General features: G+C 43.8%; 1 long non-coding RNA gene and 1 pseudogene across 1 annotated transcript; one reads left to right on the forward strand and one right to left on the reverse strand.

Moving 5' to 3' along the window:
* Window positions 1-4,744: 4,744 nt before the first annotated feature.
* Window positions 4,745-14,358, forward strand: LOC130540646 (uncharacterized). The gene is made up of 2 exons (XR_008954635.1): window positions 4,745-4,814; window positions 14,108-14,358. It is a non-coding gene; the product is annotated as an uncharacterized LOC130540646 (long non-coding RNA).
* A 1,887-nt stretch (window positions 14,359-16,245) lies between these two features.
* On the reverse strand, window positions 16,246-38,124 carry LOC117975373 (uncharacterized; annotated as a pseudogene).
* Window positions 38,125-50,645: the final 12,521 nt, after the last annotated feature.

Here is a 50,645-nt window from a genome sequence, read left to right on the forward strand (position 1 = left end):
ATAGTCTTTTCTTTTTCTTCATTTTTTGGTTCTTAAGAGATGAGTATCTCACTATGTAGCCCAGGCTCGTCTCAAACTCCTGGACTCAAGTGATCCTCCTACCTCAGCTTCCGAAATACTGGGATTACAGGTGTGAGCCACTACACCCAGCCAGGAATAGTTGTTTCAACAAACGGTGGTGGGACAATGGGATATCCACGTGCAAAAACACTGAGTCCCTAACTACCACCACACACAAAAATTAACTTAAAATGAGTCATATACCTAAATGTAAGGACTAAAACTATAAAACTCTTAGAAGAAAACATAGAAGTAAATCTTTGTGATCTTGTGTTAGGCAATGATGCCTTAGATACAACACCAAAACCACAAGTGAGAAAAGGAAAAAATGGCAAATTGGACATCAGCCAAATTAAAAACCCTGGCACATCAAAAGACACAAGAAAGGCTTCTCCCAACCCACAGAATGAGAAAATATTTATAAATCATATCTCTAGTAAGTGACATATCCAGAACTCTTACAACTCAATATTAAAACATAATCCAGGCCAGGCGTGGTGGCTCATGCCTGTAATCCCAGCACTTCGGGAGGCCAAGGTGGGCAGATCACTTGAGGACAGGAGTTCGAGACCAGCCTGGCCAACATGGCTACAACCCATCTCTACTAAAAATACAAAAAATTAGCCAGGTGTGGTGGTGCATGCCTGTAATCCCAGCTACTTGGGTGGCTGAGGCATGAGAATCGCTTGAACCCAGGAGGCGGAGGTTGCAGTGAGCTGAGATCGTGCCATTGCATTCCATCCTGAGTGACAGAGAGAGACTCTGTCTCCAAGAAAAAAGAGAGAGACAATCCTATTTAAAATGGGCAAAGAACCATCCAAAAAAGATGTATTAAAGTCCAAAAAGCACATTAAAAACAGCTCAATGCCGTTAATTGCTAGGAAAATGCAATTCAATTCACAATGAGAAGTCACTTCACACCTGCTAGAAGGACTATAACCAATCAGAAAAATAATATCAAGTGCTGGAGAGGATGTGGAAAAATCAAAACCCACATAGATTGCTGGTGGGAATGTAAAATAGTGCAGCTATTTTTTGGGAAAACAGTATGACAGTTTCTCAAAATGTTAGATGAATTGCCTTAAACCCAGCAACTTCACTTCTGTGTACCTGTCCAGGGAAAATGAAAGTCTATGCCCACACACTGACTTGTATGTGAATGTTCATGGCAGCACCATTCACAAGAACCAAAAGGCGGAGACAACACAAATGCCCATCATCCGGTGAAGAGATTTAAAAAAAAAAAAAAGTGTGGTGTATAACGGAATACTATTCAGCAATAAAAGGAAAATTCTGATGCACGCTACCACACTGATTAACCTCAACAACACAAAGCTTTGTGAAAGAAGCCAGATGCAGAATAACACACACTGACTGATTCAATTTATATGAAATGTCCAGAATTGCCTGATGTAGATTAGTGGTTGCCTAGGACTGGGGATGAGAATGAAGAGTGACTCTGATAGGCACAACTTTTCTTTCTGGGATGATGGAATGTTTCAAAAGTAGATTTTAGTGATGGTTGCACAATTCTGTAAATAGACTAAATATATTAAAAATCACTGAATTGTACACTTAAAAGGGGTGAATTTTAGTAGGTAAATTCTACCTCAATTAAAGCTGTCAATTAAAAAAAAAAACTTTTAAAACTGTAACATCGACCCTTAGCACCAAGATTGTGGTCCTCAAATACCCTTACCCACTAAAGGAAACCAAGGCTTAGAGAAATTGATGATTCCAGGTCTGGGCTAGAAATGCTTAAGACAAGACTGGAACATATTGTCACTCTAGATAGCAAGGAATCTATCAAAGATCATTAGGATGGTATCAACATGCTTCAAGAGCCAATCTGAAGGAACTCCTTCTGACCAAAGATAGAACATTTTCTATATCAATAAGTATAATAATTGCAATGGACTGAAATACATCAAATACGTTTAAATCTCTGCATTCATAATGATTCTTTATTAAAAATAAGAGTGAGCCAGGCAGGGTGGCTCAGGACTGTAATCTCAGCACTTTTGGAAAGCAGAGACAGAAAGATCACTTGAGCATAGGAGTTCGAGACCAGCCTGGGCAACATAGGGAGACCTCCGTCTCTAAAAAACATTTTAAAAATGAGCCATGCCTGATGCTGTGTGTCTGTGGTCCCAGCTACTTGGGAGGCAAAGGTGCGAGGACCCCTTGAGCCAGGAAGGTTGAGGGTGTGGTTAGCTGTGATTGCGTCACTGCACACCAACGTGGGTGACAGAGTGAGAGAGACCCTATCTAAACAAATAAATAAAGCAACTACCTGGCCTTTTCTATATAAATTGTACAACTGGGTAACACAATAATTTATAAAGAGAAGTATCTCTTTTTATATTTACTTTTTCATTTTATTTTTTTCTTCTACAAGGCTGTTCTCAGGGTAGCAGTATCTCTTTATAGAAGTATGACAGCTCAAAAATGAGCAGGAATGATATCACAATACCACCATTGTTCAATCCATAATCGATCAGTGGCTGGCAACATCGCCAAAAAAATATATATATATATATATGTGTGTGTGTGTATATATATATACGTATATATATACGTATATACGTATATATGTATATACGTGTATATATATGTATGTATGTATGTATATATGTATATATATGTATATATATGTGTATATATATGTGTGTATATATATATGTGTGTGTGTGTGTATATATATAGCCGGAGAGTACACACCTCCTGATGGAAGAACCTAGCAAAGTATTTTTACCCTGCCCCACAAATCCAACCTGCCTCTGACCAAGTTTTTAGATCATACCACTAATTTATAGTAAATAGAGAGAACAAAGTGAAAACCAAGTTAAACACCACAAGGATACAATTAGCAAAATCCAAACTATGAGAAACACCATAATGAGGATACATTTAGCAAGATCTGAAATACAGGGAAACAGTCTTGTTTCTTCAATAAATAAATTGCAAAGGAGAAACAATTGATGAAAGGAGAAACCTATAGATCCAGAAATACTAACAGGCAAATCAAACAATCATAAGGAGAGACTTTATTTGGATTTTGATTCAAACAAACTAACAAAAAAATGAAATTACTGGAAATTTGGAGACAGTAGGGTAGTTGGTAGTATTAAAGAATAGTAGTGTGCGATGGTTGGTATGATAATGGTATTGCAATTTTGTTTTTTTTTAAAAGAGTTCTTGGCTGGGCACGGTGGCTCATGCCTGTAATCGCAGCACTTTGGGATGCTAAGGCGGGAGGCTCATTTGAGGCCAGGAGTTCATGACCAGCCTAGCCAACATGGCAAAACCCCATTTCTACTAAAAAAAAAAAAAAATACAAAAAAATTAGCCAGATGTGGTGGCACACACCTGTAATCCCAGCTACTCGTGCAGCTGAAGCAGGAGAATCACTTGAACCCAGGAGGCGGACGTTGCAGTGAACTGAGATTCCGCCACTGCATTCCAGCATGGATGACAGAGCAAGACTCTGTCTCAAAAATAAATAAATAAATAATAAGTTCTTATCACTGGGTATGGTGTCTCATGCCTATAATCCCAGCACATTGGGAGGCCAGGGCAGGAAGATCACTTGAGATCAAGAGTTCTAGACTAGCCCAGGCAACATAGAAAGGCCCTATCTCTACAAAAATAGAAATAAAAAAATTATCTGGGCCTGGTGGTGTGCATCTGCAATCCCAACTATTCAGGAGGCTAAGGTGGGAGGATTTCTTGAGCCCAGGAGGTTGAGGCTGTAGTGAACCATGATCACACCACAGCACTCCAGCCTGGGCAACAGAGACCCTGTTTCAAAAACAACAAAACATTAGTCCCTTTCTTTTACAGATACATACTAAGATATTCACAGATGAAATTACATAATGTCCGGGATTGGCTTTAAAATAACAAGAGAGGGGGATAAGTGGGTGGGAGTATACAGGAAACAAGATGGGCCATGAGTTAACAAATATTTAAATCTGCTGATAAGGAGGTGAAAGCTCATTACCCTATCCTCTTGTTTAAAATGCTCCAAATAGAAAGTTTTTCTAAAAATCTGCTTCATGGGTTTGTAGTGAGCATTGAATAAGGTCATGTATACAGAGTGCTTCATCACCATGGCTGACAGGAAGTCAGCATTCAAACATTGTTTTTAGTTTCGTATAGTCCCTGTCCATTAACCACACCCAAAAGAGGTGGGTTATTTACACCAAGAACCCTGGCCCATGGACCTTTGCCCACTTGGAGGTAATTCATTAAAATTTGAGGTTTAGGATGAGGAAGTGCCAGCCTTCAGAGTCCCAGGCCTATTGTGCAACAGCAGAGCCAACAGCGCCAAATGCCTCCCTAGCATGTCTGGTGAGTAGGATCACTTTCCTCTCGCCTTGTAGACATACTTGAGATCATTCACTACTTTTCATTCATTTCTTATGTGCCAGGCATTGGGTGCTGGAGATCCATAATACAGTGGATCCTTAACTGACTGGAAGCATCACTTTCAGAGCATCATTTCAGGATGAGTGTTTGAGTGCCAAGTGAATTCAAGCTACAGGGCTAAGGATCCATGGCCTCAGTCACCATGAAGACCCTCCCAAGAGCCAGTCCTACGAGGCACATAGAAACGAGTGGAGACATAGAACTCACTCCTGCAAAGCCTAGAACCTGATAGAGCACACGAGACAGGAGCCCAAAATAACCAAGAACCGGGAGCTGAATGTGAGAGGTGGGCTCCAAAGGATTCGGCCACCAAGGTGGACAAAGTATGTGTGCAGAATGGGAAGTAGTCAGGTTTGGCTGACACATTTAGCAGGCATTTGGGGAGACGTGGAAACTGAGGCTGGAATGATCCACTAGGGCCACGTGTGTAGAAGGTCAGGTTCAGGCATCTGAATCTCGGTCGGTATCAACAGAGTTGCTTCTTGGTGCCGAGCAAAGGCTCAGAGGCTTAGGACCAGGATTCAGGAAGTGGTCTCTTGCAGCAAGTGGCTGAGTCCACCCTGGGAAGGCCCATCCCAGCCTGACGGTGCACCTCAAGCTCACATCACATGACCACATGCGTCAAACAAACCACATGCATGTTCACACACGACCATATCTATGTTCCCACAACCATATGCATGTTCACACATAACCACGTGCATGTTCACACACAACTATATGTATGTTCACAGGACCATATGTATATTCACACAACCATATGCATGTTCACACAACCATGTGCATCTTACATGCCACCATATGCACATTCACATGTGACCACATGCATGTTCATATACGACCATATGTGTGCTCAGGTGACCACATGCATATTCACACATGACCACATGTATGTTCACACACTTAATGATTCACAGCTTTATAAGACCTGAGACAGATGTGCGTTTTGGGAGATCCAGCTTCACGGTATGGGCTCATCTTGTCCACACATGGAGACTAGGCCTGAACTATCTCTGAGAAAGTTGCCTGCCAGTTTAGAGCAGGGCTTGGGAAACCTTTTCCATAAAAAGCCAGTTAGGAAATGTTTGAAGCTTTGCAGGCCATGTGATCTCTGTTGCAACTACTCAACTCACTAAAGCAACCATGGACAATACATACATGAAGGAGAATATAAAGGTGCATTCTGATAAAACAGGAGCTGGCCATAGTTTGCCCAGCCTAGTCTAGAGTTTGTAGCCTCTTTCCAGAGCCCAAGTGCCCCCTCCAGACACAGACCCACTCCAACTCCAGCCAGAGACCCAGGCCTCATTCGTCAGAGACTGGGAATGCTCCTTCAGAAGGACACCCCTCCAGGCCTGAGGATCTGTCCACTGTGGGAGGCCTGGAGCTACTCGTTCTCCACCCAACTTGGTGCAAGCTGACCCCATCAGGCCCTGCCACCATTAGTTATCCTTGCTGACCACCCTCGGCATCCTCTCAAGCGGAGGCTGCCCACTTCTCATGTTCTATGCCACAGGGTCGGGCACTGCACTGGCTCCTTCCAGCCCCAGAGAAGCCCGTCTCCACAGCCTGTCACTCAGGAGCCCCTGCACATCCAGCTGAGCCCAGACAATTTCTTTAGGAAACCACCTCAACACTGAAGTCCAGATCGCAGGCCTGTCCTGGAATGTTCTCCTTGCAGCCTGTTCTTCACTTATGAGACCACACTGCATATTGGACTACAACCATCAGCCTCACCATCTATCTCTTCCTTCACCTTCTCCCCTCTGTACCAGGCCATGAGCTGTATGGGAGAAGGAACTCATCACAGTGCCTGGCCCGGGAAGGCTGTTCATAAACTTGCAGTGAAAGAATTCACAGGCTCTTCCAACAAGAGGAGAGACTGGACCTTACAAGACCCAACAGGAAGGCACTGTCTCAAAACCAGTGAAAAATACCAAGGATCTAGATAAGAGGGTGCAGTGGGAAATGAAATAGTGGGGTCTGGGGAGACGCCCCATATTTGTCAATGACTCATAATCTTTCTCCCGAGATCGCTCCTCCACCCTTGTGTTCAGCTCCACCAACACTTACACCAGCCACTGAAGCCAGAAACCTGGGAGACTTCTGCCCTCATCCGGCCACATCTAGCCAAAGACCAGAACCTGTCATTTCAACCTCATGTTCACCTCACTGCCCTTCCCACTGCTCCTGCCTTAGTTCAGACAACTGCCCTCGCTCCCTCCACCTAGTTCAAGCCCAGCTGACGGGGCCAGTGGCCTTCAGGCCTGCCCTTCTCCATCCTGCCACGTCTGTCCTCCACAGGCAGAACAGGGAGCTGTCATTTTAAAGTGCAGGTCTGCTCTGGTTGTTCTCCTAATGAAACCCTTCGGGGGCTTATCGGATCCTTCCAGGCCCTGGTCCAGACTCCTTAGCATGGGCATGCAGGACAGCCCTCCATGATCGTCCCCTCCCTGAGACCCCTCCTGCCCTCAGCACCCTGTGTTCAAGCCCCAGCTCGCCCTGTGGTGTCACACTCAGCCCAGCTCCCCTGCCTGGGGTGCCCTGCCTGGCCTAGGAACCAGGAAAACCTGCCGGCTTCCAAGACTCAGCTCAAGCACCTCTTCCTGCTGGGTGTTTTCTGAGACCCCTCCTCTCCCCACTTTCCGGGGATCCCACAGTCCCCTGAAGAGCCTTCTGCCCCAGCGTTTGACCCCACTGTTTGGCCCTGCATCTGTTTCCATGGCTGCCTCACCCTTTTACACCACCAGCTCCTGCAGAGCAGAGCCCCATATCTCGGTTGGCTTTGCATTCCCAGTGCCTAGCACACAGCCTGGCTCCCATGAGCCAGGTAATTTTCAATAACCCTCGAAAATTCACTGGAATCCTGGACAGTGCAGAGGAGGCACCTGGGATGGGAGAATGATCTGCTGCCCTCTCCTGGGGCAATGTGAGACATTGTCATAAGCCCAGACACCTCCCTCCCGGCCTTACAAACACAAGGGCAGGAAGGGGAAGCTGGAAAAGGAGCTGATGGAGAATGGGGGAGATGGATGTTGTCTAAGGAGACAAACTAGATTGAGAGGTTGCTGAGACTCTGCCAGCTCCCACACTATTCCCACGTCCATGGGCGCAGGGGCCAGGTCAGTGCTTCCAAAGGAGGCTGCATCCTTAGTGGCTGTGGCTCCCTCCAACAAACCCTAAATGAGATCTTGCTTCTCAATATCACCTGTTGTCGTGCTGTTGTAACTATCACTGCAGCTTTTATTCACTTCATTGGGTAATCACTGAGTTTTTCCTCCATTGCTGTAGAACATGTGGCTTGCTCTTGTGTGTAAAAAGACTGAATTTAACCACTGGCTTTTCCTGATTTTAACTCAGCTTCCTACTGTTAGGAGGTTATTTCTAACATTCTGGGTTTCTCAGCTTTCTGTCAAAACCCAAATACGGTCGTTCCTTAGTAATTATTGGGGATTGGTTTCAGGATCCTCCCTTAAAGATACCAACAGCGCAGGTGCTCAAGCCCCTGATATAAAATGGTGCGGCATTTGCAGACAACCTATGCACACCCTGCATGCACTTTCAATAAGCTCTAGATTACTTGTGATACCTAATTCAATGTAAATACTATGTCAATAGTTGTTTAGGGAATTATGATAAAAAGAAAAGCTTGTACATGTTCAGCACATATGCAATGTTTTTTGAACAGTTTTACCCAACATGGTTGAATCTATGGATGCAGAGCCTACAGATACAAGACACGCAGGTGGGGAGGGCTAGCTACTCTGGTTAGGATCCCCCAAACCCCACTCTGTCCACTGCTTCAACAGGTCAGGTGATGTCATGTGCCCCTCCTCGAAAGGAGTAGCATTATCTCAGCTCCTCTGGGGGCTGCAGGTCTATTGTCTGCATCTTGACACCTGGAAAGTTTGCCCAACACCTAACACAGGACGTGGATTAGGGGAAGGAGCTTGGGACTGTAGATGGATATTTGTGAGGGACCGTAGATGGATATTTGTGAGTGATGTGCATAGAGACAGCCCCCTGCAGAGACAGATCATCTGTTGTTCACCTTTGAATCCTCAATCTCTGTTGCACAGGGCATTCAGTAAACATCAGATGTCTGTGGAACAAATGCATGGATTGTACATAAAAGAAGCAAAAGGGACTACCTTCTCATGGTGTAGAAATTTAGAGCTGCATGACACATTTAGCCCTAAATTTAGGAATCCACCCCTCTAGGCAAGAAATACCTTTTCCAATGAACTAATGATCTCTCCACTCCTTTCCCTGAAGAGTTTACTGAACAATGATCAGGAGGGCACCATAAACTTTATTTTCATGTCAAACAGTACCTGTCCTCCAATGGTTTATCTATTTTGTGAGACATGATACAAATGAAGAAAGATTGCTCCCCATCCTCAGAAAGTCTGTAACCTCACCAGACGAGGCATCCGTCTCACACTTGCTTCTCCAGAAGGACTAGAGAACCACAGGAGACCATGTGTACTGAAAGGTTGAATGCACAATCACTTAGCACTGAAAATATGCAGCACAGAAAATAAGTGTTTGTAGTTGGGTGGCACTATCAGGGCAGGCTTCCTGAAAGAAGCTGGCTTTGAACTGCCCTAGGCTGGGAAGAAGTTGAAAAGAGAACAGAAAATTCACTGGTCTGTGGTCTGGAGGCACCCTGGGTCCTCGGACCCTGAGTCTCAGCCAGAGATCCTGGTGGGGAGACAGAGGTGTGAAGCCATTGACCACCCTGCCCATGTTCTCACTCTTCAGAGTGTGGCACCAGGGCAGAAGCAGCAAAGATGGCCACTGCATACATTCCAGCTCCCAGAGGTGCACTTGGCTTCTGATGCACAAGGCCCCGTTCAACAAAATCCATGCCTTTTCAGGGTGCAGGATAATAGAGTGAAGTGCGTGTGGACCGGAGAGAAGTGCTGCCCAGGTTAATGGCACCAGCTCAGAGCATCCTCAGGGAAGCCAGCACCAGTTTGGAGAAGATTGAGGGACGAGGCCATCTAATGAGCCAGAAGGTCCCTGAGAGATGAGGCGGCCTTGGCCTCTGGGATTCCCTACCCCTCATTCACAGAAGCAGCTTGGTCCATGGAGTTAAGCAGCACTGTTCTGAAATAATAATGAACAGCACACCTGGCATGCCTCCTGTCAGAGCCCACTGAGGTGGGCAGGCCAGTGCTGTCTCCCCAGCACCTGCTCCTACCCCAGCCAGCAGCCCTGACCCTTCTGACAAACCCCAAAATGCTCCAACCACTATGTGGTTTCTCACCATCTCCAGCCCAAACTCTCTGCTTCCAAAGCCTAGTGGATCCACCCACTGGACCTCACCTCCCGCAGTCCCAGCACACGCTGCTTAATCTGAGAGGAGCCTGCTCCCTGCGCGGCAGCGTGCATGTTGACCTGGGGGCTTTCTCGCACTGTTCCCACCACCTGAGATACCTGCTCCCTTCTACCCTGAACAATGGTAGGAAAAAATCAACATGGACTTAGAATCAGAAGAGCCAGCTTCAAGTCCTCCACTGAAGAGAGAGTGCATATTCCCAAAAAAGAACATAAACTTAGGATCTTACAGTGACAGAGGTCCGATGTCCACAGTCAGTCTCCGAGGGCTGAAGTCACGGTGTCATCAGGGCTGGCTCACTCTGGAGCTCCAGGGAGACGTTGCTCCCTTGCCTTTCCCAGTTCCCAGAGGCGGCGTGGGTTCCTTGGCTCATGGCCCCGCAGCACATGGACCTCTGCTTCTACGGCCACATCTCCGTCTCTGACTTTGGTCATTCTGCTTCCCTCTAATGAGGACTCCTGTGATTACATCAGACCCAGCCAGGTAACCCAGGAGAATCTCCCCATCTCAACATCCTTAGTTGAATCACATCTGCAAAGTCCCTTTTGCCAGGTAAGGTAAGAAACTCACAGTTTTTACAGATTAGGTTGCGAATATCTTTGGGAGGCCATCATTCAGCCTAGCACAGTGAGATATATATGTATCTTTACTTTCTGTTTATTTTTAGTGACAGGGTCTCACCATGTTGCCCAGGCTGACCTCAGACACGTGGGCTCAAGTGATCATCCTGCTTTGGGCTTCCAAGTAGTTAAGACTACAGGCAGATGCAACTATGCCTAGCTTATATCTTATAAATCAATAAGAAAACAGTTTGATTTTTTAAATGGGTAAAAGGCTTGACCAGGCACTTCACCAGAGAAGTATACAAAATGGCAAAAAAAAAAAAAAAAGTGCCTGAAAAGATTCAGAACATCATTATTCATTAGGGAAATGCAACTTGAAACCACAACGGTATCCACACTAGAACAGGTGAAATCAAAAGACACATCTGCGTTGGCAAGCCTGCAGAGCAGGGGAACTCTCACACGGTGCTGACGGACATAGAAGATGGCACAGCTGCTGTGGAAAACAGTTCAGCAGTTCCTTATAAAGTCAAACATAAGACCCAGTGATCCTTCCCCTAAGTGTTTATCCAGGACAAATAAAAGCAGATTTCCACACAACAATCTGTACAAGAATGTTCCAGCAGCTTCCCTCTGCTCCCCACAAACCGAGAGCAGCCCAAGTGGCCTTCAGCTGATAAATGGATAAACAAACTGTGGTACATCCATAGAGCGCAATATATTCAGTAATAAAACAGGGCAACTTACCGATACACATCTAACACGGATACCTCTCAAGAGCTTTACACTAAGTGAAAGCAGCCAGACACAAAAGATACCTACTGTAGGATTCTTTTACCTGAAATTCTAGAAAAGGCAAAATGACAATGTGAGAAAGCAGGTCGGTGGATACTGAAGGCCAGGAGGGAGGCTGCTGGGGAGGAGCCCTAAAGGGCACACGGGAACTCTGAAGGATGCTGGAAATGGTCCATGTCTTCATTGTGATGACCACGTGGCTGCATGCATTTATCAGAACTCACTGAGCTGCACACCTAAAGCTAGCAAATTTTAACATATGTCGACCATAGCTCAACAAAGCTGATATTAAAAATCAATTGAACTGTTGCACAACAACGTGAGTATTCTTAATGCCACTGTACTCTACAATTAAAAATGGTTTAAATGGTAAATTTTATATTATATATATCATATCACAATTGAAATAAATTAACCCCCCTAAATCAATTGCATTCCATATACTGGCAGTAAACAATTGGAAAATACACTTTTGAAAGGAGCATTTACAATAGTACCAAAACCAAAAAATACCTAGGAATAAAACTAAGGCAGGCAAGACCTTTACACTGAAAAATATGAAACACAAAACATTGCTAAGAAAAAAATTAAAGAAATACCTAATTAATGGAGGATTATATCATGTTCATGTATTGGAAGACTCAATATTTCCAGATGCCAAATCTCTCTAATTTGATGTACAGATTCAGTGGAATGCCAATCAAAATCCCAGCATTTTTTTTTTTGGTATACCTTGAAGATGATTCTGCAGTATACATGGAAAATCAAAGAATCAAGAACAGCCAAGGCAGCCCTTAAACAGAAGAACAAAGCTGGAGGATTGAACTGCTAGACAGCAACACTTCTTTTAAAGCTACAATAACGAAGACGCTGAAGTGCTGGCACAAAAATATATTCTAAGACCAATGGCGCAAACAAGAGTGCACAGAAGTGAAAAATGCGGTAACACCTGATAGATGACACGGGAGACAGCACAGTTAAGTGGGGAGAGGGTGGTCTTTCAATAAATGGCCCTGGGGTAGCCACACATCCATATAGAAAAATAGAAACCGTGACTCTCCACCTCAGTCCTGATGTAAAGAAATCTGAGATGGATCCTAGACCAAAACATGAAGGGTAAAAAAAGTCGATCTGTGTTAAGCATGGTGTATTGAAGAAAAAAAAGGTCTAGATTTTTTTTTTAATAAGTTTATCTTTATAACAAAGGGATAGGCAAATATTTTTTATACAAGACACACATAAAAAACCACTAACTATAAAAATAAGTAAATAAACAAAAATAATAAATATATTGACAAGGTTGTTAAAAATAAAATATAGTAAAAGTAGATTAATTGAACTTTATTAAAATAAAAAATATATGGTTCATCAAAAAATACCTTTATGTGAGTGAAAAGACATGCCACAGAGCAGAAGATTATTACAATATATGTCTTTCAAAGCAAATCTTATCTAGAATATATCAAGAAATCCCACAGATTTCTTGTGGGAATTTCTTGTGCTCACGCCTGTAATCCCAGCACTTTGGGAGGCCGAGGTGGGCAGATCAGGAGGTCAGGAGATTGACACCATCCTGGCTAATATGGTGAAACCCCGTCTACTAAAAATACAAAAAATTAGCCAGGCGTGGTGGCGGGTGCCTGTAGTCCCAGCTACTCAGGAGGCTTAGGCAGGAGAATGGCGTGAACCCAGGAGGCGGAGCTTGCAGCGAGCCAAGATTGAGCCACTGCACTCCAGCCTGGGCTACAGAGTGAGATTCCGTCTCAAAAAAAAAAAAAAGAAAAAAAGAAAAAGAAACCCCACAGATTAATAACAAATGACAATAAAAATCTTTATAAATGGGTCAAATAAGTATTTCACAAAAGAGGCCATTCACACAGCCAATAAGTATATGAAAACCTGTTCAACTTCATTAACTATCAAGAAAATACAAATTAAGCTGACCATGGTGTGCACGCCTGTGGTCCCAGCTACTCCAGAGGCTAAGGAGGGACAATTCCTTGAGCCCAAGAGGTGGAGGCTGCAGTGAGCTATGATCACACCATTGTACTCCAGCCTTAGCAACAGAGTAAGACCACGTCTCAACAACAACAAAAAAAAAGAAAGAAAGAAAAAAAGAAAAAAGGAAAGAAAATGCATGTTATATAGCACTGCATTCCCCAGATGCACTAGAATGAAAAGAACTAACAATACCACGTGTTGGCAAGAGTGTGGAGCTACTAGTGCTTTTGTCTGCACTTGGTGGGCGTGTAACTTGAACCACAACTATAAGAAACTTTCAGTATCTGCTAAAGCTACATGTAAGAAAAAACCATGACCTAGCAATTCAATTTCTTAGGTATCTACCAAACTGAAATGAGCACTTATATTCACCAAAAGTCATATACAAACACATTCGGAGAAGCTTCATTCATCATCATCAAAAAGTGGAAGGAACAGGATGGATACAGTGTGGGGTGCTCCGGCCATGTAAGATTACAAGACAGTGAAAGGCAGTGAGCTCCTCCTGTCTGCCACAAGAGGGATGAATTTCACAGACATAATGTGGAAACAAGGAAGCCAGTCACAAAACAGTCCATACTGTATGATTCCTCTCATTCCCATCGATTTCAGAAACAGTGTTTGGAGGTTACTCAATTGTTGTGAAAAGAAAATCAGGAGAGACACTGACACACCAATTTACTATCAAGGGTAGGGTAACCAATTGCCATTTGTAGTTGTTCTGGGTAGATAAAGGATTCAAAGCATGGAACAAAACACCTTTGGTGTTAGACGTAGGCAGGAGTAGGTGAAGCTTGATCTGGTTTTTCTCATCTCCCTTCCTTGGCCTGGTCAGCTTCATCATCAGCATTTTCCTCCTCCTCACTCCTCCCCCAGTATCGTTATTCTAATTTCTGTCGTTTTTTTCCCCTAGGAAATATACATTTTCTAGAGCCCAATCTGCCAGGAGAGATCTAAGAGATTACAATGGAAAAAACTTGAAATTCTGAGGACAGACAAAAGAAAAAGGAAGAGTTAATGACTAGTGAGACACCATCATGTAGACTGGTGCCACATGGAATCTGGGGCAACAGAACATGATCTATCCAGATGGACATACAGGGAAAGCTGGTGCTGGGAAGCACCTTAAGCTACATGATTGCAATAAATTTTGCTCACCAGTGATTGTGGGGGCTGAAGTATATTTCTCTTTGTTTCCAGTGTTGCCCAAGTTTGAAGTTAAAGTCAATGCACCATGAACAGTAACTATTTCAGATGATGGATTCCAAGTGGATGCGCGTGCTAAGTAAGCATTTATTCAGGAGATTTGCCTTCACAAGGAGACACAAAGCTTAGAGACAATAAGTGAGATTAACCAGGGAACTTAAATTATTTATATGCTTGCATTAATATTATTAGAGAAGCAATGTATTCTCATTGTAGAATATTTGAAAAATATAAAGAAAAAGATTAGAAATTACCTAAAATTAATTCTACCAACTGCCATTAACATTGTGATTTATTGTTCTACCATAAAGAAATACATACACACATGTTCATTGCAGCACCATTCACAATAGCAAAGACATGGAATCAACCTAAATGTCCATCCATGGCAGACTGGATTTAAAAAAAAATGTGGTACATGTGCACCATGGACTACTCTGCAGTCACATAAAAGAACTAGATCATGTCCTTTGCAGGGACACGGATAGAGCTGGAGGCCATTATCCTTAGCAAACTTACAAAGGAAAAGAAAGCCAAATACCAAATGTTCACATTTATAAGTGGGAGCTAAATAATGAGAACACACGGAGACAATAAGGGGAACAACAGACATTGAGGCCCACTTGAGAGTAGAAGGTCGAAGGATAGAGAGGACCAGAAAGAATAACTATTGGGTAGTAGGTTTAGTGCCTGGAAGACAAATAATATGTACAACAAACCCATGTGACATGAGTTTACCCATCTAACCTACATGCACTTGTGCCCCTGAACCTAAAATAAAAATAAAAGAGAGAGACAGATACACAAGCTCAAAACCAAGGACTGAGAACAAGCTTCTGCCTGGAGCAGGAATGGATGACATGGTTCACCAATCCTGAAAAGGACATGGAAGTGATAGATATACCAGTAAATCCAGATATGCTCATGGAAAACAGATGTAGAGGGAGAAGTTGTATTTAGCTTAAGGGAATGTATTCTGGAAATAAGGAAAATAGAATGCATGAGAAAAGTGGTTAATGGTCACTGATGTCTACTGGTTGTTGTGGAAAACAGTCAACAGTCTTAACTAAAAAAGAGATGAACAGACTTTTAGGGGAGGGTCACAGAGTCCAAACTTCAGTTATAAAACAGAATCTCAAAATTAGCTAGCTAGCTAGATAGACATATTTATTTTCCTCTAATTTTTAATGAATATTTTTCATGACTGCCATCATACTTTTCTGTTCATGATAACTAAGAAAACTTGTCTCTATATTATGCCAATCTTTTCATAAATTCCAATTTTCTGCTGCATAAACATATCTTTATGTGACTACACGAAATTTATTTAGTTATGCTTTTATTATATAACATATAGATGATTTCATTTTGTTTTCCTAGTAATTAATAATTTTGTAGCATATGTCTTTGTGTATAACTATATAGTAAGTAGCTTTTGAATTAGGAATTGTCCACTTAAGAAAGATTTCCAGAAGAGCATATGTCTTTGTGTATAACTATATAGTAAGTAGCTTTTGAATTAGGAATTGTCCACTTAAGAAAGATTTCCAGAAGAGGAATTAATTACCAAGACAAAATAGGCAACATTCTTTTAGTCTTCTGATTGCCATATTGCTCACCAAATATGTTGTGTCAACGTAGAATTCCAGCAGCTAGTATGGAAGTGCCTGTCTCACTGAATCTTCACCATCATTACATATTTTCATTAAAATAAGAAAACAAGCTATTGGAATGTCATTGTGAAGATAAGGCATCATCCATTTAATTTGAATTAACTGGAATCCTCTTAATGTTACAAAATAAGTCCTATATGATTTGAGAAATTTTTATTTTCTTTTTGGGGAATTATTTTCAATGCCTTTTATCCTTTTTTAGTGTGATTCTTTTTCTCAAATTTCTAATAATAATTTTTTAAGAGCTAATATTTTTGAATGTCAATTAGTGTGATAAGCTCTGCATATATGATCGCTACAGTGCTATTAGGTAGGAGCAATCATCACCTCTATAAGGAAAGATACTAAGACACCAATAATTCAAATAACTTATCAACAGTAATGGAGCTTGTTGATGAAAGAACCGGGATTTAGACCTAGGCTGTTCAGCTTCAGAGCTACTCTCCTAATCAATAACTCTCTTGCACTTTACATAAACAGTTAAAAATAGTAATATTTGCCATATTTGTTAAACATTTTGTTTAGTTGACTACATGAAAATTACTTGCCTTTGAGTATTTTCAGCAGACTATTAGAGATACATTGGGTAAAGGGCCGTCTAATGAACATGCAAGGGGAGTTCTTAAGGATGCCCCAGAGATTCTTGGAAACCAGTTTTTAGCCTTTTTTTTTTTTGGTAGTATTTAACATCTTCTTTGGATTCCAGCAAAGTGATCCTAAAATTTTTCTCAGTTTCAATGAAGAGCAGTTGAACTTGTGCCAGAATTTAATTTATGTAATAGATGAGAGATCGTAGATTATCCATGTTAAAAATGATGGGATAATCAGAACAGCTTGGACAAATCCAGGATCCTAAACAGGCTTCACTAGAAAACTCTACACAAAGCCAGAACTTGCAATGGCATTAATATCTCATTTATTTATCTGCACAGTAGTATGCTAAAAAAAACTACAACACATTGTTTGGGAGAGCAAAACTGTTTCTCAAGCATGGCCTTTGAAAAAGACTTGCTAACCAAATGCTTACATGGAACTGATGGTTCCTTAGCACTACGTCAGGTTATAATCCATGATCCTGATTTCTTGAAACTTCTTTAATATATTCTGGGTAGACTTACATTAAAAAGTAAATTAGTATCAGTAATAATAATATCCTGCCAGGCTGCCAGGCAGCTAGACTGGAACTATGCTTGCTACAAAGTTATTTCTAGACAGACTGTGAGCACACTGTGCCTAGAAGTTCACATCAATTGTATAATACTGTGTCTCAAATTGTATGATACTGTGTCTGTGCATTGCTTCTTTAGTACTTCCTGGGATTTAGCTTGGAATGGCTAGAGAAAATGAGCAAATTAGATTATTTTAGTAAACAAACTCAGAGATGCATCAGGCTTTTAAGAGAGAAAAACACTTACAGGTGAAGGTATTTTAACAAATCGCTTTAGCATCCATGGAAAGCTTTCAAATCACAAACAAAGGGAGAATATTTAACCTATCCCATAGAGATTTAAGCTACATGTCTCATGGGCATATATTAGCCTGCCAATAATACTAGGGTGCGAGTTTGATTGTATACATGAGAAACATTAAAAAGAAATAATAAGAAATGTTTAGGCATAACATTTGTGGCTGAATCTTAGTCTGGCTTCTATATGATCATCAGACGTGACAGATGATTTTAGTGATATGAGTTGAGACAGAATCTCAAATGTGTTACGAAATTTTTAATAGAAAGAGAAAAAGATGAGTGGGAAGGAAAAAGCACAGACTGTGGAGTGAGGCAGATCTGAGTCTGAATTTTAGTTTCATCAATTACAATGTGGAAAAGTGAGTTGCTTGACCTTGAACATTTTACAGATTGAGAAATTGAGGTTTAGAGATTAATTTGCCCAAAGTCTCATAGCTAGCGAGTAAGAAGCTAGAGGTTTCAAACTGGGGACTTTCTGATGTCAGAGCTCAAGCTTGTCACCACCATGCTCATGGGGAAATGGTCAGGAGAAAGCCAAGTTTCCAGGAAACCGGAATGGCCGCAGTGAAGAATGAGCCTCTTATATCCTGCTGATTAGATGACCAGACTTGATGAGATTTTGAGCATCACAGTGGAAGAGGGGCCAGAAGAGGAGGGCAGTTTCCTGTGTTGCTCCGGAGTTGCCTCATGTTGCCCACATTTTTCTGGGGCTGACATATATTTTTCCAGTAGGTGTGACCTGAGGGTGTTGGGGTTTTACTTTTGTGCTGGTGCAGGCAGTTTTCAGGCTCATATAAACACTCACTCAGCTGTTTATTTATTCATTCAACAAGAATTTCTTAGACACCTCCTCTTCTAATTCTTGGGCCAGTAAATAAATATGGTCCCTGACCCAACAAATCTAGCTCAGGTTCAGAGATGCGCAACCTCATTCCAGCAAAGCTTTCTGTAGATTATCGGGGGCAGCTCTTACTACCCTTGCTCTTTCCCACTTCTCAGCTATTCCTGTACCAACAGAAAGCTCTCCCATGGAGGAATGGCAAAGAGATGGAAAAATGCGGCTGTGAATTGGGCTGAAGTTTTGGGGAAGGATGTGGAAGCCAGAGACTAACAAGAAGTTTTGATAGTGGGTGTGATGTCCCTCCCCCTCCCTGCTGTTCCATTTCCTTGGGCACTTAGGCTGGTCTCATGATCTAAGGGCCAACTGCTCATGTAAAAATCCATCCCAGCATCCTCAGCTCAAATAACTGCCGCTTGCCACACGCCTACCCCAACGGAATTAACGGAAGCTGCTGATAGCCCTGCTGACCTCATTGGATGGAACCGTGTCCTCAGCAGACAGGAGCTCCTTCCTCTTCTGAGTGAGACTCCCTCCTATCTTGGAGCAGGAAGTCCTCTCAGGAGAAGTCCAAGCTTCAGACAGAGAAGGAGCAGATGCCATTCATTTACTCCCCTCAGTGTTGAGCCAAAAGGCAGAGGCTGAGACACAAAGTATAATTTAAAGAGTTTACTTGAGCCAAAGTGAGGACAGCTGCCCGGAAGACTCAGACCCAAGTACTCTTGGCTGTGAGCTTCCTAGAGCCTTTGTGCCAAGCAGGTTTTTAAAAACAAAAGACTGGGACCGAGAGAGTGGGCTGGTATGAAGTTGTTGATCAGGAACTCTCTTTGGATTACAGAAACAAAATTGATGAGCAATTGGTTATTGTTAAGTTATAGGATGTGGTTTATGCTTCTGGTGAGACACTATAATAATCCTAAATTAAAATTAATTCATAGCTACTTGTGGCAATAGCAAGCAGTTTTAAGAGATGAATACATAGCTCAAAGCGGGGAGTAAGGTGTGATTGCTCTCATTTTAACGTCTCTCCAGGCCTCATAGTTTAAAAAGGACTCACCTTCCTCAGATGAAAGCTCTTTAGGTTTTGCATCAGGAACCTCCTTTTCTGCTTTCTTGGAGGGTCAGGATGGGTCCCATGAAGAGCTGCTGGTGGGGACAGACAGAAGCCAAGGAGAGGCCGGGCAAGGAAGCTGAAGTGCTTGGCAGGGGGCAACAGTCCCCTGCCTGCAACCAACATTAAAAAACACTGTCACTTCAGGCCGAAAGTGGTAGAAACCAGTTTGTTAAATCACACGAATGTATATATTAGGCGTGCCTGGCTAGTCCTTTGCCAAGAGATCTTGTAGCATAACTGCAGGCAAATAGAAAAGACATGAAAATCGTTAATCACTGCACAAGCTTAGGGATCAGTTCTTTTTGGAGGGTGGTGAGTGGTGGAGGTGCTGGAAAATGTGTACAGAAAGAGTGAAATAAGCGGAAGAAAGGCCCTAGGACTCAGGGTTTGCTTACAGTGGGATCAGAGACACCTGGAAGGATGAAGACAAAAATCCAGATTATAATTGGTCCTGGGAGTGAGACTTCATGACAATTGTGTTACCTTGAGAATTTCTTTTTAGTTCCTGGCTTCAGATTTAAGGTTATGGTTGATGGATGAATCTACTTTTGGAAGATTTTCTCTGGGCTGAGGTTGATAGCTAGGTTATTAAGCTAGGTTAAAATATCAAGGACTTCGGTAAATCTCTAGCGGAGCTTCACTAGAGCAGAGAGGGAAAAACACCAGATTTAACATTTCATTCTTGGTGCTGCTGAGCTGTGTGCTCTAGGACAAGACATTTAACTTTTTCAGCTGCGTCCTAGAAGGATTCCCACCTGTCTCCCAAGACTTTGGCAATGATTAGGAGGGAGAATAACTAGGAAAAAGATAAGTGAACTGTGAAGAGCTGTGACCTTACAATGGTGACAGTGACGGTGATGATCTTTATACTCTTGGGAGGGTTGGTGCACATTCTTGCCTACAGCAATCATAAGCAGAGGATAATGCTTCCATCTTTAAGATTCTCATAGTAAGGTTAAAAGATACCGATATTACCTAATGTTTAACATAACTGGACCCACTACCTACTGCTTCATGCACAGAAGTTACAGGGCTGAGGGACCCTCCATTAGCCACACTGAGGATCTGGGTTACAAATGAGTGGAATGTGTAAGGGGAGAAGAGATCTTTAGCGATCTTTGAGAGCAGTATTAGCAGTGAAATGAATGCAAACCACATCTTGCCTCTTTGAAGTAATAAAGGAAGGGAAAAAAGTTATGCAAGCAAAGAAGTGCTTTTGTTTCCCCAGCCATGAATCCTGGTTAAAAATTGCACACAAACCACAAGGACAGTCAATACCATCATCTCAACTCCTAATGTGCTGTGTTTCAGGAAAAAACAACAACAACAACTAAAATTAAAGCAGTATCACACTGTCTTTGACTTGCTAGCTTTATATTCTTTTGTGAAAATCTCAAGACGTTACCCATCTTCAGAGGTAGCTCATTCCTCCCAGGCATGGAGCCGGGGAGGGTAAATGAAATGTCTCATACAACTCAGTCATTCATTTACTCAGTGTTTATTAAGACCTAACTGTGCCAGGCTCTCTCCTAGGTGGGGCTAACTAAAGTAAGCCCAAGAGGTACTGTCCTTAAGGGGAGGAAAGACACGTACTCCAGTATCTGTATTTGGGTAAAGAAAGTGATTTGTCAAGAGAGAACAGGATTGGGATTGTTTAAAGTATGTTCACAGCCCACAGACCAAATGGACTCCCTATGACTCACTGAGGTACTCATATTTAAAACAGAAACCCAGTGGCTACAGCCGGGTGTGGGAGCGATCACTTACTCTGTGTTCTCAGAAAGATATAAGAGCATCACAGGACCCCTCTTTTCACAATCAAGCCAAACCAGCGCCTGCTGTTGCTCCCAGGACAAACTGCTGCTGGGCCCCTCCCACCACCAGCCAGCCACAGTCTGACAGAGACTCCCAGTTTAGGGCTTGGAAACCAATCAATCAGAGCTCATCTGCTCGGTTAATCAAGGGCTCAGCTGCATCAGAGGAAAGCAAATGCAAATGAATCTGGGTTCATATGCAAATGAACCTGATGGGGAACCTGGGCAGCAAATTTTGCTATAAAGCCCGACTCCTCTCTGTTCTCTGAACGCACATTCATTTTACACTGAACTCTGGTCTCTCAGTGTTAGTCCAAACTGCACCATGTCATAAGCTCTCCCTGCTATTTTGCAGACCTTAGTCAAAGTGAAACAGGGGTTCGGGTGTGAGAAACATCCTGCCTAACCACCTGACCACAAGGCAGACAAGGGCCTAACCAAAGACACATCTCTATCACATCATGCTGGACAAAGATCCGAGGAACACCCAGAACACCACAACGAAATCCCGCTGGAACAAGGGCCAGAACCATCTCATCACGGGAACATCTTATCAATATCCTGCCAGGCAGCAAGCCATACTGCGCAGACCCCTTTGGCCCATAAATTGCCCCAGCCTGTAAGCAGCAGTGGGCTCTGGCATTATGCTGGTTCCTGACTTCTGTAGGTTTTATGCTGGACATAAAGCCTGCATTTGCTATTAAGCCACCCTCTTACGTATGTCTTTCTTTAACCCTCGCCTTCCCTTCAAAACCTAACACCCAGTTTTGTCCACTGGAATAAAGTCTCTTTCCTCCAAATACCTTTTCAGAAAACGTTTGTTCATGGGGTTTAGAAGGAGGAGTAGTTATTTCTAGGAAATCTAATCAGCTGGAGGTAGACTGAGTTGAGTGCCTGGAAAGGAAACAGTGGGCAATACTACTAGAAATAGATTTTGACCAGATCACAGGTGGCCTTGAATGATGAGATAGGAATCTGTGACTTTAATTTCAAGGAATAGGGGTCACCGAAGCTTTTTGAGCAGGGGAGTATTATGATCATCTGGCTGTAAATAAACCCTGAAATTTAGAATCTCATTTTTGAGAAAGAACTTAGAAGATAATTACATGGGTAGGTTTGAGGATGACTTGAGGACATTTAAAAAGGGCATAGCAGTTTTGGCTTGCCCTCCTGCTAATAGCATTTGCTGCTTTTCATTTACACTTTATCGTGCACGGAGAACTCTGCATACATACAAAGCAGAGTCTAATTTTTCCTAATTCATCTCTGTAGCCAAAGTAGACTCGGACACTTAAGAATATAGACAACACTCCTACCTAAAATGCCCAGAGAGAAATTTTACATGGCTAAAAGTGGGAGCTAGCTACCCCAGCCCAGAGATGTTTCTTCCTAAGAGGAAGGGCACTGACACAGAAAACTGTACTATGCTGCAGTGACCAGAAGAATGGACCCTCCCTGCACCTGCTGTGGAGGAGGAGGGTGGGACGTGGCAGTGCACCAGACTCTGCTCATCTCAGTTCAAGTCTAGGCATTGCCACTAATCTGTGCGACCTTGAATGAATCACTTTTCCTCTCTGGGCCTGAGTCTCCACATCTGTTAATCGAGAGGTGAGATTGGATGGTTTTAAGAACAGGTTCTTGTGCTGACGTCCTGTGGGCTTGTGGGACTGAGTAAGACTGCTATGAGCTCTGGCGTGGCTGGTCTGATGATCCCCAAGTTTCTCTCCTTTCTCCTCGGTGCTGAGGGAAGCAACACAATGAGATACGCTTTTGTTCCAAACGCTGGCCGCATCTCACGGTCTGAGTTGAGTCCTGGCCCTGCTGTAGGTTAGCAGTGTGAACTTGGGCAAGTCACTTAACCTCTCTGAGCCTCTGTTTTCTTTTCTGAAAAATAATGAGTCAATGTCGTCTAACCCAAGAAAAATGGAGGGACAGAAACAAAAAATTAGAGGCTGGATGGTGTGGCTCACGTCTGTAATTCTAAGTTTGGAGGCTGAGGTGGGCAGATTGCTTGAGCCCAAGCAATTTGAGACCAGCCTGGGAAACATAGCAAAACCTCATCTCTACAAAAAATACAAAACGTAGCTGGGTGTGGTGGTTGGGCACCTGTAGTACTAGCTACTCAAAAGGCAGAGGTGGAAGGATCACCTGAGCCTGGGAAGTCCAGGCTGTGGTGAGCTGTGATTGTGCCACTGCACTGCAGTCTGGGTGACAGAATAATATCCTGTCTCAAATAAATAAATAAATATTAAAATAAGAAATGTAAGCTTGTTTTAAATAAAAAAGTAGAGGGAACTGGCTTCCAGTAAGTATGAAATTATGACTATCAGGCTAATTAGGTTATTTTGCAAAAAAAAAGAAAAGTTAGAAAAACATATTTTTGACAAATACTCTCAAAGCTAGTGAAATTATCCTGTTTTGGACAACAGCTTGGCCTTTGACAGTTTTATCAATCTGTACAACAAAACCCCAGCACTTACTTATTAATCCCTGAAGTATGGAAACAAATGAGGAAGGGACTGTGTCTCCTGCATTAAACACATTGATGTCTCTTTCCCACAAGAGAAGCTCTTCACGGGGCTCCTTCCATGTTTGCTGTACAGAACCTCTCAAACCTCATTCATGTGAAAATTCCCCAGAGCGGCCACTGCAGTTTCAAATGGTGTCTCAAGAAATTGTGTCAGAGGCATAAGATGAGTTCACACGACAGTGAGGAAATCTGAAAGCAGCAGGTGTTTGGCCTGGGGAAGAGCCACTTCCGATGAAGAAGGTCGCACGGGCACCCGAGCAGTCCGAGAAGAGACTTCGTGCCTCCAGAGCTTGGTCAGAGGCCACAGGCTGATTGTCCCCAATCCTCCTGATTCCAGGCAGAGGGAACTTTAAAGTGAGCAGTTCTCAGGAACCACACAGAGACAAAGTTGAGGGGAAAATCCACCCTTAGGTATGAAAACAGTGACCTGGGGCAAAGCTCATTCCAATGAATGCTGGTCTGAGGGGAACTCCTGAGCACTGTGACCTCCAAGACCAGCTTGAGGACAGACTTCCCGGGCCCCTATCAACTACTGAATTTTCCACTTAGAGACAACGCTTAGAACATTCGACCACCAGATAGACATAGGAGCATTTCTCAGAAGGCTAGACAGCAGTTTCACCGTGGAGCGGGGCAAATCTGATCAGATCACCAGGAAAAGTCGCACAGCACCTCATTCCCAGAACAGAGCACACCTGAAGCGGAGGGGCCTCAAGGAAATATCAGCCTCCATTCAGCCCGAGCTGCCTTCCAGCTGTGGGCCACCCGGCACCTCAGACAGAGGGAGACACCCTGTATGTCTCAGCTGTGTCCACCCTAACTGAGGCGGGGGTTCTTGTCCAAGGGGGAGGGCTTCAGCTGACTCAGGGAACCTCTATTTCTGCCAATCCTCCTAAGCTAAAAAACCACCAAGAACTCACCTGTAGCTGAACCAAAATGGGTTTATTGACTTGTTGCACAAAGGAAGAATGTCCAGCAGTAAAGATGGACTTCAAAAGAACTTGCTATAGATGCGGGCTCGTGGCTGGTGAGTCTCAGGAGGGCTTAGGAAGCAAGGCCTTTCTCTGGGTTGGATATCGTGCATAAAGGGACCACATGGCACAGGATTCCATTCTATGCAAAAGTGCAGAACAGGCAAATCCAGAGAGACAGAAGGTAGGTTTGTGGTTGCTGGGGGCTAGGGGAAAGAAGTGTGGAGACTGACCATGCGTATGAGGTTTCTTTGTGGAGGTGATGAAAATGTTTAGAATTAGATAGTAGTGATGGACGCACAATTTTGTGAATATATATGAAAACCACTTTAAAAGGGTGATTTTTATGTTAGGTGAATGATATCTCAATTTTTAAAAAGTGAAAATAAAAAGAGGGGCCTCAAGATTTGGTGAGCTGATAGACTGATAGCAAGAGAGGATACTAAGGAAAGACACTAAGGAACACATACTCACAAAGCAGAACCGCCCAGAGCAGCAGGCTGTCAGCCTTCATGCCAGAGCCTCTGTTGGCTTCTGTCAGTGCAACCCCGCAGACACACACAGCATCGCCATGGGCTGGCCGAGGTGCCGAGGAGCACACAGAGGACTGAGACATGGTCCCTGCACTCTGGGGGAAATGACATCTCAACACAATAATGGTGTTCATCATCAGGACCCCAAGTCATGATGAAAAGGTTAAATTATTCTCAAAATGCTCAATTGTAAGAAGGCAGAGGAGTGGATCATAAGGAATAAATGTATGAAAAAAAATTTCAAAATTGCCAACCTTTTCAAGAAATATTGAAACCTCTGGTGCAGGAAGGTAATCCGTGTGGAGTGGCAGCCAGGGAATGGGATGCTGTGTGTGTGTGGAGAGGCAAACATCCCCATAGTCTTCAGGATCCCCCGAAAGGGGCCGAGTCAGAGGCCGTCAAAGCCTCCAGTCCCCTGGGCATCCAGGGCCTCATGGCAACTGTACCAGTTGTTCTCACTTTTGTTATTCTTCCATAGAACTCAACGTGCCTCTCACGCAGGGACTCAGGATGGTGCTGAGTCCAGGTGGAGGGAAGGGGTCGGATGGGGGGCTGGGTGGGGGACATGGTGGGGGCTCTGTTGGAACCTGCCACCCTTCTGGCTCTCTACCGTGTTTTTCTTAGTTAGTGGGAGGTCTGTGAGCTCCATACCTCCAGGGCCTAGCTGTGAAGCTGTTGCTGGTGTGGATCTGTCCAATGGAGTTTGCTGGGTGGGGGAAGGTGTGAGGGAACCTCCATCTTGGAACGGCATCTCCAGAATGCAGGAGTGAGGCTGGCACACAGCACTGCCTCTGTGGACAGGGGGTCCAGGGGGGTTGGGGAGGGGCCTCAGGGATGGAGGGACAGAACTGGGGCCTCCCATTCTATCCACATCAGCCTGGTGAGTTCAGATCATCTCTTTAGCACCTTATCACCACTTCCACACTCAGGTGATTTCAAGGAACCTTAGGTCCCCAATTGCCACAAGCTTTGGGGCACAGCTCCTGCCTTGTAAAATAAATATTTTGGAGATTTTAAAGATGTAAATTCAAACTGGCTTTTGGAAAAGACAGGTTTTAAGGGATGGTTCCCATTCTAATGTCGGGGCTTTCCATCAGGCCACCCTGGGCAGAACCCGGGGGTGAAAACAGAGAAATGAACAAAGCCTCCAAGAAATATGGGACTATGTGAAAAGACCAAATCTACAATTGACTGGTGTACCTGAAAGTGACAAGGAGAGTGGAACCAAGCTAGAAAACACTCTTCAGGATATTATCCAGGAGAATTTCCCCAACCTAGCAAGGCAGGCCAACATTCAAATTAAGGAAATACAGAGACCACCACAAAGATACTCCTCGAGAAGAGCAACCCCAAGACACATAATTGTCAGACTCATCAGGGTTCAAATAAAGGAAAAAATGGTAAGGGCAGCCAGAGAGAAAGGTTGGGTTACCCACAAAGGGGAGCCCATCAGACTAACAGCAGATCTCTCAGCAGAAACTCTACAGGCCAGAAGAGAGTAGGGGCCAATATTCAACATTCTTAAAGAAAAGAATTTTCAATCCAAAATTTCATATCCAGCCAAACTAAGCTTCATAAGTGAAGGAGAAATAAAATCCTTTATAGACAAGCAAATGCTGAGAGATTTTGTCACCATGAGGCCTGCCTTACAAGAGCTCCTGAAGGAAGCACTAAACATGGAAGGGGATAACCTGTACCAACCACTTCAAAAACATGCCAAATTGTAAAGACCATCAATGCTATGAAGAAACAGCACCAATTAATGGGCAAAACAACCAGCTAACATTGTAATGACGGGATCAAATTCACACACAACAATATTAACGTTAAACGTAAATGGGCTAAATGCCCCAAATAAAAGACACAGACTGGCAAATTGGATAAGGAGTCAAGACCCATTAGTGTGCTATATTCAGGAGACCCATCTCAAGTGCAGGACACACATAGGCTCAAAATAAATGGATGGAGGAAGATCTGCCAAGCAAATGGAAAGAAAAAAAAAAGCAGGGGTTGCAATCCTAGTCTTTGATAAAGCAGACGTTAAACCAGTGAAGATCTAAAGAGACAAAGCCATTACATAATGGTAAAGGGATCAATTCAACAAGAAGAGCTAATTGTCCTAAACATATATGCACCCAATACAGGAGCACCCAGATTCATGAAGCAAGTCCTTAGAGACCTAGAAAGAGACCTAGACTCCCACACAGTAATAATGGGAGACTTCAACACCCCACTGTCCATATTAGACAGATCAATGAGACAGAAGGTTAACAAGGATATCCAGGACTTGAACTCAATTCTGCACCAAGTGGATCTAATAGACATCTACAGAACTCTCCACCCCAAATCAACAGAATATATATTCTTCTCAGCACCACATCACATTTATTATAAAATTGACCACATAATTGGAAGTAAAGCACTCCTCAGCAAATGTAAAAGAACAGAAATCACAACAAACTGTCTTTCATACCACAGTGCAATCAAATTAGAAATCAGGATTAAGAAACTCACTCAAAACCATACAACTACATGGAAACTGAACAAGCTGCTCCTGAATGACTACTGGGTAAATAATGAAATGAAGGCAGAAATAAAGATGTTCTTTGAAATCAATGAGAACAAAGACACAACGTACCAGAATCTCTGGGACACATTTAAAGCAGTTTGTAGAGGGAAATGTATAGCACTAAATGCTCACAAAAGAAAGCAGGAAAGATCTAAAATCGACACCCTAACATCATAATTAAAAGAACTAGAGAAGCAAGAGCAAACAAATTCAAAAGCTAGCAGAAGGTAAGAAATAAGATCAGAGCAGAATTGAAGGAGATAAAGACACTTCAAAAATCAATGACAAAAAAACCCTTCAAAAAATCAATGAATCCAGGAGCTGGTTTTTTGAAAAGATCAACAAAATTAGTCGACCACTAGCAAGACTAATAAAGAAGAGAGAAGAATCAGATACACACAATAAAGTGATAAAGAGGATATCACCACCAATCCCACAGAAATACAAACTACCATCAGAGAATACTATAAACACCTCTACACAAATAAACTAGAAAATCTAGACCAATAAAAGGCTCTGAAATTGAGGCAGTAATTAATAGCCTACCAACCAAAAAATATCCAGGACCAGATGGATTCACAGCCACATTCTACCAGAGGTACAAAGAGGAGCTGGTACCATTCCTTCTGAAACTATTCCAATCAATAGAAAAAGAGGGAATCCTCCCTAACTCATTTTATGAGGCCAGCGTCATGCTGATACCAAAGCCTGGCAGAGGCACAACACAAAAAGAGAATTTTAAACCAATATCCCTGATGAACATTGATGGAAAAATCCTCAATAAAATACTGGCAAACCAAATCCAGCAGCACATCAAAAAGCTTATTCACCAACATCAAGTCAGCTTCATCCCTGGGATGCAAGGCTGGTTCAACATATGCAAATCAATAAACATAATCCATCACATAAACAGAACCAATGACAAAAACCACATGATTATCTCAACAGATGCAGAAAAGGCCTTTGACAAAATTCAACAGCCCTTCATGCTAAAAACTCTCAATAAACTAGGTATTTATGGAACATATCTCAAAATAATAAGAGCTATTTATGACAAACCCACAGCCAATATCATACTGAATGGGCAAAAACTGGAGGCATTCCCTTTGAAAACTGGCACAAGACACGGATGCCCTCTCTCACCACTCCATTTAACATAGTGTTGGAAGTTCTGGCCAGGGCAATCAGGCAAGAGAAATAAAGGGTATTCAATTAGGAAAAGAGGAAGTAAAATGGTCCCTGTTAGCAGATGACATGACTGCATATTTAGAAAACCCCATTGCCTCAGGCCAAAATCTCCTTAAGCTGATAAGCAACTTCGGCAAAGTCTCAGGATACAAAATCAATGTGCAAAAATCACAAGCATTCCTATACACCGACAACAAACAGAGAGCCAAGTCAGGAGTGAACTCCCATTCACAACTGCTACTAAAAGAATAAAATACCTAGGAATCCGACCTACAAGGGATGTGAAAGACCTCTTCAAGGAGAACTACAAACCACTGTTCAACGAAATAAAAGAGGACACAAACAAATGGAAGAACGTTCCATCCTCATGGATAGGAAAAATCAATATTTGTGAAAATGGCCATACTGCCCAAGGTAATTTATAGATTCAGTGCCATCCCCATCAAGCTACAAAAGACTTTCTTCACAGAATTGGAGAAAACTAAAGTTCATATGGAACCAAAAAAGAGCCCGCATTGCCAAGACAATCCTAATCAAAAAGAACAAAGCTGGAGGCATCATGCTACCTGACTTCAAACTATACTACAAGACTACAGTAACCAAAACAGCATAGTACTGGTACCAAAACAGATTTATAGACCAATGGAATAGAACGGAGACCTCAGAAATAAAACCCACATCTACAACCATCTGATCTTTGACAAACCTGACAAAAACAAGAAATGGGGAAAGGATTCCCTGTTTAATAAATAGTGCTGAGAAGACTGGCTAGCCATACATAGAAAGCTGAAACTGGATCACTTCCTTACATCTTAAACAAAAGTTAATTCAAAATGGATTAAAGACTTAAATGTTAGACCTAAAACCATAAAAACCCTAGAAGAAAACCTAGACAATACCATTCAGGACACAGGCATGGGCAAGGACTTCATGACTAAAACACCAAAAGCAATGGCAACAAAAGCCAAAATAGACAAATGGGATCTAACTAAACCAAAGAGCTTCTGCACAGCAAAAGAAACTACCATCTGTGAGAAAATTTTTGCAATCTACCCATCTGACAAAGGGCTAATATCCAGAATCTATAAAGAACTTAAACAAATTTACAAGAATAAAGCAAACAACCCCATCAAAAAGTGGGCAAAGGATATGAACAGACACTTCTCAAAAGAAGACATTTATGCAGCCAACAGATGGATGAAAAAATGCTCATGATCACTGGTCATCAGAGAAATGCAAATTAAAACCACAATGAGATACCATGTCATGCCAGTTAGAATGCTGATCATTAAAAAGTCAGGAAACGGCCAGGTGTGGTAGCTCACACCTGTAATCCCAGCACTTTGGGAGGCCGAGGCAGGTGGATCACGAGTTCAGGAGATTGAGACCATCCTGGCTAACACAGTGAAACCCCGTCTCTACTAAAAATACAAAAAAATTAGCCGGGCTTGGTGGCGGGCCCCTGTAGTCCCAGCTACTCGGGAGGCTGTGGCAGGAGAATGACATGAACCCGGGAGGTGGAGCTTGCAGTGAGGCAAGATCGCGCCACTGCACTCCAGCTTGGGCGACAGAGCGAGACTCCGTCTCAGAAAAAAAAAAAAAAGAAGTCAGTAAACAACAGATGCTGGAGAGGATGTGGAGAAAGAGGAACGCCTTTACACTGTTGGTGGGAGTGTAAATTAGTTCAACCATTGTGGAAGACAGTGTGGCAATTCCTCAAGGATTTGACCCGGCCATCCCATTACTGGGTATATACCCAAAGGATTACAAATCATACTACTATAAAGACACATGCACACGTATGTTTATTGTGGCACTATTCACAATAGCAAAGAACCAACCCAAATGTCCATCAATGATAGACTGGATTAAGAAAATGTGGCACATATACACCATGGAATACTATGTAGCGATAAAAAAGGATGAGTTCATGTCCTTTGCAGGGACATTGATGAAGCTGGAAACCATCATCCTCAGCAAACTATCACAAGGACAGAAAACCAAACACCGCATGTTCTCACTTATAAATGGGAATTGAACAATGAGAACACTTGGACACAAGGCAGGGAACATCACACACTGGGGCCTGTCAGGGGGTGGGGGGCTGGGGAAGGGATAGCATTAGGAGAAATGCCTAATGTAAATGATGAATTGATGGGTGCAGCAAACCAACATGGCACATGTATACCTATGTAACAAAACTGCATGTTGTGCACATGTACCCTTGAATTTGAAGTACAATAAAAAGAAAAAGAAATAAAGTTATCAGAAACTTGAAAAAAAATTCAAGAAGGGGAAAATTGTTAAGTACAATGAGTTCTGAGTTCCTCTTCAAAGAACCAACATGTCAGTATGTTCAGCTTCCCTGTTGTTTGTTCTCCACTTTAAAGTTTAACTTTGTTCTTTACGTCGCTTTGCCCCTAGTTTTGGTAAACAACCCCCTCCTAGCCTCTATCACCTGCTCTGTCCTTAGTCATCCTTAGTCACCTGCTGTGTTCTTAGTCATCCTTAGTCACCTGCTGTGTTCTTAGTCATCCTTAGTCACCTGCTGTGTCCTTAGTCATCCTTAGTCACCTGCTCTGTAACCATCCTTCCCACCAAAACTACTCACCCCGCCTCTCTGGCTCATACCCCTGCTCTCTTTAAAATAGCCAGTTGGAATTAGCTTAGACTGTGCAGTCCAACCCCAGCCAACAGGGGAAAGACACAGCAGTAGGGACTAGCTGCCTTAGGAATAAGAACCCCTTCCCCTCCCTTGTCCAGTGTGCTCTTGCCATTGCTCCATCCGTGAGATGCACCCTTCTGTAGAAGTAAATTGCCTTGCTGAGAAAACTTTTGCCTGAGTGCTATTTTCACTTGGCAGCACTGAGCATTTACTTCCAACACTCAAGAGATACAAGACCCTCCTGGAGACACTTCAAGGCTGCCACTGTCAGCTGGGATCAACTTTCCACCCACAAAACTGCATGGACAGCTGGCATTGCAGGAGGGGCAGCAAGGCTCTGGCCTGGCCCTCACATCCCTAACACATGGTCTCTGGGAAGCCCACTACAGGGCAATGCCTCCCAGATGCCCTCAGGGTATTCTTCCATTTCTAGTAGCTACACCAGGCAAGTCACCTAAATTAGTGAAGGCCAGGTGTGTCAAGAGACTCAGAAAGAGAAGGAGGAAGGTTGTGAGAGAGTCCAGGTTGTTCTAAGTGACCCCATTTTAAAGTTCTTTCAGCAAAGTGGGAAATGTAGATTTGTAAGCAAATTTTTCCCATTTTAACATGTCAACCTAAAAAGGAAAAGCATTCCAAGGCCACCGTCACTCCACCAGCTTGTTGGTTTGCAGTCACAGTCTAAGCCCCCAGCTGTCTCAGGAAAGCTGCATGAATGAACCCACAAGGCTTCCCTGTGCCCTGCCTATGAGGCCTTCCACTGCCTACACCCCTGAACATGGATATTGTAGCTGAGAAACTGGCCCACAGCAGAGGAGGCAGTAGGGAGGTGAGAATTTAAAAAGCTAGAGCTCAGTAGGACTGCAGAGAAAACTGAGTCCAAGCCTCCATTTGATAGGTGAATGAATCATGACTAACACAGGACAGGGGACTGGCCAAGGCCCTGCACCTGCTGAGTGACAGAGCCAGGAGGGAGCCTGGCCCCTGTTCTGCAGGCAGAGCTCCTGCCTCAGCGCCACACTACTTGCAGCACGTCTCGGCCCCACTTTTTCATGACGGTGCTCATCAGCTGCCCAATAGCCAGAGACAGCTTGGCACTGCTATTGGCAAAAGACAGGCAAAAGACAGCTTGTGGGTCAGTTATTATACAAGACCTTTGCCTTCCTCAAGAGCCCAGAGACCCTCCTTAGGATGGCTACAATCAATTCCATAGGTAAGGTGGCCACTCCTGGTGACTCCTCCCTCCCATCTTTAGCAGGGGAGCCCCCCTTGGTCTGAGCAGCTCCTTCCGGAAAGCCTTTGGTGCCAAAGCCACGCCCCAAAAGAGGCATATCTTTAATTCTGTTCCCATCGTATGCCAAGAAACACAATGAAACAACCTGCTTGAAAGAATAAAAAATGCACTGCCACACTGCTGGGGCAGGAGGACGAAAATCACACTCCTCACAATATGTCCATAAAAAGACAACCAAGGCCAGCACCAAAGTCCACCTACAGAAGGCGGGTCTGTCTCAACACCAGCTGCCAGTCACTGTGAACCTTTGGAAATAGGGATGAAGCTTCTTCCAGTTGCTTCCCCAGATGTCAGTGAGACCACTCCACAGCAGATGGGGGAGAGCTGTGTATCAGGGAAGTCCCAGCCACTAGGACAAGCTGCACCCCAGGCAGATGTTTTTGCTCTTGTGCAAAGAACAGCGCAATCCATTCAAGTTCACAGGGGCAGGCAGCACTTGAGAATGCTGCAGGGCCAACTTGCAGGGCAGAATTTAGCAGGAAGCCTTCTTGGGGGAGGGGGAGAGGCCAGCAGAGTTTAGAAAAATGGTGGAACAATATCTGGGCAATCCTCTAAGTCTCCCTCTCATCCTCAGGCACGATTCAGGAAGACCCTGCAGTCTCTCTGCAGGCTCATGGGAGCTTTCAGAACTGAGACAACACATACATAGATCCAGGCCTGCTTGGACGTCAGTGGGATGAGGCCCTTGAAAGTTGGTGTATTGGGTTCCTAGGGCTCCCTGGTTTATAACAATAGAAATGTATTCTGTCTCAGTTGAGAAGGCTGGAAGTGCAAAGTCAAGGTGTTGGCAGGGTGAGTTTCTACTGGAGGCTCTAAGGGAGAAGCAGTTCCATGGCTGTATTCTGGCTTCATATTTAAAATACGAGAGGACTAGAAATGGAATAAGCTCCCTGAGAAATGGGGACGAGAGGGGACTCAGTGCTGTGAGGAGGCATTAGCTTTACTCAAAAGTAAGGCCCCCTCCCACAGCTGTAGAAGGAGAGGTTGCCAGGGAGAGGGGCTCTGCAGAGGGAGGCTAGAAATTTTGAACGTTCCCCCCACATAAGGAAATTTACTTCTACCTTGAAGCAGAGGGTAAGTTCATTGTGAGCTAGGGCTGGGGAGGGGCGAGTCAGTAGGAAAGAAATCTTCAGGAGACTGGTGAAGGTCTGTTATAGCCATTGGGGGAGTAGGACATAAAGCTGGCCAGAGACCACAGGACTTACGGGCAGCACCAAGGATGAAGCAGAGGCTGGGAGCTCATGCCCGTCTAGATCCATGAGGCCGTGTGGTCTCAACAGCGCTCAGCTGCTTCAGGCAGGACAGAGAAGGCGGCAGCTGGACTGAGTCAAATGGAGTCCTCTTGTGATTGTCCCCAGGGGCAGGCGGTGAGGTCAAGGGGATGAGGGATTGCTGAAATAACTGACAGGACGGGCCATGCAGAAGCAAGTGAAGAGGCTGAGGGGACTCAGCGAGGGTCCTGGGAGGAAATGGAAAGGTTGAGTCCTTGATGTTGGACAGGGCCACCAGGTAACAAGGCAGTGAACAGCAAGGACAAGAAATTGGAACAGAGGAGACAGCAGCATGCTAGCTTGAAGAAGTGCACTGCTTATTGCTAACAAGGAAGAGGGTAATTGGACTGGGACGCTGGAGATGGAGCCCTAGGCTCTAGCCAGCATAGGGCTGCCAGACTTAGCCACCAGCTCTGAATTCTCAACTCCTGTTCTGGGAAAATATCCTGACTTTGCTAAGCACAGATTTGTTTTTTAAATAGAGACAAGGTCTCCCTCTGTCACCCAGGCTAGAGTACGGAGAAGGGATCATAGCTCACTGTAACCTCAAACTCCTGGGCTTAAGCAATCCTCCTGCCTCAGCCTCCTGAGTAGCTGAACTGCAGGTGCATGCCACCATGACCAGCTAATTTTTTGAATTTTTAGTAGAGATGGGGTCTCTCTCTGTTGCCCAAGCTGGCCTCAAACTCTTGGCCTCCAGTGATCTGCCTGCCTCAGCCTCCCAAAGTGCTGGGATTACACGTATGAGCCACTGTGCCTGATCTATGCATGCCTTTGACTTAATAGTGACCTTGACCTTGAGCTCATCTTTGATGCTTCAAATGTTTGTAAATATGGTTTCAAAACCACACATAGTAAAAAAATTTGGAGAATACAGAATACCAACAGAAAAGAATAATACAGAAAATCCATACAGGAGAGAAGATAAAAATCTCTTGTAATCTTCCTACCAGGATTTGGACATGACTAATTTGGGGTTAGGTCTTTCCAGTTTGCCTTTTTCTCCCTTATTCAGCAGCATTTTAATCATCTATCCTCCAACTTACTGGGGCTTCGCTCTCTGCAACTCAGTTTTCCTGTTTAGAAAATAGGATGGCTACATGGTAACAAATTTCTCCAACTGCTTTTCATGTGGTTTCCTCATCCCTGTGACCAGGAAGTCTGCATATGTGCCAGGTGATGGGTACAGAGTCATGCAGCAGGCCCATGGGCCCCAGGGCTTCTCACTCTTAACCCAAGTGGGTGCCAGAGAAAAATCTCATCTCAACGAGAGGAGGCACAGACACCAGGCTGCCAGGGCCGTGCACCACAGGTCAGATCATCCAGGATCTCCTGCGAGCTGTTCTCAAGCCTCTGTGACACACAATCAGAACAGCAGCCACTCCCTCAAGAGAGTTTACAATTAAGCCAATCAGACCTTTAAACAAAATGTCCTCTTTTCCACAGTGTATCCGTCCTGTTCACCTTCAGTTTGGAGAGCTGTTCTGACCTTTCTTAATGAAATGGGTCTCTCCCCTTCTTCAGCAAATAATAAACTTAGTGTCTGCTTTAGACGGCTTTGGCGCCGTTTGTGTTTTGCTGTGGCATGAACCTCTCTTTAGTCATTGCTGTGGCCAGTGGATAGCCACTCCTTTCTGAAGGCTGTCCCTGAATTCCTCCTTCCTGTCTGTTTATTGGTGATGGGGCAGGGGGTGGTCAGGGGTCCCAAGCCTCCCGGGCGAAGGCCAAGCCCTGCTTTCTTTACCAAGTTCCTCAGAGGTCTCCACTCGCAAATCATTGGCCTCATCGGGTTGGCACTCGTCCACTTGCATTTCTAGCTGGGACATTCTCTTCTCTGAAAATAGTCTGTGGATAGAATGAACGGACAAAGGAATTTGTTTCTGTTAAGGTGTTGCTTATGGTAGGGCAATGGTTCTGACTCTTACTGTTCAGTCAGATTCCTTCATTTCCCAAACTGCTCTGGACTTCGCCTAATCTTGGAAATCAGAACCTAGTTTGACTAAAAAGAAAAATCAGAACTTCTGGGTAAATTACCAGATATTCACTATTGGGAGGAAACAGCTCCACACTTGGGCTTCCTCCTGTCCTTCCTTGCCCCATCTTGGATGGAATAAATGGACCCCATTCCCCTCCACACCTCCTGAGTCTTCCCTCATGGTGAGAGGAGCCTTTTTCTGCCTATTAGCCATGACTTCAAGCCAACGTTGAAAAAGCTCTGTATTCCTGGATCGTGGGCATCCCAGCCTCACATACCGAGTGCCTCTCCCAGCCCCGTGTAGCAAATCAAGTGTGCCCTCCTGAAAACTTCCTTTGACTGCAAGTGCCCTCATTGTGTTTTCTCTTATGTTATTGGAGTCAAGGCGTCTTGAATACAACCTGCAAATTTATGCAAGCACTATGCCAAAATTTTTTATAAAAATTGGCGAAGGACACCCCGTCTCGGAAGTGAGGAGTGCCTCTGCCCGGCCGCCACCCCGTCTGGGAAGTGAAGAGCTCCTCTGCCTGGCTCCCCTGCCGTCTGGGAAGTGAGGAGTGCCTCTGCGGTCGCTGCCCCATCTGGGAAGTGAGGTGCCCCTCTGCCTGGCCACCCCTCCAAAGTGAGGGAAGTGAGGAGCGCCTCTGTCCGGCCCCCGCACCATCTGGGAAGTGAGGAGCGTCTCTGCCTGGCCGCTGCCCCATCTGGAAAGTGAGGTGCCCCTCTGCCCAGGGACTACACTGTCTGGGAAGTGAGGAGCGCCTCTACCTGGCTGCCGCACTGTCTGGGAAGTGAGAAGCGTCTCTCCCTGGCTGCCCCACAGTCTGGGAAGTGAGAAGCGTCTCTCCCTGGCCGCCCCACAGTCTGGGAAGTGAGAAGCGTCTCTCCCTGGACGCCCCACAGTCTAGGGAGTGAGGAGCGCCTCTACCTGGCCACCCCACCGTCTGGGAAGTGAGAAGCGTCTCTCCCTGGCCGCCACACCATCCGGGAAGTGACCAGCGCCTCTGCCCGGCCAAGGCACTGTTTCGGAAGTGAGGAGCACCTCTGCCTGGCCGCCCCATTGTCTGGGAAGTGAGGAGCGCCTTTGCCCAGCCACTGTGCAACCCTCCAAGTGTGAAGCGACAGCCTTGTGTGTGATCTTTCTGCCCTCCCCAAGTCTGCATTTTCGATATTAAAGTTTACTTTTAAATTTAAAAAAAATTGGCAGAGGAAAACCTTTTGCAAGTGAAGTGCAGCTAACACCTAATGGCTAGCAGAGGGCTATTTGGGGTGGGGACTCAGGTGAGAGTTGAAGCAGAGGTGGGGAGGAAGGAGGGTTGGTTGGTGTCTGCAGCAGTGATGGAAGATGCTGGGGCCTTGCTCCTCTCCTGCCTTCCAACGTGGGAGTAACCGGTGAAGGAGCAGAGAGAGTCAGGGGCTCCCTGTCTCTTTCTCATAGTGGAGGCATCTTCAGAGCTGGGGTGAGGACAGAATCTCTTAGCCCCTCTTGAGATGCTCCCGATGCCGCATCTAGTACAGAGAATGAGGTTGGGAGGCCCCCATGCCCTCCGGCCTTCCTATGCTATTACATTCACATCAAACTCTACCACATCGTCATTCACTTCACATTAAAGCATCTTAATTGACCCCTGGGAGGTTAAGCTGTGTGGATCTTACTTTTTTATGATCTCTCTTTATCAAAGAGCCATTTACCCTTTAAGTCTTAACATTGGAAGGACCTTTAGTGATCCATCTGGTCCAATCCCTCTGTTTTATGTATAAGGGGACTATGACATGAAGAAGTGGTTTACCCCAGTTCTCAGACCCAGACTCCAAACCAATCATACCCCCTCTAGGTGACATTACTTACTGGACAACAGGCCCTCAGCAATCTAGGTGCCACTATAAGATATCATGGGAGCAAAACATGCTTGTCTTCTTTTAAAGAGGTACTTTGGGTCAAGAGTTACTTTGTAAATATACACCTCTGTCATTTCCCGGTATGTGGTCCCATGGACATCACCAGCTTCTAAGTGTGCTTTTCAAAAGGCCAGGCAGTTGAGTAGGCCATAGTAGTTACTTACAGACTGTCAAAAACTGTCCAGTTTTCTGATCATTTTACCCTTTGGCTGTTCATAGGCCATGATGAAGCTGGGGGGTTGGGAGAGGAAGACAAAGAAGGTAATGGCAGAATGAGGTTTCGCAGTAATAAAGATAAACGTTTATTGAACACTAACTACATTCCTGACATGGCGCTTAGTGCATTACCCAATATTACCCCCATTATACAGATTGAGAAATTGAGATTTGGAGAGGTTAATTTGCCCAAAGTCTCATAGCTAGCAAGTAAGAATATTGAGGTTTCAAACTTGGGGCTGTCTGATTTCAGAGCCCAAGCTTGTCACCACCATGCTCATGGGGCAATGGTCAGGAGAAAGCCAGGTTTCCAGGAAACTTCTAAATGGCCACAGTGAAGAATGACCCTCTTACATCCTGCTGATTGGATGACCAGCCTTGATGCGATCTTTAGCATCACAGTGGAAGCGGGGCCAGAAAAGGAGGAGGGCAGTTTCCTGTGTTGCTCAGGACTTGCCTCATCTTGCCCACAATTTTCTGGGGCTGACATATATTTTTCCAGTAGGTGTGACCTGAGGGTACTGGAGCTTTGCTTTTGTAAGCACTCACTTAGCTGTTTATTCATCCAACAAGTATTTATTAGACACCTCCTGTGTCAGTTCTTGAGCCAGTTAAGTATGGTCCCTGACCCAACAAATCTAGCTCAGGTTCAGAGATGCACAACCTCATTCCAGCAAAGTTTTCTGTAGATTATCTGGGGCGGCTTTTACTACACTTGATCTTTCCCACTTCTCAGCTATTCCTGTGCCAACAGAAAGCTCTCCCATGGAGGAAGGGAGAAGAGATGGAAAAATGAGGCTGAGTTGGGCTGAGGTTTTGGGGAAGGATATGGAAGCCAGAGACTAAGAAGAGGTTTTGGTGGTGTGTGTGACGTCCCCTCTCCCTGCTGTTCCATTTCCTTGGGCACTTTAGCTGGTCTCATGATCTAAGGGCCAACTGCTCATGTAAAAATCTATCCCAGCATCCTCAGCTCAAATAACTGCCACTTGCCAAGTGCCTGCCCCAACAGAATTAACAGAAGCTACTGAAAGCCCTGCTGACCTCATTGGATGGAACCGTGTCCTCAGCAGACAGGAGCTCCTTCCTCTTCTGAGCAAGACTCCCTTATGTCTTGGAGTAGGAAGTCCTCTCATGAATAGTCCAAGCTTCAGACAGAGAAAGAGCAGGAGCCATTCATTTACTCCCCTCAGTATCCACCTGAAAGGAAGAAGCTGAGACACAGAGTACAATCTAAAGAGTTTACTTGAGCCAAAGTGAGGACAGCTGCCTGGAAGACTCAGACCCAAGTACCCTTGGCTGTGAGCTTCCTAGAGCCTTTGTTCCAAGCAGGTTTTTAAAGACAAAAGGGGGACAGAGAGAGTGGGCTGGTACAAAGTTGTTTATCAGGAACTCTCTTTGGTTTACAGAAATAAAATTGATGAGCAATTGGCTATCCATTGTTAAGCTATAGAATATGGGCTATAGTTCTGATAAGACACTATGCTAATTATCCCAAATTAAAATTAATTGATAGCTACTTGTGGCAATAGCAAGCAGTTTTAAGAGATGAATACATAGCTCAAAGCAGGGAGTAAGGTGTGATTGCTCTCATTTTAACGTGGCTCCAGGACTCACAGTTTAAAAGGACTCGCCTTCTTCAGATGATAGTTCTTTACTTTTTACATCAGGAACCCCCTTTTCTGCTTTCTTGGAGGGTCAGGATGGGTCCCATGAAATGCTGCTGGTGGGGACAGACAGAAGCCAAGGAGAGGCCATGCAAGGAAGCTGAAGTGCTTGGGAGGGGGCAACAGTCTCCTGCCTGCAACCAACATTAAAAAGCACTGTCACTTCAGGCTGAATGTAGTAGAAACCAGTTTGTTAAGTCACACCGAAGTATGTGTTAGACAGACCTGGCTAGTCCTTATGCCCAGAGGTCTGTGGCATAACTGTAAGCAGATGGAAAAGACATGGAAAGCATTAATCGCTGCACAAGTTTAATGTGTGCAACCAATTGTAGTATTCAAAGAACTGGAGTGGCAGGTATTTAAGAAATGTACTTTGTTTGTAACTTTATAGGTTTTGATTATTATTCCTTTAAAGCCTTAAATTTTTTGGTTTTTAAAATTATTAAAGTTAAAAAATCTATATTAAAACCTCTTTTTCTATTATTCAGAGAGTGCATAATATTCTAGCTGTATATTAGTTTAGAAAATATAATGTCAGGCTGGGCATGGTGGCTCATGCCTTTAATCTCAGCACTTTGGGAGGCCGAGGCAGGCAGATCACTTAAGCCCAGGAGTTTAAGTCCAACCTGGGTAGCACAGTGAGACCCCCATTTCAACAAAAATAAAATAAATTTTTTAAAAAAAAGATGTCATATTTATTGTATGATTTCCAAAGGAATGAACTGTTATGGTCTCTCTGATTGAATTATAATTTTAATACTCTTGGTTGTATGTAGCTGAGAACTAGTTCATCCCAAATTCATTTTTTTCTGATGTAGACAAAATTCCATCAACTGAGTTCTGTTTCTGGGCCCAGACTTCAGACTTCCTGCTGAGAGAAACACCAGGGGCTCTGATTCTTCCTCAAACTCACCACCACTAAACTGAAATGTTTGCTTGAGGCTTTACAATTGTTATTTCCTGCCTCAGGTTAAAATGTGTGAATTTTTTCATTTTTAAAAGGACACATTCAGAACATAGAGTGTGTAGATAACCTGCACTGCAAGAGAATAATCTTTTGATACTTTTCTGGTAGATCTTATAAATTCTGATCCAAAAATTTGATGTAGCAAAGATATGAGGTACATTAAACACTTTAGGGTTTGCTTTTTTTTTTTTTTTTTAAATTTGGTGTGAGAATTATCATGGCATCTGTAACACACATGCCTGTGCTATATTCTCACAATTTTGTTCAGGTTGTGCATATTAAAATATGGAGCTCCATATTTTTTCACTTCCTAGTTGATCACAGTTGACTGGGTTGTCTTTTCTGTCACCTGTTAGTTTTGAAGAGATGTCTCATATGTAGTGAGGCTAGGTATGATGCATTCAGCCATAGTAAATACCTGGTACTGTCTCTCAAAAAAAGCCTTTAGCTTTTTTGTAAAGAGGACAACAGAAAACACACCAAAAAAGCAGAAAAATATGTGTTGGTGATCGTGGGAGAAACTTATAAATCATGGTCATATGTTACCCCAGAGAAGGCTTACACAAGGTCAGCTAGAGTTTACCCAATAACGCTGTGATTGTCTGGTTCCTTGGCTTAGAAAGCTTAGTCTCTGCCAAGTGGCTAAAGCAGGAGAATCCAAGGTTACTCAGATTCTCTGTGATTTTGTTTTACCATTTAGGAAATAAACCCTACTGCTGTGCTGTACACTGTTTAGAAATCCACATAAGAAAGGGTTCTTCAATGTTTGGGGGGTCCAAGATAAAAACTATCTCGCTTTGAGAAATTAGAAAATCATTCCTGTGATTCTACTCTGTTAAACCTTGTCACCCAAAATCCATTTAGAATGAAAGGCAGCACCACGTTATTTTCTTAGTCGCAATTTAGATTTAAAATTTTGGATTCCAAGAATTATAGGAGTTTTATGCCAGGAATCAAGATGAAGACCAGATATATATTTCATAATATCACAGTTTCTTGAGGTTCTTTAAATCCCAAACACACACTTCTCCATTGCCTCTGTCCCCACCCCTACCTGCCAGTTCTTACTCTTAAATGCCATCTACTAGACTGCAGCCTAAATTACACCTCAAACAAAATTATATCACAAGAAGCAGTGTCTGAGGAAGTCACTGCATGAACCTATTTGCAACTGAGGAACCCATACAAAGCCTTGGCACCCTGAAAGTACTCAGAAACCAAACCAGCTGATCATTAACAATATACAGCAGCCATATCCCCAGGGGAAAAAAGAATAAAAATTCAAGAAGCACCATCCAAACAATAGCAAATTCTGTCCAACCTCAGGATTTCTGGCCTCTCTAGTGTGAGCAGCTGCTCTGTCCTCAAAATCTCATTGGCCCCCTACTGCCTCCTCCTAAAGGACGCTCTCAAGTACCTCTCCCCAACATGTAGGGCCAGGTCTGAAAGGGCCTTGCTCCTCGGCTGCTGGTGACTTTTCAAAGCAACTGTCTTTCCCTCCTTGCCTTGCCTGTGGTCCCTTGTGCCCTTTCTTTGCTCCTTCTGCCTAATGCAGTAGTCACAAGACAAGGGAGCTTTCTGTCAACTGGCAGGACTTGAGCACAAGCAGCTCTGTGCTGTGGGGAGGAAATCTTGTGTTATTACACACCCAGGGCCTCTGAGTCCACACAGCTTATCGTATACCTGGACACCCTTATCCGCACCTCTGGCTCCACTGGTTTTTGTTTTTGTTTAGAACATTTCCTTCTCCCTAAATCTGCCTTGGATCCTCGGCCCTTTTTGCAGTAGTGCCTGATCTCCTGACTCAAAAACCCATTTTATGCAAGGGAAATGGTTGCAGATTTAGGAAACCACTTTAAAAAACAGTTAACTAAAAACTTCAAAGTGCCTAAAAATCTAAAATAAAATCAAATATTTTTGTCCAGCAATCTATACCAAGAGTGTGCTAGATGCACAGTGAAAAGGATAGATGTGATACCAGCTCTAGTAGAGCCTGGACTCCGGTGAACACAGGCACTAAACAAATAGCTACAAGAATGATGATTGTTACAAAAAAAAAGAGGTGCAAGGTACTATAGGTGCCTATGGCAGGATTTGACCTAATCTGAGGGATTTGGGGAGTTTTTATCTCTGGTACTGACTGAATGACCCTGAGCAAACAATTTAACCCTCTCTATAATTAATAGTATTTTTTCTGACCCTCCAAGCCTCCCTGCTCCAGTCAGAGCTTCTGGGTCAATAAACTGTGATGACAAGGGAGGACACTGTCAACAGCAGGAAGGCTAGCTGCAGAGAGCAAACATATAGAGCCAGTGACAGTGGAGGCATAGAATAGGCCCCAGAGCACCAAGGCCACTGGAGGTAGAAAATGGGGGAAAGGCTCGTGGGCAAACAGTAAACTGCACGGGAGACACCCCACCTGTCCTATTCATTGTTATAAACCTGGCACTTAGCCTAGTGATTGTCAAATATTGATGGAATGCTTACTTACTCCTGTCAATTTCCATCCACAACTGCTTGACTCTGAAGGTTAGTGGTGAGCCCTCTTGTGAATGTTGGCAGGAGAAGATGACTCCACACATGGGCTGAACTGCAAATGGAGTGCATCAGATGACCACCACCTCCCTAGAGCAGATCACCCATGGGCCAGCAGGTGTGTGCTCATCTATCTACCCCTTTCTACAAGAATGTTCTCTAGCCCTGCCAAGCAACTGGCCCTGTTCACAATGCTGTCAGGTTATAACGAAATACGTGATAGCTCCATCTACACAGAAAGACTCATCTCAGATGAAAGTTTTTGTCAGGGGAGCGGTGAGAACAGCAGATTTGGGGATGTCCTGAGTAAAGCAATGGGGCAAGCTAAGACTGGGCTATGACCAGATGGTGAAATGGGTTGAAAAGGAGCTTATAGGTTAATCTGAAAGACTTGGTTATGCATCTGGCAGAGGAAAAAGAGAGAAGTTAAAAAATTTAGGAGAGAGATGATAACTGACAGAGCGTGGTCTTGAAGGTGGCAGGAGCTGAGGAAGGGAAATTCAGGTGAGCAGCTTTGTCTTGAAAAGAGGAGGAACACCACATGCAGGGCAGCAAGAGAAAGACTGGGGATGGGTAAGGCTAGGGATGGCTTCAAGCTTCCTAATGACATGTATGGCAGAGGTGTCAGCTGAGACCGAGGGTGCAGGGTGGTAAGCTTGAGTAAAGGAGTGGAGGTTTGAGTTAAAATAAGAGTGAAACCCATCAAGGAATATTTAAAAAACAAAGTTTGTTCTTTTAGATACTGAGTGAAGCAAACCATTTACTACACATACAACCCCTAAACACATTGTCGATATTGCAGGGTTTTCTACATTCACATTAGTAGACCAACCTCTGTTTTAAAAATGCACTCCTGGCCAGGTGTGGTGGCTCACACCTGTCATCCCAGCGCTTTGGGAGGCTGAGGCAGGTGGATCACTTGAGGTCAGGAGTTTGAGGCCAGCCTGGGCAACATGGTGAAACCCCATCTCTACCAAAAAAACAAAAATTACACAGGCGTGGTGGCATACACTTGTAATCCCAGCTACTCAGGAGGCCAGGGCATGAGAATCACTTGAACCCGGGAGGGGGAGGTTGCAGTGAGCCGAGATCATGCCATTGTGCTCCAGCCTGGGTGCCAGAGCAAGACTCTGTCTCAAAAAAAAAAAAAAAAAAAAGTGCACTCTGCCTATACACCTGTTACTTACACACACACACACACACACACACACACCACTCTACATCCTTGCCAATTTATAACCAACTGAATGTAATGGTCAATATTCTTTAACTTCCCTTCAATTAAGGAGTGTGAGAGTCTTTTTTTTCTTTAAACATTGAGTTTCCAATTTAGGTATGTGATCTTTATACAGTACTATTTCATAGTGTGAAGTTTAGGTTCAAGTAATACCACAGTGGAGCTTAATTCTAGCTGCAGGATGTGGTTGGTAACTTTGATAGATCATATGCTCACTGTGATCCAGGGACTATGCTGGATGCTTGACACCTATGTTATCCTGTTAAAAATCCTTACAATTGTAAGCTGACAGATGGGGAAACTGAGGTTTACTGATGTGAAAACATTTGCTCAGGGTCACCTACCTTGTTAAGGTAAATGTCGAGGTTTCAAATGCAGGCCTGGAACACTAAATGCCATCATGTCATCTAGCTACAGCAAGAAGCTGAAAAACAATCCTCCTTAGTTTTGAAGCTGAAGATGCTCTTCAGCTCATGCTGACTTGAATTTCCTGTGCAGTGAAGGAGAAGGAGAAAGTGAATTTTAATCAACTTCCATTAAATTAAATCTGATTCTACTGACGTTTATTAAGTGCCTCTATTCACTTGGAGAGTGTCAGGCACTTCAGGGGATCTATGGATGAGTCTGACTCAGCCCTGCTTCAAGAGCTTACAAACTAGTGGAGAGGATGGGAGTGTGCATTTTGCTCTAACACAAGATCAAAAGTGATAAGGACCATAAGAAGTGACCCAAACAATGGGTTCTTAAGGCAGAAATGCAAGGTTATGTGAATAATGAGAAAATTGACCCAGCAGTGCCTAAACACTGGAAGCATTGCACAAGGGAACTCTCATAAAGGGTTTTTATTTTAAACATGATCATGCCTTTGGTCGAATCCATGCCACGTCATGAGTGAAGAACGTATGGTGATGACATCATTTGCAAGGCTGTAAGGTCAGCAGTGTCAGCCCAGTGTGAGCCATAGAGTTTGGTGATTTAAGACCCAGGGGCAAGGCAGGAAGGTCACAGCAATCCCAGTGGTGGTGCGTGGCCTGCAGCTGCTCTTGGTTCTTTGTCCATTTTGGCAGGCAACAGCTGTTCAAGACATCAGACTGCAATTACAAGAAAATATATGTTATGTCAAGTTGTTGTCTTTTCTTCTTTTATTCTTTTACGGTGCTTTTTTGAAGTTAAGGAACCTTAGCTTCAGAAATGCTGTGATCCCAGGATAGGTTAAGTCCTACATATTCTGGCTAATCAACCTTTTAATATATTTTTAAGGGAATTTAAAAGTAGGGCAGCCGATACCACCATACAATTCTTGTCCAGGTTTATTGCAAGCTTTTGAAGAAAGGAATCAGAGCTGAAGAGCATGAGCTACTACGAAATACCATGTGCAAATAGGAATTTATAAATGCTGATTCTCTTAGTGATCACTTATATGTGTTAGGTTCCACAAACCACTTCCAAAATACACAGCTGAAATAAACATTGCTTCTGTCTTTGAGGATTTTATCTCTAAATAGAAAGGCTGGGGGAATGATTGGAAGCAAGATTTCAAGTGCCATATAATTGAGAATGCACAGCTAACTATAAAAGCCATCATTCCATAACTTTTGCAACACTTCGCACCGCTCTCTACCACCACATGGCTGTCCCCCGATTCATCTGAACATCCTTGGGTTTTCTTTGCCACGCTCCCCTGCTGCAGTCAGTCCGTGCCTCCCTGATTGGTTGGTTGCTGTGGCATTTGGTGTTGCTTGCACGAGGTGATGGATGCTTGTCTCTCCTGTTTGGCTGCTTGGAGCCAAAATACAAAAGTGCTGGTTAAAAGGTGATTTATCTTCCCTAATGGTACCATGCATTGTAAACAGGGCTTCTACTCTGTCCCCGCTAGACTTTATGATACTGTTGTGTGTTGTGCCATTAAAGATTGTTGTCATAACAAGGAGAATCAGAGGGTAGAACATAGTCACAGGCCTTAAAAGGCTGTTTTCTGAGCCAGCGTCATGTGCTGGTGACTTTGGGGTTCTCACTGGTCAGGCATCTGTTTGGACACATTGTGCTGTGGGTCACCAATAAAACTCGATTAGGTTCTCCTTTCTCCTTCCTTCTGTGCATTCTTACTGGGATCCAGAGAGTGCATGGTGTTTTTTTCTACCTGCCAGAGGCACAAATGTTTGTGTCTTCATTCAGAGGTGAGCAGCTGTCAGGCACGAGGTGCATAAGCATCCAGCCCCTGCTCCCCTGGGGCTGGCTAAGCCCAAGTCCTTTGCACTTCTAGGAAAAACTCCTGATCCTAGTGTGTATTTCCTCTCAATGCTCATTCCCGTGCCCATCTTTCTAAACGGCATCACTAGATCAAGATTTGGCCTCCCGTGGCCACTCTGGGGTACATTTGATTTAAACAAAAATCCTCAATTGAGAGGTGCCTTAACAAGACAGGAAATAAGATTTCTCAGGCCCAGTGAGTAGTAGTTGTTGGTTGGTACGCAGAGGCTTCCAAATAACATTTGGAATAAAAAATTTTCTCATTAGTCCAGGTACAGTGGCTCATACCTGGACAGCCAGCATTTTGGGAAGCTAAGGCATAAAAATCACTTCAAGTCAGTTTTAGTCCAGCCTGGACAACATAGGAAGATCCAGTCCTTACAAAAAAAAAAAAATATATATATATATATATATACACACATATATATATATACACATATATATATATACACATATATATATACACACATATATATACACATATATATACACATATATATACACATATATATATACACATATATATACACATATATATATACACACACATATATATATATATATAAATTAGCAAAGCATAGTTGTATGTATCTGTAGTCTTAGCTAATCAGTAGGCTGAAGTGGGAGGATCATTTGAACCCAGGAGTTGGAGGCTGCAGTGAGCTATGATGGTGCCACTGCACTCTAGCCTGCATGACAGAGTGAGGCCCTGTCTCCAAAAAATTTAAAAAATATTGTCCCCAAAAATACTTATCTGACAAAACATAATGGGCAACTCAGCAAACTGAAGCAACAACAAACTAAACTCATCTTCTTAGGAAACCCTCCCCTTCCTTGTCCTCCAGTTGACACTTATATACAGGGGTCCTTCCTCCCCTTTTCCATTCTGATCTCTTTCCTACTTTACCTTTGTCCTCTCCTCCCTCTACTTCTCCTTGTCCAGACCCCAAATCCTCCCAACAACTCTCCTAAAACTCCAAATGCCCAGTTGCTTCTAAAGTTCCTTTTGTCCTGTGGACAAGTTGTGCAGGCAACTGTAGAAGTTAAACTTTGGACCTAGCTGAATCAAGACCTACAATTAAAATTTTTTTTTAACCAAGAGGAGACCAGTGAATATTCACAGAAGATTACAGAATTATTTTGAGTGCAAATGACTCAAGAGTTACCTGATGCTATGGACCAAATGCTTTTGTCCCCCTCAAATTCTTATGTTGAAATCCAGTCCCTTATATGATGGTCTTTGGAGGTGAGACCTTGGGAGGAGGTGATTACATTATGAAACCAGAGACTTCATGAATGGGATTAGTGCCCCTACAGAAAAGTCTCCAGAGGGCTCCCTCATCCCTTCTGCTATGTGAGAACACAGTAAAAAGATGGCTGTCCATGAACCAGGAAGCCAGCCCTCACCAGACACTGAATCTGCTGAAGACTTGATCTTGAACTTCACCATCTCTAGAACTGTGAAAAATACATTTCTCTTATTTATAAGCCACCCAGTCTTTGGTATGCTGCTTTAGTAGCCCAGACTAGCTAAGACATCTGACATATCAAGTGGCATACATAATTTCTGGAAACTCTGATGCTAAATTCTTGATGCCAAAAGGTGGTAAGATCTGACTCAGAAATGAATCCATATGATCCTTCCTTCCACAATAAATCTAAGAGTCAACAAATGCCAAATATAGGTCAAAGACCTCTAAAAGCCATACCTGAAAGATTTACAATAATGATTGTAATTTAATCACACAAACAACCACAGCAAAAAGATGAAACTCTGAGGTATTTTCAGGATAGCCTCAGCAATGCTATCTGACAATATAGAGGGGTAAAGAAGATATGGAAATTTTCATTAAAAAGTCAAATTCTTTATTTGAAAGTTATTACATAAATTTGAAATCTTATCAATATGAATAAGCGTTTGGGCAGGATGGAGGCATGGAGACCCCAGGGCACAGCTGCTAGTCTTGGAGGCTTTGGGACCTGTACCCTATGGAGGCTGCACCCCCTCCACATACCTCCGCCCTCCTGACAGCCAGAAAGAGCCTGTTTTGGGCAGCATATTGGAGGACCTGTTGCAGGAAGTCAGGGACCCCGAACAGAGGGACCAGCTGGAGCTGTGGCAGAGGAACATAAATTGTGAAGATTTCATGGACATTTATCAGTTCCCAAATAATACTCTTATAATTTCTTATGCCTGTCTTACTTTAATCTCTTAATCCTGTTATCTTCATAAGCTGAAGGATGTATGTCACCTCAGGACCACTATGACAATTGTATTAACTGTACAAATTGATTGTAAAACGTGTGTTTGAACAATATGAAATCAGTGCACCTTGAAAAAGAACAGAATAACAGCAATTTTAGGGAACAAGGGAAGACAACCATAAGGTCTGACTGCCTGCAGGGTTGGGCAAAAACAGCCATATTTTTCTTCTTGCAGAGAGCCTATAAATGGACGTGCAAGTAGGGAAGATATTGCTAAATTCTTTTCCTAGCAAGGAATATTGATATTAATACTCTGGGAAAGGAATTCATTCCTGGGGGGAGGTCTATAAATGGCCGTTCTGAGAATGTCTGTCCTATGCAGTTGAGATAAGGACTGAGATACGCCCTGGTCTCCTGTAAGTACCCTCAGGCTTATTAGGGTGGGGGAAAACCCTGCCCTGGTAAATTTGAAGTCAGACTGGTTCTCTGTTCTCGAACCCTGTTTTCTGTTGTTTAAGATGTTTATCAAGACAATATGTGCACTGCTGAACATAGACCCTTATCAGTAATTCTGCTTTTGCCCTTTGCCTTGTGATCTTTGTTGGACCCTTATCAGTAGTTCTGTTTTTTGCCCTTTGAAGCACGTGATCTTTGTACCTAACTCCCTGTTCTTGCAGCCCCTCCCCTTCTGAAATCCTTAATAAAACTTGCTGACTTTGAGGCTCAGGTGGGCATCATGGTCCTACCGATACGTGATGTCACCCCCAACAGCCCAGCTGTAAAATTCCTCTCTTTTTACTCTTTCTCTCTCTATTTCTCAGCCAGCTGACACTTATGAAAATAGAAAGAACTTACATTGAAATACTGTGGGGGGGGGGGGTCCCCCGTTAAGGACCCTAGCCCAGATGCTCAGCTGAAATCAGATCTCAGTCCCTGAAGAAAGAGGTGGCCTCTGGGAGCAGGAGGAGCTGCTGGAGTCCCACCCTGCCTGCTCCTTCACCTCCTGCCAGGAAGCCTGCCATGAACAAGGCAAAGCCTGCACCAAGTATGAGAAAAAGGGGCAGTTCCCAGACACACGGGGTCAAGCCTGTCCCCTGGGAAGCCTTTCAGAGAGGCCCAGGAGCTGGGGTCGCATGCTCTGCTCTCCATCTCCGTGACAACTCCTATGTTCAGGATCTGGAGGAGCATGGGGCTTGGGGACAGGGGCCTCACCAATTGCTCCTTCTCTTCAGCCTCCTGCTGCAGGGCTGAGGCGAGAGGTTGCAGCAGATGCTATGATGTCAGGTATCTCCTTGCTGGACTGATTCTCACAGTCCCAGGACAAGGGCAAGAAGGCTCTGGAGGTGGCTCTAACTGCAGCACTGTAACTGGA

Source organism: Pan paniscus, chromosome 10 (genome assembly GCF_029289425.2).
Source record: "Pan paniscus chromosome 10, NHGRI_mPanPan1-v2.0_pri, whole genome shotgun sequence".
Lineage (NCBI taxonomy): Eukaryota > Metazoa > Chordata > Mammalia > Primates > Hominidae > Pan > Pan paniscus.